The sequence below is a fragment of the Melospiza georgiana genome, chromosome Z (genome assembly GCF_028018845.1).
Source record: "Melospiza georgiana isolate bMelGeo1 chromosome Z, bMelGeo1.pri, whole genome shotgun sequence".
Taxonomy (NCBI): domain Eukaryota; kingdom Metazoa; phylum Chordata; class Aves; order Passeriformes; family Passerellidae; genus Melospiza; species Melospiza georgiana.
Window position 1 is genome coordinate 7,644,181 of NC_080465.1, and position 70,436 is coordinate 7,714,616.

At 47.2% G+C, this 70,436-nt stretch overlaps 2 protein-coding genes across 2 annotated transcripts; one reads left to right on the forward strand and one right to left on the reverse strand.

Annotated features, from left to right (window-relative positions):
* Positions 1-3,401: 3,401 nt before the first annotated feature.
* Positions 3,402-35,657, reverse strand: LOC131095752 (serine/threonine-protein kinase PAK 3-like). The gene is made up of 14 exons (XM_058043831.1): positions 35,573-35,657; positions 34,597-34,685; positions 32,934-33,065; positions 31,161-31,292; positions 28,679-28,816; positions 27,525-27,693; positions 27,153-27,216; positions 26,379-26,427; positions 25,523-25,635; positions 24,774-24,891; positions 23,825-23,924; positions 23,184-23,380; positions 21,236-21,373; positions 3,402-3,437 (listed from the first exon to the last, which is right to left on the reverse strand). Exons 1-14 carry the CDS (start codon positions 35,655-35,657, stop codon positions 3,402-3,404), a joined length of 1,560 nt encoding a protein of 519 aa, XP_057899814.1.
* A 14,533-nt stretch (positions 35,658-50,190) lies between these two features.
* LOC131095753 (serine/threonine-protein kinase PAK 1-like) lies at positions 50,191-59,674 on the forward strand. The gene is made up of 8 exons (XM_058043832.1): positions 50,191-50,344; positions 51,441-51,471; positions 52,049-52,166; positions 52,862-52,967; positions 53,357-53,553; positions 54,903-55,040; positions 59,241-59,363; positions 59,633-59,674. The coding sequence occupies exons 1-8, from the start codon at positions 50,191-50,193 to the stop codon at positions 59,672-59,674; spliced, it is 909 nt and encodes a 302-aa protein (XP_057899815.1).
* Positions 59,675-70,436: the final 10,762 nt, after the last annotated feature.

Here is a 70,436-nt window from a genome sequence, read left to right on the forward strand (position 1 = left end):
CAGAACCTCTAGGCCAGCTGCCCAGCAATAAAGACCCCTGGAGGACCGAGTGAAGGACGCAGAGACAGCTCTTCTACAGTGTAAAGTGCAGCTAATTTATCAGGAGAGGCAGGCGAAAGGTTGCCAGGAGAAATTTGCCAAAGGGGAACAGAGATTAAAAGCACCTCCAGCGCCCTTCTCCACGGCTTTTAAAATCTTTCAAAATGGGGGGTGGACACCATATAGTAACCAATAAGCGACTCTCGGGGTGTGGATTCGAGGGCTACAACAAATCAGAAGAAGGGGAGGAGAGAGGGTTGGGATAGGGATTGGATCTTGGTGTGGGGGACAGGGAACTTTCTGGAACAAAGGGTAGGGTTTGGGCTGATGGATGGGCCCAAGGGGCCGGGTTGTCTTGACAGACAGGGAAAAATCCGGTGAGGAAGGAGGGAATTGCTTGAGGGACACTTGGGTAGGAGGGCATAACACAGGGGAGAAACTAACTGCAGTAAGTCGGGGAACACTTGAACATACCGCAAGCTAACAGATCATTTGACTCGGAAACTAATGCACTGCAACACAGAAATTCAGGGTTTCAGCAGCTGAGGTGGCGCTGTTAGAACCCACAGCAGCTGGTGAAAGCCATCTCTGTCCTTCAGGTTCCTGCTGTGTGGGAAGGAGCTGCGAGTTGTGGTGGCTGCACTCCCCCTTTGCTGGGAGGATGATCTGTACCAGGGGAGAGCAGAAAGCTGCCGTGGTGAGCAGAACATGCTCAGAGCATTCCAGTTCAGAGAATGGCACTGCCCCTGAAGGGCAAAAAGCGTGAAAGCATAGAATTCTGTGCAGAACCGTTGCAAAAAATTTCTTTTCTAGAACGTTCCCATTTTTGTATACTGTAGATGAATACTCTGGGTTTTATAGAATGCATGGGGTTTTTTCTTAAGGCTTTTGGGAGATCTTCCAAGTTAATTTTTATTTGCATTTTACATCCAGCAGGTATACAGATTTTTTTTTTTTTTACTGTTCTTTTGTAAATCTAACAGGCAAAAACAACTAAGCATTTTTTAATCTTTTGGGATATTGTGATTAATATCCTTAGAAAGAAAACCTTGTTAAACATGTGTGAAAACACAAAGAGAGGGAAAATAGCATAAAAGTCTTTTAGAACAGGGCGTGTAATAAGGACTGCAGAACTGAGAAATTCCTCCAAAGGCAGAATTAGCAAGATTTATCACCAAGAATACCTGCCAAGATATTCCTTAAATCAAGGGAAATGTGACCTGCAGCCATACGAAGTACAGCCAAAGCAAATGAAAACATTTGGAAAAGAAGGAATTTTGCCAGTGACATATGAGTCTGTCTGGATAATTGAGGGATGCCCATCACCCTTGCACTGTATTCCTCAAGATTTGCAATATTTTTTCTCCGAATTTCTGTGAAGTGAATAAGCTGCAGTTGTTTAACCATTAACTTAGGCTCTTTGGGGAATTACTAAGCACCATGTATGTTCTTTTGTAGCTGAGCAGGACTTGAGTTTCCCAAATCTTCTGCAAAGCAGAGGGGAACCACACAGCTGCTTGTGCTAATTAATGTTAATGAAGGGTTTCATGAAAGCAGGTGAATGAGAGCATTGCATTATAGAACTTCCACATTCAAGAAAACAGAAACCTATAAGGCTAGCATAACATCAGAACAGGATGCAGTGAAATTACTAGACAGGAAATGATGCATCAGAAATGAAATTATGCATTTCTGATACATCTACACGCATTTGCAAGCTAAAGCAGAAAAAGAAGGGCAGAGATAGAAAGGAACGAAGATTTTAAAATTGCACTGTGCAGAGGAGACATACGAACCACCAGTGTGAACACAGCTGGGAGATTCATCTTGGAGATGGATTAGAGTGGAACCCATTCACTGAATGTTTCTGGTGCACATGAGTGCAAAGACTGAGGAAAAAAGGAGAAAAGTTTAATTTCTGAAATCTATTTTGATTCCTGGAAGCATTGTCTAGAGATGTAAAAATCTAAAGCCTCAGAGAATCTGAACCTAAAACTTCCCCAAATGGACTGATCAGGTATTATGGGCGCATCTCTGCTGTTTTCAGGGTCAATGAAATTGACAATGAGTTTCTGGAAATTAGGAATGCCCACCCATTTTATATATACATATTATATATTCTATTTATTACAGTACATATATTAAAATATATATTATGTAGTGTATTGTAGGAATCCCTAAAATCAGAGGGTTTTGGGAAAGTTGCTCCTCAGTGAAGAGGATTTCTAGGCTAGAGAAATATAAAATAAAAAGAAGATCATGGACAGTGCCATTGCCAGAGGCCCAGGCTGTTAAACGGAGGAATGGATCGTCCCCTTCGCTGCCTGTAGCTGATACCCCTGTCAGTAATAAGTAGCAACTCCGGGGGCAACGAGATTGGAAACCATCTCTCTAAACCAGAATGGGGCGTCTTTTACCAGCTTGAGGCAATTTTATAGGGTAAAGGATGTTCAGACATCTCAAAATGTGAACTAAAAGACTTATTAATCTGGGAAAAAGTGAATACTCAAAATATAGACTTGAAGTCTGATTTTACCTTTGATTTCTGGCACCAGATAAAGTGGAAAATTCACAATTTGTCTCTCTCAAAAAGGAAGAGTCTTTGGTCAAACTTACGCCTGTCTCCAGAGCTTTAATGGAGAGCTTTGATGAGAATGATTGTAACAGAGACTTTCTCAAACATCAGAACAGAACACCTGGCTCTGAGACTTTAATTCTGAGTGGTGCTGGGCCTTCGTCCTCCTCTGGGGGAATCTCGGATTTTATTCAGGGTGTCCTGGCATGTCCAGGGTTTCTCCAGGCAGTGTGGACAGCACCCCGAAGCCCAGAAAAGGGGAATCAGATCAGCTTCCAGCTTTGGTCGTGTTCTCTGCTTTTTCCAGGATTCCCTGAGTCATTGACGCTGCAACCAGGCATTGTCCCAACTCCTCCAGGAAATCATCCTCCCCCAGAATTCCCAGAGAAGTGTTTGGGATTTTTCTTGCATTCCAAGAGTTTGGGGGGTCATGGGATATGTTCTAGGGAGGCTGGGAATCAAACGGGTCCAGGAGATTAATGTTTGGGGAGGCTTTGCAAAAGAGGAGCTGCTGTTTCTGTGCTCTGCTGCTCTTCTGAAAAAGATGCGGCCGGATCTTATTCTGAAGTTGTGCAGGTGGGGTCAGCCAAGGGGAGCCTGGATCCGCTCTGCCTGGCCGAGGGGCTGCAGGGTCGCTCCTGTCACTGTTTGCCCTTCCCGGGAAGTCACCCCCTCGGATTGGGCTCAGGCTGGCAGTTTGCTTTGGAGCTCTGAGGACTCTTTTCATATAGATTCCTCTGCCAAAACTTTCCGGGATTTTCACCACTTTTGGCTCCCAAGCCTCCGGTTACAGCGGGTGGGGGGGCTTTGGATTTGGCTCTGCCTGCAGGGGAGTGGGCAGGGAGGAGGACAGAGGTGGCAGGGGGCAGCCAGGGCTTGAGCAGGGCAGGGATGGCTCTGCCCAGAGAGGTGGATGGGGTGGAGGTGGGAGAGCTCAGGAAAGTTGTTGGGGAGGCACAGACAGTTCATTCAGAAGCCTTGAAGCCTGTCTCATTGGCTGCTGGGTTCGGGGGGGGAAAGCATGCTGAGATTGCTCTTGGACCTGAGTTTTCCAGCTGTATCCCTGTGGGCAGGAATATGGTGTGGTACCTGTAACAGTTCATTTCAAAGTGTCGCAAATACAAAGTCAGGGTCTACAGCTGGAGAGCAGCCCGATTTGTATGAATCTAAAAAGATCCAGTTTAGTGAATCCAGACGTGAGTTAGCAGGCTCTGGCTTTCTTCGGGTCGCCAAGAACTTGGAGCTCTCCTCCCCAGCCCTTCCTAGCAGGGCTCTCAGGAAAGTTGCTGCGGCAACACTACTGCCAAGTGACGCCGGCCGGGGGCTATTTACAGACTTGGAACAAGACAGAGCTGCTATGGAAAGTGCCTAGAGCTGTTTATTTTTCATCATCACTCTCCTTAAAGTATTATGCCAATGGGAAGATGCTTGCAGCTCACAATCAAGGCAGCAGGCCAAAAAACTTAATGTTACAACATACTTTATAAGTTTCTTAACCAATCACACAAAGCAAAAGCATATTGACAGTAGTTCTAGCCAATCACCATAAGCACATGTAGCTTTGGTTAAAACAATGCTTGCTCATTTGGAATACACTACCTGTGTTTAATACACAACGCAAGGAGCTGCATTTCTAAGCTTCAACCTTCCTAATATCTTGCTAGATAAACTTTCTGCAGTTTAGAGAGCTATTCAGACAAGCATTAATACACAGGCTTATTGTTTGATTTGCCCTTGCTTTTTCTAGAGTTTGAATAATTTTTCTGCTGACCTATCTCATGACTGTTGCTTTAGCTCTATTCACAATTCTGCTGTATCTGAGGCCTGCCTTTTGCAGCTTTCCAAAATCCTCTGATTTTATGGATTCCCACAATTCCTCCTCTCTGTTCACCTCAAAAGAAACCTTTATAATCGTGTCATTTATTATTTGCGTTTCGTATCCATACTATAATATTTTTGCTTATTATCTGCTTAAAGCATGTTCTTGCTGGCACTAAGCATTGCTGTATTACAACACAGCAAGTTAATGCTGTGAAGGTCCAGTCAGTGGAAAGGGCATAAATTATGCCTGACAATAGTTATAAGTCATTGTTCGAAAAACTCTTGTCGATTCCAGGGTCTTAACTCAAAACCTTCTTCCATTTCTATACCTTCATCCACCATCTCTGTGAGATTTCAAGAACTCTCTGTGAATCCATTTCCTACCTCTCTCTCTTGTATGATAAAAACTTCTTGGACAGTTTTGTTCATCATTCGTCACACACACTGAAGTATGCAAGGCATTACTATTAATATCACTACCAAAACACCCAATACATGGAGACCTATCTTGCAAAGTTCTGTTAGCCAAGGTGCAAAGCTCTATTCTTGCAACAAATCATCTAACCAGGACCCACCATCTTCTTTAATTTGGGCTGTCAGATCTTTCAATTTTTTTATGCTTTTGTGGATGGATTCAGAATGATCAGACAGGTTCATACAATACAATCTTTGAAATTCCTCACAACATTGTTGTCGTGCAAGTAAAAGAAATCAATTGCTGCTCTATTTGGAAGGGTAGCATGTCTAACACTATTAACATTGGTCAACATGTCACTGGTTGCAGTGGATGTGGCATTAGTTTGTTTACTCAGCCAATATCCAATCTAATCTAATTGTTTCAATGCAATTGCTGAAGCTGATTGGGTAAAAAGAAACCTGCTGAAACCCTTTTCGCAGCCTTCAAAGGCATGAAATCACTTTTACAGTTCTCATCATAATGACGAGAACTTGGAGCTTTTTGGCAGGCTTCCTGGGACAGCTGATTGCTGTGACAACATTACCTGTTCTTCTTGATCAGATACTTCTCATCAAGAGTGATGAAAGGGAAAAACAAAACACAGTATAAATCAGCAATAAACCTTCCATTGCAACTACCTAAGTGGTCTAATATTATTCAAAATTTAGAAAAAATTTGGATTCAAATAAACACTTCCTTGCATTACCTGTAAGATATGCTCCTAATGATACAAATCCACAATACAAAACTCTTTCTCACCATGGTATCAAAGAACGTAGAGGATGCAAAAAAATAATTATAATTTTATCTATCAGCCTCCAACTGTAACAGAGATGCTAACAGCTTGCAGTAAGCTCACTTCTCCAAAACATCTTGCTAATACGCAAGTCAGTGCTTTTGGAAAGCAGCTTGCAGGTTCTTTAAAAAAATTAGGAAAAGCATTTGGACATAATTTGGGAAAGGCTTAGGGAGAAAATTTGGGACAAAAAAAGGAAAAGCTTGAAAAGGCCTTGAAGCACACACAAACGTTTTGAAAAAATCTGTTGGTACTGTACAGTTGGACTCTGATAAAAAGGCTTGTGGCTTTGCTTGTGGTAAAGCAGGACACATGAAAAGAGATTGTCCTACAACAACAATCAAACTTAATACACTTCCTATTTGCCCTCAGTGTAGGAAAGGGAAGCATCTTGCTAAGTACTGTCGTTCTCAATTGGACATTGATTGCAAAGCTTTGTTGTTAAACTGAAAAAAGAGCGTGGATTATCACCGCACAATGACACAAAAAGTGACCTCCTTACAGTCAATTACCCAGTCAAATGGCATTGGTACCTCAGTCATTTATCCCTCAGTCAACCATCCCTCAAATGGTCCCAGGTCAATACCCTCACGTACAAGGTTTGAATTGGGCTCCTCAGAATTGATACACCTTTTAAATAATTTCTGGTATGAAACTATTTCTACTGGAATTATCAGGTTTTTTCAGCAAAGACAAGAGCTTTTGATTCTAGGTAGAGCTAGCACCAAAATTTTCAGACTTTCAATACTTCCAGCTGTTTTTTCAATAAATTGTAACAATAAGCTAATATATTTATTTCCTGCATTTAATCTTTCTATAATGACTCCACCAAAAACACCTATAGCTATTGCATTTCTTTTGCCCATGACTACAGCCGAGCAAAACAATTTTCCAGAGAATTCAGTGATGTCTGTGCTATTTTTGACCTCAGGTCCTGAGGTCTTTTGGGTGCAATTCTTGTACTGCAACCAAGCAAAATTGACTTGCTGCCTGACTCACTGTGGTAAAACAATTTACATTACCGGCATGCAAGACACTGCTGCAGATGTCACTGTAATTTCTCACATGTTTTGTCCCAGCCATTGGGATTTAGTAGCTCCTGCAGGTTCCCTCACAGGGATTGGAGGTGCTACTGTATGTTGGCAAAGTGCATCCATGATTAACATTACAGGTCCTGAAGGAAAGACAGCAATGGTGCGTCCTTTTCTTGTTCAGAAGCTTCTCACCGTCTGGGGGAGAGACGTCCTGTCCCAATGGGGAGTAGAACTGGAGGTGGGCCTGTAATGGAAACCACGTCAAAACGTGCCACTTGAAAGCTGAACTGGAAAACTGATCCTCCTATATGGATTGATCAATGGCCTTTAACAGAGAAAATATTAAATAGCCTTAAATGATTGGTAAAGGAGCAATTACAAGAAGGTCACATCACACCCACAAAGAGTCCCTGGAGTTCACCAGTATCCGTCATCCACAGGAAGACATTGGACTCCTGGAGGTTGTTTCACGACCTGAAGATCAATGAAGTGACTGAAGACATGGGACTTGTTCAACCTGGACTTCCTTCTTTATCAATGATCCCAAAACACTGGCCTCTCATCGTCATTGATTTAAAGAATTGCATTTTCCACATCCCACTTCATCCCAATGATGCTCCAAGATTTGCCTTTTCAGTTCCAGTCATCAATCAAAGAGAATCCATGCAGAGATAGCACTGGAAAACATTGCCTCTAGAAATGAAGAATTCGGTATAATTTGGCAATATTTTGTAGCACAAATTTTGTCTCCAGTTCAACAGAAATATCCAAGATCCGTGATTTCACACTACAGGGATGATTTGCTCATCGCAGCTCCAACGAAGCCAGAGATGGAGCAAGCTTGTCCTAGTGTTGTTACTGAAATCCAAAATGCTGGACTTAAAATTTCTATACCCAAAATTTGAGAAGTTCCACCCTGGAAGTATCTGGGATGGAAGATGACTGAAAAAACAATTACACTGCAGAAGATACATCTCTGGACCAGTGTCAACACCCTGCAAGACTTACAACAGCTTCTAGAAGAAATCAATTGGGTCAGACCTGTTTTGGGAATCACCAACGATGAATTGGGTCCTCTTTTTAATTTGTTGAGAGGAAGCTGCGCCATCGACTCTCCTGAACTCTAATACCTGAAGCTCGTGCAGCGCATGACAAGGTCATGGAGGCTCTCCAAAGACAACAAGCTCATTGCTGTATTCCAGAAAAGTCTTTATTTTCTGCAATTTTAGGAGGAATGATGCAACTTTGTAGTCTCATTTTTCAATGAGATAGAGATCCTTTCTTGGTAATGGGGTTTTCTTCCCTCAAGGTTTCCAAAGACTATTTTTACAGTCTTAAGAGGATAACACAGATTCTGATTAAGGCCAGAACAAGGTTGGTAAGTTTAGCAGGTGAAGAATTTGCAGTTCTCTATTTACCACTGAAAAAAGATGATCTTGATTGGGCAATGCAAAATTCTGCAAATTCTGATGATTTGCAACGAGCATTGTTAAATTTTGCAGATATTGCTTCTGTTCATTACCCGGCTCACAAATTATTGCAGGCAAAATTGAGTTTTAGAGAGAAACCTATGTAAAGTAAAGAACCTTTAAACACAGTAACTCTCTTCACTGATGGATCAGGCAGAAGTCACAAATCAGTCATTACTTGGTTGAACCAAACCAAGTTCCCAACTAAAACTTGGGAATCAGATATTCAAATAGTAGAGGGATCTGCTCAGATTGTTGAGCTTGCTGCTGTGGTTCAGGCTTCTCAGTTCTTCCCACAACTTTTTAATTTATTCACACATCCTTCTTAAGTTACTAATGTGGTTAAAGAATAGAAGGATCAGTTCTAAAGAATCCTAGTAATGACACTTGATATCATTGGCTTTCAAGGCTTTTTACAACTTTACAATAACAAACTAATCCACAGTTTGCTTCTCACAACAGGGCTCATGCCTTGCTTCCTGGATTATTCATGGAAGGAAACGCGAGAGCGGACAAACTGACAGTGCCTATTTCCAACACTTTGCCAAACATTTTGGAACAAGCAAAACTGAGTCATGCCTTTTTTCACCAAAACGCACAAGCACTTGTGCAAATGTTTCAAATTTCCAAAAGTGAAGCTAAAGCTATCATTAGTACTTGCCCTGACTGTCTCCTTGTGCAGACTCCTGTTTCTAGAAAGAGTTGTTCAGTCCACAGGGTTTGCAAAGCCTGTAGTTACAGCAAATGGATGTCACTAAATAGCCTTCCTTTGGTAAATTTGCCAATACTCATGTTTCAGTGGACACATTCTCTGATGCAGTTTTTGCTTCTCTTCACACAGGGGAAGCAGGTGATCATGCCTGTCAACATTCTTTGCAGAGCTTTTGCTTCATTGGGTGTGCCCCAAGAAGTAAAAACCGACAATGATCCTGCATATATATCTCAAAAATTGGCCACATTTTTAAAGATTGGGGTGTTCGTCATATCCTTGGTATTCCTCATTCTCCCACAAGTCAAGCACTTGCTGAGAGGACACATCAGACATTAAACCGCATTCTTGATCCACAGAAGGGGGGAAATGGTAACACCACAGATGAGGTTAAACAAAGATTTCCATGTTTTAATTTCTTAAACAGCTCTGTGTCAGAACCTAATAACACCAATTTTTAGGCATTTTTCAAATAACACACAGGCGAAAGTGAAAGAAGATCCCTCTGTTTTAATTAGAATCCCTGGGACAGTACCTATTGAAGGTCCTTCCTGATTAATCAGTTGGAACAAAGGGTATGCTTCTGTCTCTACAGGTGCAGGAATTAAGTGGGTCCCAGCCAAAAATGTCAAACCATATCGCACCCAAGAATGTGTTGATGAGTTCAAGCCTGTAGACGCAAGTACACAGACATGAGCTGAACAGAGGGATCACAGGTCATACCTGATGTTCCCTCTTTATCAATGGGACCTGCAAACTCTGATTTGATGCTATTTATAAATGTGTCAAGTGTTGCTTTCATTGTTGTTAGTCTGGTGAAATTGACAGTGGGAGCAATCCTGTATTGCATGGGAACATTTGGGCCAAAGAACTTCCCAAAGCAGTATCTGAGCCCCAAGATTTAGAAATCCTTGGTCCTTTAACAATGGATTTCTGCCTTACATTTGCAGCTAATGATTGGTGAGAAGGTGGTCCTCCAAGGTACAATGTTACTCCCCATTATTTTGCATACAGAATCTTTATTAGTGATTTAATAAATGACTTTTAACTTTTAAAATGTGTCTTGGTTTGAAAAGACAGATGTCTGCTAAGGAAGGCAGGAGCCTCCCCTGAAATGGAGAATGTAAACCTCCTCCCTTTGAATTGTTATCATTTTGAAATTAAGGGGGCCTCTCAGGCAAAGGTATGGAGTAGGAATAACAGTTCTTTATTAGGGAAGAAAATAAAAGTAAAATAAACAATGCAGTAATATAAAACAACACTGACAGAGTCAGAATACCACATGACACCTGTCAGCGATGGAGAGAGATGGGGAAGACTGCCTTGGTGATCAGAATCCAATTTTATTGTGGGATACATGTGCCTATATACTATTTCAGGGAGTCTACTAATGAGTACTACAATGATTGGGTTAAAATCACATACACAAAGTTATGCATATAACAACATCTCTTGCTTCCAGAGTTTAATGGGATTTTCTTTTTCCAATAAACCCATTTGATTTAATCTTCCTGCAATCTAGGTCTAATTTTCTAAGTTCTGTTTGCTTTTGCCAAGTCATCCTGTTCTCAAATCTCTGATGTTAACCAGGTCCAAAGTCCATCGTCTGTCTTGTGTCCTCCAGCATTCCAACAGACACCCTGTTGGTCAGGGGATTGGTAGCTATCCAATTGAAATGGTGGCTGCTGTCCTCCTGGAGAGGGAGATGTGGTTCTGTTGAAGCAGTGATCCTGTAGAAGGGTGTGGTCTTCCTCTGAAGATCCAGTGGTGGTGTAGATGGGCCTGGTCTTCCTCTGGGAATCCAATGGAAAAGGCAGCTGCTTCTCTGGGAATCCAGGGGAAAAGGCTGTCCTGGTGTCCCAAAATCTCAGCTTCTATCCAGTTAGGAATGTTTGGCTCCTCCCTCGGGGCAGAGCTTCTAGCAATGTGGGATGATGTAATTTTATCAGTCATGCTGAGGCACTCAATGGCACATTAAGAGCAGATGTCTCCCCAGAGGGAGGACTGGTTTCTGGAAGAGATGAAGAAAACTGCTCAATTAGCAGAAGATAACAGAGCCACGCCTCTAACAGATGGCAAATAGAATACACACATTACCTTGCAACCTAGGACAAAAGGATGACAAGTGGCAGAACTTCAATTAAAGAACTTTACAATGGAAATTTGGCTATGATAAATTGATTTTTTAAAAATGAGTATCTTAGTTGATAGCCATTGGATCTTCACCATCCTTGAAACAAGACAATAATAATGAGTAGGAGTATTAGAAAACACTTCTTAATACACATACTAAGGCTTCCTAAGGCACAGCAGTAATTGCCTGAGACAGAAATATAACATTTTCCAAATCATAGGCGTATTGATTTTGGTCCTAAGAATCGCACCACCCATAATGAGCATTGCACTATGAACTGTACAGCATATTTTACAGTTGTACATTTTTCTAACTTTTGTAGGAGAATCCTTCAGTGTGTTTATTAGAGTTTTTGGAACATGATAACCTTGATTTTTCAGGAGCTAAGGTGGTTGTGAGGTTTTGAAAAGGTTAATGTTGGCAAATGGCTGTGGCATGTGGCCAGTACCATCTTCTCAGGATGGCTTGGTTGCTATTGCTGGCATGGCCCCACACCCTGGCAGGCTTCTTTCCTGTTTTTTGCTGGTTGGGCTCCCTGCAGGGGCTTTTCCCACACTCTGCTTCTGGGTTTGGCGTCTGCAGCTCTTCTCAGATCCGTCCTTGGAGGAAGGCTCCGGGGCAGGGCCGCTCCCGGTGCAGACATGGCGAGGCTCCATAGAGGTGTGACTTTGGAGCCAGCCCACTCGCTTTCCATGGTGATGGCAAGTGCGGGGAACCCGGTGCCAATGGCGGGGTCGATCTCAGCGGCCACGTGGCACGGTGCAATGGCTGCAGAATTGCCCTTTAACCCGGAGGGCTTGGAGTGGCTGCTTGGCGTGGTGTGCCCAGAGGGGCAGAAGTGCCCACCACGTGCTCTGCTCCCCCAGAGCAGGGCGGCGTGGTGTGCCCGCCTGGGTCAGCTGCGGGAGCTTTGCTGGCCGTCATCTCTCCACGTGTCTGGATTGTTCCATCGGTGCCGCCTGAGGGATGCAGGACTCCAGGTGGCTCTCCAAAATGCAGTTTATTCCATCCAAGAGGTTACAGCCATGCAGGGTCATGGGTGAAAGAGCCTGTGCCTACACCTGTCAGCTCCAGCTGCAGGCAGGCCTGGAGACCCTTTGGTTTTGGTTACATTGCATTATACAGTTTTCTTTGCTTAGCATCTTAATACAGTAGAACCAATCTATACCTTAGCTATTATCTGTAGCCTATCATAACTACTTTAATTACCACATTCATGTTACTATTCTCCAATCACTAAAAGTTAGTACATTACAGTTTAGGCTAGAAGTTGTTTATCAATTTTCTTGCAGTGGAAAATTCTGAGGCCTTTTTTCTACTTGCAACTTTGCTGACTTGTTGGCCTGTGCTATCTTTCTGCTTGGTAAAAACATCTTCTTGTTTGAGGTGGGTTTATCCTTTTCTCTAAGTCATAAAAACCTCTTCTAACCTACATACTCTTTGCCTTCCTGGTTATCCAGTAAGACTGGCTCAGCAATTCTTTTCTTCTGTATCAAAACTTGCTTCCATCTCTATTCCTTCATCAGACTCTACGTTTAAAAATCTTTCTGCTAAGCATACATATCTGTGTGACTTTCTTGACAAACTTTTATCCTTCCCAACAGTCTCTGGACATTGTCGGTGTCCTCGGCTCAGGCAGCCCCCAGATGGTCTCTGTTTTCCGAGATTCCCCCATTCCTTGGGGCTGTGCTGCTTCCCACGACCGCTCCACATCGCTCAGCCACAGCTCCATTGTAGTACGACACGTTTTCAAAGCGGCTGGGGCCCGCCAGGTCCCGTGGCAATGCCGCTCACGCCCAGGGTGGAACGAAGAGGCAGCTGCGCTGCTGCCCTTCCCCCTTTGCCCTTCATAATCTGATTTTTTAATAAGTCCAGAACAAGCATCCATGGCTTTATAATACCGATGGCTGCGTCATCACCAAATGACACTGCCTCAAATATATTTTGTCCAACCCTCTCCCAAAAGGGCAAATCTAAAATGTCCCCTTCTGATACGTGCAGCTCATGGCTGTCACACCACATGAATAAAGCTTTTAGAGGTCGTTCATTGTGGTTTATCCCTCTTCTTTGAAAGAAGAAAATCAGTACCTTCATTATGGAGTTTTCTGGTCTGGACAGCCAAGCTCTCACGATCTCCTAAGTGGTTCCAGTCCACATAAACAAGGCTAGCAACCTCACTGCACTTTATGCTACGTAGCAAAGTCCTGGCTTTTCACCATATTGGCTCTGCTACCGTTTCCAGCTCCCAGGCTATATTTCTATGCTTCCAAACACCAATCCAGGGTCTGATGCCCTTGTAATCTGGTTCCCACACTGTTTCCCAGCTCTCACACTGCTTGCAATCTGGTTCTACACCTTTATCCAGCTCTAACGCCGTGTGTCTCCTTTGCTCTGTGCTTCTGAGTTCTTACCACTTTGGGGTTCACCCCGTGTTAGGTCATGTGTGGGGGTTGCTGGTGCAGGAGACAGAGATTGCTCAGCCCTGATGTTTGTGTGGCACAGAGAGAGTTTATTTCCCAGGCTACCCCTAATACAGAGCATTTGAAAGACCCGGTCTGCATATGCTCATTGGTCTGAACTCCACGCCCCCTCGGGATCTGGCCAGTGAAATGCTTGCAGCTTCCTAAGAGACCTGACTGGGAGAAGCCCCTGGCAGTCAATCCAGGGGCTTGGTAGCAAGCTCATCCATGACATTTGGTAACACCAGCCCATGGGTGCCTTCTTTCTGCTCAGTTAGGTCTCAGTTTTGGTTCAGTTATGTCAGGTTGAGATTAAGGCATAAAAAGGGTGTGATTTTTACAATAAAAGGATCTCTTTTGGATGCAGGAGGGGGTCCCTGTCGCTTTGTTCCCCACTGCTACATGCAAATCTGCCTTTTGGGAGTGCTAATTTGATAAATAGTCACTATACATAAACAAAGCTAGGGCTATAATTCTCAAACAACTTAAAACCGTCTCAAGGTGTTTTGTTTTGTTTGACAGAATACCTTATGTGTGGGGTTGTGGTGGTGTTCACAGGGGTCCCATGACAAGGGAAGAGACAAGAATCTTGACTCCATGCTTGACTCCATGCTAAATCAGAAGGTGTATTTATTATTTTATGATACATATAGTATTAAAATGATATATTAGAACTATACTAAAAGAATAGAAGAAAGGATTTCATCAGCAGGCTTGAAAGGAAAGGAATGGAATGAATAACAAAAGCTCGTGACTCTCAGAGAGTCCAAGCCAGCTGACTGTGATTGACCATTAATTAGAAACAACAACATGAGACCAAATCTAAGATCCACCTGTTGCATTCCACAGCAGCAGATAATTATTGTTTACATTTTGTTCCTTGAGGCCTCTAGCTTCTCAGGAGAAAAATCCTGGCCAAAGAGTTTTTCAGAAAATATCATGGCTACATGGGGTAGAGAGTTACATCTTACAGGCTGCCTTAAAAGAAGAGATACTGCAATCCCACAAAATCAGATCAACCAAAGCACTCCCAATCTATTAGTAAGAATTAAGAAAGTCTGAACTGATATTTTCTATCTCAAAGCTTTGTATGTACATCCATCCATACAATACCACTGTGATTTGTTGGAATCCATAAGGTTAGAGGATTTTTAAGAAATGGTTACAAGAAGTATGTAGGCCTCAGACTGAAGTTTTGTTAGCATTGCAAATACAGCAGAAAAGTTTCCCATGCAAGCAGAAAAGTTTCCCAAGCAGTAGATGTGACAAACCACAATAGGTCTCTGTGGAATTGGCTTTAGGATGGCAACAAGGTTATTTAATGTACATCTTTAGAAGGTTAGCATGAATAGAACTTTGTTCTTTGTCTCTTATGAACTAGTCTTTGTTTTAACTATCATTGCGTGTGCTTTGTGGGATTGGATAGAATGATTGTCAATACGTGTTTTCTGTGTCTGATTGGCTGAATTCTAGTCTGAGATGATTTTATGTATTTCTGTACCAGCGCTGCTGGAGGGGACATTTTTGGTGTGGATCAGTGAGCTGTCATGTCTCCATTTTGTATTTTGAGACTGATGTGCTGGAAATGAAAGCAAAAATCTCTTCACTGGTCTGGTTACAACGTTATCCATATTTGGATATTTTGCCGTGGCCTAGTGGGTTCCTTTTTTAAGACGTGGACTTATATCTTCCCGTCCCCCGCATGATTAACTGCACTGACACACAGGTTTGCATAACTATTATTTTCTCAAAGACACTGGAGTATGTTAGAGCAAAAGAAAATATTGATTGCAGTGTCTAAAGACACTGCATGTGGGTAAATATTCTCTTTGTATTCACAGCTTTAAATTATAATTTACCTTTCTAAATAAAGGTACTAAAGGTACTATCAATAAAGGTACTAGAGGTTCCCATCAACTCCACAGATCTCAGAGAAGTGTTTGAAGGCTAGGTCTGAAGAAAGAGAGGTGTTTCATTAGAAGGTTTTAGTTGCAGAGTTTTCTGCCTGAGTGTTTGACACCTCTGTTTACAGTGTCTATAAAATAATTTTCATGCTGAAAATCACTATCAACTACCTTCCATATTTATTTATGGTTAGGCACTCATGCCAACTCCTGCTGAAGTCAAGAGCAGGTTTCTGAATATAGCAGGAATAGGATTAAACCTAAAAGGTCTGCCAGTGCTATCACTGAAATACTAATTTGTGTGTTTTCTTATTTTTGAACTGAAATACAACCATGGCTTTTAATGTTGGGCTTTTGCAGCTGGTATGCAGATGCAATGATCATAGAACTGAAGTCATTTGAGATTACAGAAAGGTTAAAAACTATGCATGGGAAGGTAATATCAGGAATTTCTAACTAACAAAAAATGGTTTGTCCTGCAGCCTTGAGGTCATGTCCTTATACTTTTCTCAAAAGAAAACCTATCCATTGCACTTGCATCATCATCCCAAAAACATGTTTAAATGAATTGGAACTGTTGATCAGCCCATGTCAATTAGTACCTTCCTTTTTCTCTTTGCTGACTAACTCTGATTCAGTTTCAAATCATAAATCTTTCAAGGAAAAAATACACCATGCAGAGGAAACCCCAAGGCAAAGGCTTCTATATATGGTATTGCCAATCCCTGTGTGACAGCCTCCTGCTAGCTTCCTACATCAGACACAGGGCAGCTTCGCTGGCTGCAACATAGACTTTCTTCATATTGGTGACATTTTAAAAATCCAAAGACACTGCTTGTTTTAAAAGTCCTAAAAAGAGCATTCTGAGTTCCTGATAGCAAACATAGAGGGACTAATTTGGTTTAGGAGAGAAGGTGTTTGTGCAGTTGGATAACAGCTTGCATGTTGACGTGTCTGGGGGGATTTTTATGTTTGCGCTCCCCTTGTTTGAGGCAATGAGCGCAATGTCACCTGTGCACAGCCGACACCACGGTTTAAGACTGTATGCCTTGAAGGTGCAATGCTTTATTTGTAATCAAAGGGGAAATGTATCTAAACTTGTTAGGATAAACAGTTCCTTTGCAAATAGACTGATCCAGAAGCTTTATAATTTAAGGAGTAAAATCCCAAGGTTATATGGAAATTGCACCTATGCTTTTCATCGCCTTAAATAATTTCCTTGGACACGATTTCATTTTTCTGGAACTTGACTTGTACACCTGCAAATACATTCAAAGGGTCTTGTTAAATTTATTTCAAAGGTATTTCAGACAGCAGAAGTAGCAGTAACATCTTTAATTTCAACAATGCTTGGTTGGTTTCTTTTGTACAAAACCCCTAGGCTACTCATTTCCTTAAAATAGGATTTAATTTTTACAGAGATATGTTATTGCTTTAGTCTACAACTGTTACTGAAAATGGAGTTTTGCAAAATGAATGCTCACACCAGTGCTGATTTGACAATCTTAAGTACTGCAGCATTTTAAAGAGATAGCTATCTATTCCAATAGATGTGGAATAGAGACCCCATCACCTGTGACTTCCTTTCTCAGTTAAAAAGAAAAAGAATAGAGGAATAGCTGGGCTTTAGCTGTGTGTCTGGATATGAAGCCATGTGAGATTTTGAATGGCTCCACACAAGTTTTTCAAGTTTTCTCTGAGTGTCCGAGTTCCCCCGCCCCAGGACCACCACTGGCTGGTTTTGTTCGTTTTGCATGGCTTAATTTTTGGAGAGGAGGAAAGAGGGCAGCCAGCAAAGTGACATTTCTCTGAGGAGCTGCTACAAGCTTTCTCCGTGCAGGCAAAACCAATCACTGACAGGCTCTGAAAATAGGCCCGCTGCTGAGCCAATTAGAAAAGCTGGTGACGCCTCTGGGACAACATATTTAAGAGAGGAAAAAAGGTGCAGGAAGCTGTTTCTTTCTTTCTTTCTGCCTTCCGAGGGGGGCTGCGGGGACAGCTGAGCTCCTTCCCGGCCGGGTCGGGGGCTCTTTCCCATCAGGGCCACCGGGCCCTGCTGCCGGGGCCCATCCCAGCGCCGCCACCAGCTGCGGCCAAAGCCGGGAGCGGCCCTGGGGACAGGAGCAGGAACGGCCCCGCTGCTTGTGCCGGGAGCAGCCCCGGGACCCATGCCAGGGGAGGCCCCACGGCCGAAACTGAGCTGCCAGGGCCACAGGAGCCCACGCTGCCGCCGCCACCTGGGCGCGGCCCGTGACACACTTTGCCTGCCAGGCCACCAAGAGCCTGCAGCAGCGCAAACCAAAGGACGGAAACCTTCTTAGCAGGACTGCTCTCTTTGTTCTCAAGGCTAAGACAGCCATTTGCACGCATTAGTCACTGCACTGGGGGAATAGAGGGCTCATCACTGCCTGCTACAGCTAAAGGAATTCAGCATTTGTTACAATTCGACTTTTTCTCAACACCATCCTTCTCTGGGAATTGCTCATAAGCATTTCATCAGTGCACCTCACAAATGCTTTTGCTGAGTGAAGCTGCATTGCCTTTTTCCTTCAGAAATTAATGAAGAAAACACAAACTGCCTTCTGAAACCCTTCTGCTCCTTTCCAGATCAGTTAAGCAGAAGCCTCAGGCTCATCCCTCATTCCCTCTGGGAGATAGGAGGTAATATTTCGCTGCAGCCAAAAAGTTATTAGAAAAAAGAATGAAAGTTGTTGGTGCCAGGTAGTGTTAGTTATGGTTTGCATTTGTTCAAGCTAATTTGGTGGGTGTTGCTGTGAGCTGGAAAAGGAGAGGTGTTGAAGACCAGACCAAAAGAGATGTAGGAGGAGAGGGGACAGAAAAAAAGGCTGTCAGGAGACAATAGAAGTTCCCAAGTACCCAGCCAAAGGGAAATGAGACAGGGATGGCCCAGGGCTGGGAAAAGCAATAAAAAGGAACATTATCTTGGTGTGTGTGTGTGTATGTTCAGCTCTCAGGAAAGGGAGATACACAGCTGGCTCAGTTGAATCCTTACTAAGAAGAAGGTTCTCTTTTGCTTTAATGACTTTGTCTCCATTTAAATGTATCTAGGAGTTTGTTTATTTCTAACACCTCTCTCCCAGCAGCTCAGAGCTGCGTTGCACAGCGCTTGCTGTGTGCCAGAGAGCACAAAGCAGGCTGGCCTGGTGGGCCTGAATATTCCTGCCAAACACTCTGCATCTCACACCTTTGCTCTGGCTCAGTGCAGAACTGCAGGATTGCGGGCGCTTCCTCCCAGAGCTGCGTGAGGCGCTGGCTCCTGCAGATGTGCCCTGCCAAGCTGTCCCTGCCTCACGCTGGCCTCGCTTCCCCTGGCACAAGAGCTGGGCCTGAAGGAGGCTGCCCTGTGCTCCAGCCTGCCGAGCAGCCCGGCTCCCTGCCCCGGTGCCCAGAGTGCTGCACACACTGCTGACCTTTGCCAGGAGTTGCAGGTCAGCCGGCAGAAGAGGAGGAATCCTCAGGCAGCCCAGCGGCCCTCGGCTGCCCTGGGCCTTTCTCTGCTCCTGGGCACACTCCAGACGGCCAATGCCTCCAGGCTGGGCTGTGCCCAGCACGGCTGCCCTTCCCCTCGGCAGCAGCCAGCTGCCACCTGGGCTCTGAGAGCGGAGGATTCGCCCGCCGCCAGGAACAGGCACCCAGGGCCCGGCTGCTGCCTCTAGCAGCTCCAAGGGCCTCCTTCCAGCCTGCCTCTGCCGGGGCTCAGCCTGCTCCGGCCTCTGCCGGGGCTCTGCTGGGGCTCCACCCCGGCCAAGGCCGGGCCCGCTTTCACCTCACAGGCGCTGACAGCTCTGCACCACAGGAGACCTTCCCGAGCACCCTCTCTGACCTTTCTGCTTTCTCCCTTGAGCAAGGCTCTCCTCCAGCCAAAGAGATTGCATTTCGGGATACAAATCCAAGTGGCAGGAGACCCAATGCTCTCCAGTCACAGCTGAAGGCCTGCATCTGCACAGGATGTTTTGGGCTGCCCCATTCTTCTTTTGCTTTTGCTTGAAAATGCCATTGCCATTTCTGCCTCAAGTAGAGCACCTAGCACCTAGCACCAACCCAAAACGGGCCAGTGGGCCGTATTCCAAACGCAGTGTGGTCTGGAGAGGATGAATGAAGAAGAACCTTCTCCACTTGCAAACCATACCAAGGAAGCCATAAACATATCTTAGCACCAATAAAAAACCACTGGCAATTTAGAAGAAAATGCTGAACTTTCTGAAGGGGTCAGAAGGAGGGGAATCTTCCAAATGAGTTGATGTTTCAGACACTTTATTTAATACCAATCCTACTCTATAAACCTGTACTACGAAACTACTCAACAATCCTACTCTAGAGTCCTACTCTACAATCCTACTCCAATGTACTTAGGGAAATAACATCTGATTTTTACATTCTTGTCTCCTTCTTCTTCTTCTTCTTCTTCTTTAGTGAGTTGATGAGTGGTGCCAATGTGGATGCTGGCTTGGCTGAACGTACAAATGGATGCTGTCCACAGGAAAAAAAATGTCACAAAGAACAGTGAACCATAACTTTTCAAGCTCAGTGCTTTACAGACTCAATCAGGATTCCTCTAGTTCCAGAAAGAGGAGCAATGGGATCACATCCTCCCCCAATAGTCATGTGCAGGACCTTGCCATCACAGGCAAACCTGGCGCAGAATCCCATTCATCCATTGATTCTGGTTTATTTATCTTGTTGGGAATTTTGCCCTGCCAGTGCTCTAGAAATGGTGCTTTCTGTCCCTGGGGTTTCTTCTTTTCAGGAATCTCTAAAGCCTCACACTGGTCCCTCTGTTTGAAAGACAGGCACTGTGCTGATTCCCACAGGGAGACAGAGCAGTGTCTACCTTTCCATGCCCTGCCCCTCGTGTGCTGGATGGCACCTTCCTTCCCAGCAGGGCCAGCCCAGTGGCACTGGGCCCTGCAGTTCCCTCTCTGCCACACAACCCGGCACTAACCCTGGCACAGTTCCCGTCTGCTTGAGCGTGCCAGGCAGCAGATGGGGCTGGGACAAGTCCCTCCCAGCTGTCCCTGTGTGTGTGGCAGAAACCTCTAAGGGTGGGCTGGAGGGCACAAACCAGGGCCCCTCAGAGGCTCACAGTGAGCACCCCACGACCCCTCCTGCCCACAGCCAAATCTCTGACCCCTAGGCTGGGACTGGCTTCCTTGGGTTCCTGCCCCACCATTTCATGTCTCTGTACCCTGCATTGCTCTACTTCAATTCTTTTGCCATTAGATAAAACTGAGCACCCCACCAAATTACAAAAGAGGGTGACAGAAACAGTCAGAGGAGCTCTCTGACTCAGGAAATGTGGAGAGAGGTGGAGTTACTCAGTTTTGTGAAGAACAGGCCCCAGGGAGTCTTTATTGCCACTTTCCAAGACTTCAGAGTGGCTTTGAAGAAAGTGGGGGACATCTTTTTTTACAGGGCCAGTTACAATAGGATGTGGGTGAATATTTTTAAAAATGGGGATCAAGTCAGAGTAGGTCTAATCAGAACTTGTTTACTTGGAGCATGATGCCACCCTGGCACAGGTTGCCCCAAGAGCTTGTAGGTGCCCCATCCCTGCAACCATTCCAGGGCAGGTGGGAAGGGACTCTGAGCAACCTGATCTCTTTGAAGAAGTCCCTGCTCATTGCAGGACACTTGCACCAGAGGACCTTTACAGGACCCTGCCAGCCCAGCCCAGTCTAGGATTCCTCACCATTTTCATTTGAAGAGCACCAAGAATGGAGGTGAGGAGGAAGGGGGCTCATGTGATGCCTTGGACTTGAGTGGAGGAGGAGCCCATCCCTCAGAGCCTGTTTCACCTGCAGCCCCTTCACATTTTACCTGCAGGAGCTCCCTGGCAGACCAGCGCTGCTCCTCGTCTCTCTGCAGGCAGCAGCTCAGGAAGTCACGCAGGCAAGGCGAGAATCGGTTGGGCTGCTGCAGCCGTGGTGTCTCTCCCCTGGCTATCATGATTTTAGTCTGCAGAAAAAGGAAACACTAGGCTCCACCTGTTTCTTTCCCATCTGTAACTCCTCTCCCAGATCCCATTAGTTAAGCTCCACTCTGCAGTGGCAGTTTCTGCCCTGGCAGAGACCCAGAGATGATTTTCCTTTACCAACCAAAAACCCAAACTCCGATGCAGCCACAGCTTTTCCACTATCCCACTGATGTTGCCTTGGCAGCTGATTTCACTGACTGTCCTAGTTAGTGGGAACTACATCAGCAAAAGCACATTTCCTTCCCTGAGGATTCACACCAGCTTGAGAGGCTTTTTGGAAGAGGGACTTTCTATACTGACTTTACTACATCCAAGGATTAGTATGTGAAAAGTATCTCTGCAGTGCTTCTTGGTCCCTTAAGCACAGCTGCCATAAAACAAAACTCATCAAGCTTTTTGCTTTGTTCTTGAAAACAATGGTAATTGGAAGGAAAGAAAGGAAATCCACTAGGTATTCCTCAGGAAAGGAAACAAACATTTAGAATCTCATATTCAACACAGACACTTTAAGATGCATGCCCAAATATATTGTGATGAAAATGTTTGAGCACACAGGAGCCACCTGCAGCTGTGTCTCTCAGCTCCAAGTTTCAGCTTCTTTATGCGGCAAAAGGAAACTTTTTCATGGTCAAATCAGAAAAAGAACTGTCATCCCTATGGTCGTCCTCTGCTCATTTGGATGCTCAAGTCAATGCATTAAAGGTGTGCCCATTAGCAGAAAGTGTCGGGTAGGAAATGGGAGGTTTGGCAGGATCTCCATGACCCCAGGCTGTGGCCTGGTCTCCATAAAAATGCCCATCACAATGCTAACAGCTCTGTGCTTGTGGCACTGAAAGAGGTGGTGACCAAAGAGACTTTGTTATTATTCTCTTCAACCCAGAGGAAAATTTCCAAGTCTCAAAATGGAAACACACTCTCCTTGAGTAGAAATTATTGTGGCAGCTTTCTTTCCTTTTCTCACACCACCAGAGGTCACAAAGGGGGTTTTATTCTGTCCCTCTGAAGCTGTGCTCAGCCACTGGCCATGGTGGGGAGCTGGAGTCCTCACTGTCATTAGAACTGTGCAGGCCAGGGATGGCCCTGCTCCTGTGGTAAAGAAACACAGCACCGGTGTCAACTGCCCACGTTGGATCCCAGCCCAGGCACCTGCCTGCAAGCTCATCAACTTGCTAAAGTACCAAGAAACAGCCAAGAGTTTGGCATGCAATTCTAACTGCAGTCGGAGAAAAACACATCCTAAACTTATCCAGGCCCACACACATGATAAGCATATAAGACCCACTGGATTTGGAAAAGATGCTACAGTATAGAGGAAATATGATGTGCTGTGGTTCAAAAAGGAAAAAGAAAGCAGAACTACTTGGGCATTGCTTTGTTGGTTGTTTCTTTTTCTCTTTTCCTTTTCCTATAACACTAAAGCTGGGAAGACTCAATGTCCATTTCAAAGGATATTTATCAGACATCCAACCATTGCACTGAAAACTTCCTGTCCTTAAGAGACAGAGCACCAACAGGGTTCAAAAAGTAAATGAGAAATGTCAGGCATGGCTGGAGGCCAAAATGGCAGGTTTCTGAACTGGTTAGGTTTCTGAACTGGTTAGGTTTCTGAACTGCCACTTCCTCTTCTGATGCAACCAAAGCTACAGCAGATGCTGCTGTGCTGCAGGGACATTTTTAGAAGGGGACCTTGGTGGAAGTGGTGCCAGCAAATGGCAATGGGATTTTGTCCAATGGCACACAGAACATGGGACAGGTGAGAAAGACTGGGATCAGTGAGTATTTGCACCTTACCAAGACAGGAGTTGCATTCCAGTAAGGAACTTCTCGTTCCACCATTTCGATGCCCACGATTCCCAAAGACCATATGTCCACTTTGGGGCCATATGGTTGGCCTGTCACCACTTCAGGCGCCAGCCACCCAGCAGCGCTGGCCACGGAGCTCCGTCTGCTCTGCTCAGGGGTGAGCTGAGCAAAGAGGCCAAAGTCAGCTGTGGAGAAAACAACAAACCATGAAAGCCAGCTCCAATTAGGAAACCAAGCAAAAGAATTCCCCACTCTCAAGCTAAGAATGTGCTGTTGAATCTCTTGGAGAACTGTCCACGCTCAATTTCTTTGGGGCTTTAGTCAAGGGAGTATGTAATCAGCCACTTCCAAAAAATCCCAGGTTTCTCAACGCGGCTCACAGCAGTGGACTTTATTCCCCTGAAGCTTTAGATTGTAGCTCCCTCTGTCTGGAAGGGACACACACAGAGCAAGGCCACTCTTGACTGCTTGTTCCTTGTCCTACCTCTGTGCACGTTGCAACTGTGCCCGCAGCTCACAGCGGGTGTCCCTGCACTGCCACCAGCACCATTTAGGGGAGCTGGCTGTCACTCCAAGCAGCCCCACACCCACATCCCTGGAATGCTGCTCCTGACCAAGAATACACTGACCCAGCTTGACAGAACCGTCGGTTTTGAGAAGGATGTTTCTGCTCTTCACATCTTGGTGAATGACGTGGTTCGAGTGCAGAAAATCCAGTCCTTGCAGGCACTGAGAGGGAAAACAGAAAGAGGAGGGAAAAAATGAGTGATGTGATTTCATCCTACAAGAAAGAAAACAAAGAATCTAAAAGATTCCCTCTGCAGGGGAATGGGCAGTAATGGCAGAACAGTAATGGCCACTGAGAGGAAGAGCTTGCTACTCCAACAGTTGCAGAGCAGGACCTTTCTGAGGAAAGGCATGTCAGCTTTTGAGAGAGCAACAACACCTGCTGTTGCAGACTGTCCCCTGCAAACCAGCCAGGATGACTGCTGCTGCCGTGGATGTGCTTTTTCCATGCAGAGGACAAAGGAGAGTTTTTGTCAAGAAAGGAAAAGTCCTCCCTTTGGTGTGAAGCAGATCATTTTTGGGTGGGAGGCTGCATGACAAAGATTTCCTTGCTGGCCTCAGCACAGGCTTGGAAGTATCACATCAGTCACCTTCCTGAAGCAAAGAGCATTTTGGCTGCACTATGATCCTTTTCCACTGAGGACTGTAGGAAATGAGTCTTTTTTTGTTTGCTGATCATTTCAAATCCTGCCACCAGCACCTTTGCTTTCACAGGCAAGGAATTCAGTGAAGACAGACTCCAGGCAAACATTTAGAGAGGCAAGGTGGAGAACAGCAAATACAAATACATGAGCCAGAGTGAGAATACAACAGCAGGAGAGAAGAGCACTGGCACTGAGTACAGGGAGTGCAGGGGCACTGGCAGGCCTTTCACTTGAGATGCTTTTACTTACCCATAGCATACCAGCAACACAGAACCAAAGCTTGGCACAGGAAATCACTGCAGGTCTGAGCCCCTGTTTCCCAGACAATCCTGCCCAAGGCCTTGGAAACACAGATGGGATTGCTGACCTCCCGACTGATGGCTGCTGCCTCATCTTCACACAGGGAGGTCCTGCTGATGATATCGCTCAGGGCGCCTCCATCCATGTACTCCAGCACCAGCCAGAGTTCCTCACCCACAAGGTAGCTGAAAGAAGGAAACAAGGGCATGGAGGTGAACATGCTTGGCTGGGTTGTTTTCTTGACTGATTCCTGTTTCCAAGTTCCTTTGTGACAAGGACAGAATCAAAGGAATAGACATTCCCTTTCAGCTGTGCATTGTTTTCAATCTGTGCAGTCTCAAGGAGAAAGGCACAGTTCTAAAAAAAGAGATGTCTTAAATAGCCAGCAAGTGAAAAATGCAGTTGAGTAAGAGATAAAAAACCTGTCAGGCATGGTGTTTCTTGAAATAAGCACCTAGTCTTCCTGGCATGCACAGCAATGGCAAAGAGTGGAAACAATCCAAGAAAAATCCATGTTATTTCACCCGGATGTAAAAAGACACTTGAATAAAATCAAGCCCCAAAACAAAGTTGTGGCTGTGAACCTACGGGCTATTGATTAAGTAAGATATGACTGATGCAGGTTTCTGAATAATTTTCAAACTATGTGTGTCAGGGAAGACTCATGCAGACAAGATGCACTCTCTTCCTATCCACTGGAGATGAAAAGAGCAATAATAATTACCTATAATTACAGCTCTATTTATTGCCAGTGACCAAAGTGGGATTTTACCTTGCATGTTTGCAAAATGTAAACAAACATTCACAATAACTCACCTGTCTAAATACTTGACAAGGTTGAGATTGCTATTCATTTTCATGACCATGAGTTCATTGACTTTTAGTTCCTTCTTCCTCAGTCCTTGAAGATCTATTTTCTTTATGGCCACCTAAAATGACATTGAAAATCAGTAGCTTAAGAAATTGGTGGCACAAGACTACAATACAATGGAGCAAGTGATTTTGCTTGTGATTAGGCACTGCAGTAATTAGGAACTGACATTCCAACAGCCCATTTCTCTCCTGCCTTGGGGGCCAGTTACAGCACACGTGAGGCCACTGACATTTTGTCTTGTCCACTTGGTAACAGGTAACAGTGGTGTCTCAGCTATCACCCACAAACCTCTGACCACAATCTGTGCTGCTCTTTCTAGGAATCAGAAGAAGTAATCCATGCCTTAATACTCTGTGGATACATCTTGGGCAATGGGCAGGGCTTAGGGCTTTTAGGGCACTTGCAGATCTCTCCCTATGTGCAATTGCCAAGTGCAGCACTGCAGGTGGCTAAGCAACTACCAGTAACTTTCCGATGGATTTACTGGCAACCAGAAATGAGAATTCAGGACTCTGAAGCTGTAGCCCCAAAGAGCAGGGAGGTGCTCTAAGGCACCACCTTTGTTTTAGCAATGGAGAGCGAGTGAGCGCGTCCTTCTCTGAAAGGAAGCGCTGCCCTCCGTGCCTTCCTTCCGGCAGCTGAGGAGGACAAAGCGCCAAATGTATTTTGCAGGCTGGCACCAGTCTGTGCTTCTTGTGCCTTTTCAGCACGGCTCTAGCCAAAGCTCCAGCCACAGCTCACACCAGCGGGGAAAGCCCCTCAAGAGCAGCAGAGTCTGCAGGGGCTGTTGACATTTACCTCTCTCCCTGTGGCATTGGTAAGTGCTCTGCAAACATCTCCAAAACTCCTAGAAACAAAAGAGAAGCAGAGAAAGGAGAAGCCATTTAGATCTTGCATTGAAAGCCAGCCTACACAGGAGATCTGTGCTGAAAATGCCTAAAACCTGCAGGATGCAGGAGGGCTCTGCCAGAAGGCAGATGATGCATTTTCCTTTCAAGTGCATGGGCACTTGGTCTGTCCCTGAAGTGCTGGAGTTTAGTGCCTCAGCTCCTAAAGACAGCTTCTTCTTTCATCTTGGATTTCAGTTTCTGAAATAGAAACTGAAATCACAGTTTCAGATAGAAACTGTGCAGTTTCTATCCTAACCTCAGAGTATTTCCTTCAGCAAACTCTTGGAAAGAAATGTTCCTGGGAACTGTTACCTCACAGCTATCAGGGAGTAGTTTGCTCTTTCAGGCAAGCAAGATTCTTCCCCTTTTATTAGTGTGGCTGTATGATTTAGAGAGATACAAAAATGCTAAGGAAATTAATACAGAACTGTTCCACAACTGGGTGACCAGGAAACCTTCCAGGTCCTGTTGTTTGATGCAGGCAAGACCTCGGCAGCATGGAAGTGTCTCTGACAATGCCTTCTGAGCCCACTCACAAATTCTGTGCAGCATTGATAGATGGGACAATCTATCCCCACTGTGTGAACATCTTTGCAGCTGGCCTGATTTCATGCTGGATAGACATTCCACCAGAAAAACACCTGGCCCATGGTTATGTTGAAGTAACTGTGGTTGGACTCACCCGCTGCCAATATGTCCCAATTCGGTGTATTTCATCATGGGATGTTCCTGGTTCACCATTCTTCCTGAGGGGAGCAAAATGCAAGATGATGACTTTAAAGCAGAGATCCCAGCTTCCAGGAGATACAAAAGGCAGCCCCAGTGCCTGGAGCTCTGAGCCCTTTGTGGTCCACTGGGTAACAACAACAACAACCAGGCAGACAGCTCTGCAGCACAGGTGGCCAGCACAGAGACTGATTTTCTACAGCAGTTCCTGTGGAGAAATGTCCCTAAATGTCCCCATGAACCAAACTCAGGAGAATCATTTGGTACGGCTATGCTGGCACCTGCACACAATGCACTGTCCCTCAGACAAGAAATACAGCAGACGTACTCAGCAGCTCCAGGGAGTCACCCTCGATCTCCTGTTGCTGAGCAGCAGCTGGGTCAGCACGGGAGGTGAACAAACTGCCCTGGCTCCACTTCTCAGGTTGGGGAGAAAAGGATCCCATTGACAATGCTGCTGCTGCTGCAGCAGGTTTGGTGACAGAGCCTGTGTAGGTCTGGGACAAGAAATGAGTTGATGTCAGAAAGGTGGTTGGCAGAGATGACCCTGAGATCCCCTATTGAAATGCGAGCCTTTAGGGAGGTGCTGTCAGCCACATGCAGGGCTCTTCAATGGTTTTTTTCTGATGTCCCCTTCGCAAACTGGATGGGTCAAAACCAAAGGCAAGTTTTACTCGGGTTCATGGCCAGATTCGTGTTTGGTTTTCATAGATTTTCAGAAAGATGACTGCCACAATCACCATTCTACTTCCTCTCAAGGATTCCTTTCTCCTTCCAAGGGCTACAGACACACTTGCAGCTTTGTTCAAAAGTTCTACTTCCTCCCACTGTGTCCTATTTTCCTGCACCATCAACCTGTCATGCTCAACCTGTAGCACTTCTGGTGGGGATGGTACCTGTGCCTCACTCCTAACTTGTGGCTCTTCATTGCCAGACATTCGCTGGAAGTCTTCGCAGGCTGCCTGGTAAGATGTCAGCACTTGCACCTCAAATCAAACAGAACAAAGCAGTCAGACACTACAGCTTGTCCCTGTCAGCCAGGAGTGGGGGACAGACAGCTTGTTTCAATCCTCCATCTGGGTCACCACGCTCCACTGTAAAAACACCTCAAGAAACAAGGCTATTCAGCGGCCCAGTAAGTGTCCATCAGAGCAGCTGTGATACACACCACAGCAGGATGGCACTCAGAGGCATGGCCTCACTCCCTGCTGCTCTGCACTGGGAAGGGAAGAAGGAAAAAAACCACCAGTTTGGTGACTGCAGTGGCTACATCCCTCTTTCACTCACTTGCTTTTCTAGAGCCTGAGGGAGGCAATTAGCTGTCTCTCTGATAATTTTCATGTCTTCCTGAAGCGTCTTCTCCCATGCCTTGATCCTGGTGTGAGCTAGCAGAAGCTCAGCATTCAGCTGTTCCTTCATGTTCTCTAAAAAACAAGTGAGAGGATGTTTCATGACTGGAGTGCCTGCCATTCTTTCACTCACCTGGTTGTGTTGATCGCCCCTCTGCTGATCAAGATTGTCCTCTTGAGTTCTTCTCATGTCATCCTTGTTCCTCCTCTTCACTGCCATGATGGGACTCTGAGCTTCGGGCAGCTCTGCTTGTGGCTCTGCCTTGATCTTCTGTACACACAAATGCAGAGCAAGTGACTGGGAGCTGCCATCAGGCTCAGCTTTTTTCCTTTTGCAGCCTCAAAATCACATTTATTCAGCCACTTCTTTCTGCTTCCCTACCCACATCTGCTTCAATTGCAAACCTCCTGTCCCAGGGCTGATCTCTGCAGATTCCAAGGCTCTCTGCTTCCAGTGCCTGTGGGATTCCTGGCCTCCTCAGTCCCAAGGGCTGTGGTTTATGCCCTTCTTCCTGCCCTTCCCTCTGTGCCCTGGCCAGTCAGGCTTACCTGGCCTTTCTCCTGTGGCACTTCCACCTGCTGCCTGAGCTGCTCTTCCTGCTCTCGGGCTGGGAACAGCTCTCCCTGAGTCTGGCATGGCATCTCTGATGAAGCAGTCTGCTCCCGATCTCTCTCTAGAAGCACCTGCATAGAAAGCAAGAGAAGATGGGTTTCAGCTTCCCATAGGACCTTTGTGGCCAAGACTCAAAGACTGCTGGGCTCACACGTTCCCAAAGCACTGTGCTGCTGCTCTGCTGGGTCATTCTCTGTTTGAGGGGAGGCACAGATTCCAAAGTGACCCTGGCCCTACAATCAGGGGCCATCTGGGACTGAAGCTGCAAGAGCCTCTCAGGCAGCTGACAGGGAAGGTGTGGCATTTCTCAAGGGTCTGGTGAGGGCCTCCCTCTGCTTGTGCCATGTCCTGTTTGTCTTTCAGTAGTGAGTGACACCCTGTTCTGTCCCACAGCTCCATCCTGGCACTGCAGGTGGCTTCCTGGTTGAGCTCCCTCTTTGTGAGAGACAATTTTGGAGTTCTCTTTGCCCCCTAAAAGATGGAATTCTTCCAGCTCTCTAGGACAGGCAGAAAATCAAGAGAATTAACTGGGGGCTTCAGGGAAGAAGAGACTGGAGGAGGAAAACAGCTCTGAGGGGAAAGAACCACCATATCTGGAGGAGAAAACATCCCTCTGTTCTCAGAATCAGTCAATGAAATGTGTTCTCTAGTCCTCTCCTGAAAGAGGTGCTTTAGCATGTGGAACTTTACTTCTCCAACTGCTTTGGACTAGATGATCTGAAAGGTCTCTTCCAACCTAGAATTTCTGTGATTCTGTGATTCTGTGTGATTCTGTGGTTCAATATGTAAATTTTACAGTGCATAGATAGATAGGTAGATAGGTAGGTAGGTAGGTAGATAGATAGATAGATAGATAGATAGATAGATAGATAGATAGATAAATAGATAGATAAACAGATGCATCTAAATTTCTAAAATCTCTCTCTATTGTTGCTCTCTGTTGCTACACACATCAACACTCAGCAGCCAGTGCCCCGAACATGAGCAATCCTGAACTTGATCTCCTGTTGCTCAATAAACCACACTCTTGGGGAATCTGTAGGTCCTTATGGAAAGGGATCAGACTTAGAGCACTGCACTGGGAATTGCACTCTTTGTGCATCCATGCTCGGGCAACTTCTTCTCTTGGACTCGACCACACTGATGGTGCTAAAGCGGCTGGAATCAGAAATGCAGCCCAGCCCCTCCCAGCTCCTGTGACCTCGGAGGAGCAGTTGGAATGCAAGGGCATTGATTCCCTACTCAATTTCCAAACACAACACACACTGATTCCGTGGGCTACAAGAAGGCAGGGGCTGTGTTAGCCTGAAGGCTAAATCAAGGCCCTACTGGATGGGTGGAAACCAGAAGAGTTCCTTCTGCACCAAGGGCCCTATCACCAACCTATGTGTTCCCAGGCAAAACAACTGCATCTTCTAGAAGTGACATCTTACAAAATACATGTAAAACAGAATTTCTGGAACACCTGGAAAAAGGCACAAATTATAAAGAAACCTTAATTCAAAACACAAGAGACAATGAAGAGATCAAGTCCTCACAAAAAACCAACAAACCAGAAGACAGAAGTGTCACCCACAAATGTCTCTAAATCCCTTGGATAAAGTGCTAGAATATTTGGCACTGGAAAAGCCCTTAAGCTAAGCATTGTCATGCAGGGATTGATGGAAGTTTCGTGAAGGTGACTCAAGAGCCTCCCATAGTCCTGGCTAAATCTCCCTCAGCACCGCTTCCATGGCCTTCTGCTGTACCCACTTACGCAGCTCCCCTGTCCTTCGGTGCACATGCTGAAGCCAGATGCTCTCCCAGAGGCACCAGCCCTTTGCTGCCCCAACATGACAGCTCAAGGGCCAAGTTCTGTGGTCGCTGGCTGGAGGAAATCCTTAGCTCCTGGCAGGACTCCAGCACCCAGCATCCTCAGCCTTCAACAGCAAAGTGCTGGCTGCTCCAAATCTTGCAGCTCTGCCTTGCACTAAAGACAGCACCACACACAACTGGCACTTACAGCTTCAGAATATCCAGGCCCTGGTGTGAGCACTGATGGAGGCTGGCGCTCATCCACCTCCATTTGCTCCACTTTGGCTTCTTCTCCAGGAGCAGCGGGAGCCAGGGGAGAGACGGCTCTTGGTTCTGTCATCTGTGAGAAGAGAGGAGCGTGAGGGAGAGGCCATTTCCTATCATGCAGAACCTCATTTCTTTTCACATCTACCACCACATCTTCGAAGGACAAATCAAAATATTTCATAGTGACAGAGGGGTTCTAAGTCACAGCCACCAAATTAAAATGGGCCAATTGAACAGCACTCTAGATGGATATGAAGTTGATTTTCCTCCCTGGCTGCTATCAGCAAGCAAGGTTGTTTTGGCAAAACCGAGCTTATAGTGCTTGAAAGCACTGAAATGGGAAAGAAGGAAAGCGACAGCAATGCCATTGCTACTGCAGACGTAGAAAACTCAGACTGGATCACAATCCCAACCAGTGCTGCAAAATGGCAGAAAACGTTGTACAGAAGCATCTTTGCTTGCTGGAAAAAGAGGAAAATGAACAGGCCTTCTCTTCCTAACAAAACAACAAACCAACAAGCCACAAGATGGAAGAAGCATCACCCACTTCACTGTGTAAAGGCTTTGGATGCAGTGAGGGCATGTTTGGTGGTGAAACAACCCTTGTGCTGCTGACCGCTGTCACGCAGGGATTGCTGAAAGTCTGTCGGAAGGTGCCTCAAGAGCCTCCACTGTCGAGGCTAAAGCTCCCTCGGCACCTCCTCCCTGGCCTTGTGCTGCACCCCCTTGCCCAGCTCCCCTGTCCTTCTGTGCACACGCTGCAGCCCCTCCATGACTTTCTGCTCCCCAGGGCCCACAAGTGCACACAGCACTCCAGCTGTGGCCGCAGCGCTGCCCAGCACAGGGCCACGCTCACTGCCCTGCTCCTGCTGCCCCACTGCTGCTGGCACAGCCACCATGCCCTTGGCCTTCTTGGCCACCTGGCCACACGCTGCCTCATCTTCAGCTGCTCAAAACCGCCAGCACCCCTGGCTCCTTTTGGGCCACGCAGCTCCTCAGCCACAAAGGCGCCCATTTCACTCCTGATAAAGCAGGCCCCATTGCAAGATGGCCTTCCTCTTCCGAGCAACACAGCACAGCAGTCAAGCACTTGGAGATTCACCCCCACTCCAAGCTCCAAGGAACTTGCCAAAGCTGCAGACTGCACCAAAATATGCATCAAAAGAAACTGGCCGCTTCTGATTTTGGCCTGGCAAGAAGGCTTCGCAACTCCGCACTTTGTTTCTTTGGCCACATGGGACAGGAATGGCCCCCCACAGCTGCATGGACCACACAATCCTCCCCTTGCACCTTATCAAAAGCCAAAAGACAGCTGGTCCAAAAGAGACTGTACAAGTGAAGAACCAGTCAAGGAAAGTGCAGACTGCTTTCACAAGCCAAACATAGCTTTCCAAAAAGGGAAAACCAACAAAACAAGGCCTGGCACCTCCAGCATTACCGCCTTTGCCCTTGGCCATAGCACTGCAGAAGCCAAGAGATAGAGCTTCCCTGAGCCAAGCAGCCAGATGCTCTCCCAGAGGCACCAGCCCTTTGCTGCCCCAACATGACAGCTCAAGGGCCAAGTTCTGTGGTCGCTGGCTGGAGGAAATCCTGAGCTCCTGGCAGGACTCCAGCACCCAGCATCCTCAGCCTGAAACACCAAAAGTGCTGGCTGCTCCAAATATTGCAGCTCTGCCTTGCACTAAAGACAGCACCACACACAACTGGCACTTACAGCTTCAGAATATCCAGGCCCTGGTGTGAGCACTGATGGAGGCTGGCGCTCATCCACCTCAATTTGCTCCACTTTGGCCGCTTCTCCAGGAGCAGCGGGAGCCAGGGGAGAGACGGCTCTTGCTTCTGTCATCTGTGAGAAGAGAGGAGCGTGAGGGAGAGGCCATTTCCTATCATGTAGAACCTCATTTCTTTCCACATCTACCACCACATCTTCGAAGGACAAATCAAAATATTTCATAGTGACAGAGGGGTTCTAAGTCACAGCCACCAAATTAAAATGGGCCAATTGAACAGCACTCTAGATGGATATGAAGTTGATTTTCCTCCCTGGCTGCTATCAGCAAGCAAGGTTGTTTTGGCAAAACCGAGCTTTTAGTGCTTGAAAGCACTGAAATGGAAAAGAAGGAAAGCGACAGCAATGCCATTGCTACTGCAGACGTAGAAAACTCAAACTGGATCACAATCCCATCCAGGGCTGCAAAATGGCAGAAAACGTTGTGCCGAATCATCTTTGCTTGCTGGAAAAAGAGGAAAATGAACAGGCCTTCTCTTCCTAACAAAACAACAAGCCAACAAGCCACAAGATGGAAGCATCACCCACTCCACTGTGTAAAGGCTTTGGATGCAGTGAGGGCATGTTTGGTGGTGAAACAACCCTTGTGCTGCTGACCGCTGTCACGCAGGGATTGCTGAAAGTCTGTCGGAAGGTGCCTCAAGAGCCTCCACTGTCGAGGCTAAAGCTCCCTCGGCACCTCCTCCCTGGCCTTGTGCTGCACCCATTTCCCCAGCTCCCCTGTCCTTCTGTGCACACGCTGCAGCCTCTCCATGACTTTCTGCTCCCCAGGACCCACAAGTGCACACAGCACTCCAGCTGTGGCTGCAGCCCTGCCCAGCACAGGGCCACGCTCACTGCCCTGCTCCTGCTGCCCCACTGCTGCTGGCACAGCCACCATGCCCTTGGCCTTCTTGGCCCCCTGGCCACACGCTGCCGCATCTTCAGCTGCTCAAGGCCAGCAGTACCCCTGGCTCCTTTTGGGCCACCCAGCTCCACAGCCACAAAGGTGCCCATTTCACTTCAGATACAGCAGGCACCATTGCAAGATAGCCTTCCTCTTCCGAGCAACACAACACAGCAGTCAAGCACTTGCAGCTTCACCCCCACTCTGGGCTCCAGTGCACTTGCCCAAGCTGCAGACTTCTGCACAAAACTGATCAGCAGAAACTTGCCCCTACTGCTCCTTGCGCCTTCTGAAAAGCCAAAAGGCAGTTGGGCCAACAGTAACTCTACAAGTTAAAAATGACTCAAGTAAACTGCAGAACACTTCCACAAGTTAAGGCATCTTTCCAAAAGGGAAAACAAACCAACAAAACCTTTTGACCTCCAGCACTACCACTTGCGCCCTTGTAACTCTGCAGAAGCCCAGAGATGGAGCTTCCCTGAGCTAAGCAGCCAGAATCTCAGCCGCAGCCCCCAGCTCGGTGCTGCCTCAACAGGACAGGTCAAAGGCCAATTTCCAGCTGTCACTGCCTGCAGGAAAAGGCCACATCCTGCAGGACTCCAGCACTCAGCATCCTTGGCCAGACACAGCAAGTGCTGGCCGCTCAGAAACTTGCACCTCTGCCTTGCACTAAAGGCAGCACCCCCCACAGTGGGAGCTTACTCTCTTGGAAAGATGAGCAGGCTTTGGTGTGACCATGACTGGACGCTTGCGGTGGTCATCTGGCTCATTGTCCTCCTCTCTGTCTTCTTCTGGAATAGGAGAAAGAGCCAGGGGAAAAATGGCTCTTGTCACCTGTGGCAAGACAGAAAGAAAGGGACAGGCCGTTACCTAGCCCTTAGAACCTCATTTCTACTCACATCCACAGACACATCTTCTAAGGAGAACTCATGAACTTTGTGTAGCAATGGCATTCAAAGTCACTCCAACCAGACTGAAATGGGCACATTCAACAGAATAGTATAAGGCTATGAATTTGATATTCCTCCTTGTCTGCTATTTGCAGGCAAGGTTGTCTCTGCAAAAGGCAGCTTTTAGTTTTTGTACACTCTGAAATGGAAAAGCAGGAAAGAGTCAGCAAGGCCTTTGCTAATGCTGCTGAAGACATGGAAAACCAGAAAGGGCTCAGAATCCCTTTCAGTGATTAAAGGAGCAGGGAAGGTTGTGCAGAAGCCTCTTTGCTTGCTGGAAAAAGAGAAAAGCAACAGGCCTCCTCCCCATTGGAAGTGCATAAACCACAAGACAGAAGTGACAGTGACTGCAGTGTCTAAAGACCTTGGATGTAGTGAGGTGATGTTTCGGAGAGGAAAGGCCCTTGTGCTGAGCACTGTCATGCAGGGATTGATGGAAGCCTCGTGAAGGTCCCTCAAGAGCCTCCCACTGTCCAGGCTAAAGCTCCCTCGGCACCTCCTCCCTGGCCTTGTGCTGCACCCCCTTGCCCAGCTCCCCTGTCCTTCTGTGCACACGCTGCAGCCCCTCCATGACTTTCTGCTCCCCAGGGCCCACAAGTGCACACAGCACTCCAGCTGTGGCCGCAGCGCTGCCCAGCACAGGGCCACGCTCACTGCCCTGCTCCTGCTGCCCCACTGCTGCTGGCACAGCCACCATGCCCTTGGCCTTCTTGGCCCCCTGGCCACACGCTGCCTCATCTTCAGTTGCTCAAAACCGCCAGCACCCCTGGCTCCTTTTGGGCCACGCAGCTCCCCAGCCACAAAGGTGCCCATTTCGCTTCAGATACTGCACCATTGCAAGATGGCCTTCGTGTTCTATAACGACATCTTCTAATTAGATATCATAAATTTTTATAAGAACAGTATTCTAAGGCACTCTGACTAAATTAAAATGGTCTAATTCAACTGTAATTGAAATTGCTCTTAAGTAAATATTACACCCTATCTGTTGTCAGCAAGCAAGAGTCTCTCTGTAAAAGTAGGTTTCTAGTTCTTCAAAGCTCTGTGATGGAAATTTATATATATCCATCTCTGGCTTTGGTATTTTTGTTGCACACATGAAAATGGATTTTCGTTCAGCCTTCCTAGCTGGCCCTCTACACTCTATTGCCACTGGGCAAGCTCTCAGCTTCCTCTACAATTCTTAAACACCAGGAACATGAAATGTCCTTTTCTCACTCACCTCACGATCAGCTCCGCTGAATACACGCCTCAGGTAACCTGTAGTGGGCAGGGAAAATGAATCAGATGCTGTGAGAAAACTGCCTGGGCTGCTGAATCCAACAGAACAAGTCAATCCAAGCAGAGATGATTTCTCATTTCATAACATCCCTCCCAGAGACACATTTCATTCACACAGCCAGCAAGAGATCAGGTCAATATTCTTGGTTGTGCCTACACTTTGGCCTCTTTTGCCAGTAAATGACTACAAACACGAGCAAGACAATGCAAATTGTTCTTTAAGACTCAATGCTCCTGTTCTAGAAAACACATAAAATGGCTTTTAAAATCCTCTTCTTCAGGTCTTTTCCTTTTTTTAATCAGTTGCATGCACTAATCCTCATTTACTTGCTGGAAACAGTTGCCCAGAAAAGCTTCCACAAAATCCCCCTGAGCTTTGGCTGACACTCACTGCTTTAGAGTTTGCATTTCCTTGCAAAGGGAATCACTATTTAAGCACTTGGTAACAGGTCAAGTTACACAGTCAAGTTCTTTCATGACTGTCCTGGGGTGACGTTATGATGCTTGTATCCCCATTCATTTGTTCTGTGCCTTTAAGACTGTCCCTGAAGAGTGAAAGTTTTCTTTTGCTTTCTCTTATCAGAGATGGGCAGTACGTAGGGCTGTTTTGGCTTTTTGCTTTTGGCTTTCTGCTTTGCTCTCTCTCTCTCTCTCTCTCTCTCACTGCTCTCGCTTCTGCTTGCTTTTGCTTCTGCTCACTAGCTCGTTCTAGCTAAACAGTCCAAATTCCTTCCTGGACTGTTTCTCCTCTCCTTTTTTTTCGACCATCTCAAACCTGCTCTGGACTGGGGCCTGGGAACACCGAGGATTTGCACCGTTTGGCTGCAGCAGCTGCCCCAGCGCCGGAGGGACAAACAGAGCAACCACCCCTGAAAGAGACTTTCTGATTTTGTCATCTTTTTCATAGTAGTGTCATCCGGTATTTTCCACTTCTTTCCACATCAGGTTCTTTCCACTTCTCTCTGAGGAATTCTTCCCGAAGCGGTTGGGGGGAGGGGTTGTGTGGGTTTGCTTTCTGGAGGGGCCCTCCTGTGGAGACTCTCTACCAAATTTGCCCTAAACTAGGACATTAAGGAAGGAGGTTGATATTCCAGGGTTGTGACTGCTGAAAGCAGGTGGTCTCTGGAGGTGTCCAGAACTGGGAGTGGCTTCTTTTTTCACTTCTCTGCAGAAAAGGAAGTTGCAAAGTGGGAATTTCATTTGTGGAGATGGCTGCCAGGGGTGTTTGCCAAGAGATGGGCTGGCAGAGAGGCAGGTCTCGTGCTAAACTGGCTGTGTGTTTGTTTTGATGGTGGGGAGGGTCAGAGACGCAGACACAGACACCAGCTGAAGGAACAGTGTAATTTACTGTCATGCAAAAGTGTGAAAAAGAGTCAGGAAAGAATAGGCTAAGCAATGCACTCAGCATTATTACAAAAGGGTGCCTCTGGTTATTAAGGAAGATACATCACCAGGTACCCCAATGCTTTCCCCTCCATCCAGAGCTGCACATCAGCTGGGGGAAGCTGTCCCAGCCAAGCCCTGCAGAGCCACGGCCGGGAACTGGGAAATGCTGCAGTGCCTCCACCTTTGCTGGCCACGAGGCTCCCGAGTGCGCTGTGAGAGTAGCCCGGCTCTGACAGTGCTGGACAAGCAATGTGCCAGAGCTTCTGCTGGGGCACAGCTGGTTTCATTCTCCTCTTGGTTTTCTCCTTGAGCCTGCCCAGGGCTCTAGGAGGAACCAAGGCCAGGTGTGGCCGTGTCCATTTTCCTCATGCAGAAAGATGCAGACGTGTTTCACCAGTGAATGGAAGCAATAATATTTTTGAAACTAATACTTGGTTAAGGAGGAGATACGTGGAACATTGGGTTGGAAAGATCATCTAGAGGGCAGCTTTGGCTCAGGTCCTGTTGTGGAGGCTTCAGTCAGGGTCTGTTATTCAGACCTTAGTCCTTTGGTACTTTGCGGTGCAAATCAATGCTGTGAAGAGCTGGAAACAAACAAGTCTGTCTTTAGCACATTTGAGACAGGGAACAGGATTAGCCCTGCAAGGCCAGGCTAGGGCCAAGAGCAGAAGGCCAGCACCCTGCTTTTGCCCACAGGCAGCCCTGCAGAGCAAGCAGCCACTCCTGCCCGGGGCTGAGGTGCCCGAAGCTGCCTCCCCGCTGTGCAGCTCTGCAGAGCCCGCGGGGCGCAGGGTCCTGGGCAGCCAGGGCAGCCCGGCTGCCGTGGAGCACAAGGAGTGGCCCAGAGAGAAGCTGCTGCCCTTTGCTTTGGAACTGTTCCTCAGAGTCTTGTCATTAATCCACAGTGTCTGATGTGTTTTCTTTTCCTCTCCCAAATTTAACAGAGCTTTTTGAGGAAATTGACTGAAGTAGCTTCTGCTGCTGCTGGTGGTGCTTTTGTCTGCAGGTGAGGGCAGGTGATTTGAACCAAGGACGGAGTCCATTGTTAACACCCCAGCTTTGCCAAGTTAGGAAAACCATTCACAATTGGGCTGCCAGTGCTGAGCAGTTTTCCTACTTTTTGGAAAGCTATGACCTTTAGAAACCCAAGAGATTTTCCTCCAGGAGGATACCAGCAGTACCATGATGCCAGTGTTTTCCACCCCGTTTTCTGTGTCTTTGGTGCTTTTAAGACTTCCTCAATGCCCAGCAGGAATGAAATGACCTGTGATCATGTGATTTGAGAGCTCTGTGTTGTTCGTTGCCACATGAGTGTTCATGACAAGCTGGACACCCCAGTCGTGGCTCTGTTGAGTTAAATTCATCCCAATTTTGTGCAAACAGCAGCCCTGAGATGCTGAGAAGAGCAAGTGCAGTGGGTGGGTGTGCATGCACATGCCTGGGGGCTGACTGCTGTGTGGGCAGAAGGTTTTGCACTTTTGTAATTCTTCACTCTCCCAAGCTGGAGGAAGAAACGAAATCCATATGAAATGAAAATATATAAATCTCTATGAAATTAAAAGATATGAAAATGTATGAAATAATACCTATTAATTTAGCATAGCTGTAATTTAACTTCTATACACTATTGCCAGCCGGGGGTCCCTGTACGAATCACGAACGGGACGGGACTGCTGAGGAAAGTGCCTCGAGCTGTTTGTTTTCCAGCATCAGTCTCATTACTTGGGTCTGACTATGGGAAGATGCCAGCAGCTCACATCTGTGGCAGCAGGCAAAGAACTTAATGGCACAACTTCCTTGAAAAGTTTTTTGACCAATCACACAAAGCAGAAGCATACTGACAGTAGTTCTATCCAACCACTATAAGCACACGTACCTTTTGTTAAAACAGTGCTTGCTTCTTTTGAATACAATACCTGCTTGTAAGCCTTAAACCACAATGCACTGAACTCCATTATTATAAGCTGAGAAGTTCTTAATATCTTCCTAGAGATACTTTTTTGAAGCTTAGGGAAGTTATTCTAGCCAAGCACTAATACACAGACCATTGTTCGTTTTGTCCTTAGTTTTCTACTTCTAAAACTTTTCTGCTGACAAATCTTATGGCTGCTGCTTAGCTCTAATGCAGTTCTGCTGTCTCTGATGCTTGCCTTTTGCAGCTTTCCCAAAATCCTCTGATTTGAAGGATTCCCACATTCCCCCTCTCGGTACCAGTGAAAAGAAACCTTTGTATCCGTGTCGGTTATTAACTACCTTGCATTTCATAGCTTTACTGTAGTATACCTGCTTATTACTTGCTTAAAGCATCCTTTTTGCTCACATTAAGCCTTGCTATATTCCAACATAGCAATTTTAATGCTGTGAAAGTCCAGCCAGTTCAAAGGGCTAAGTCAAGTCTGACAGCAATGACAAGTCATTGTTCCAAAAAAGTCTCGTCTGTTCCAAGGTCTTAGTTCAAAACCTTCCTCCATATCTATACCTTCATTCACCTTCTGTGTGAGATTTCAAGAACTCTCTGTGAATCCATTTCCTACCTCTCTCTCTTGTGTGATAAAAATTTCTTTGATAGTTTTACCCATCATTTGTCACACACACTGATGTATGCAAGGTATTACTACTAGTATCACTGCCAAAACACCCAATGCATAGAGACCTATTCTGCAAAGATGTATTCTACAAAGTTGGGTATTGGGCATTCCTTGGCTGGCACTGGCACACTGATCAAACAGGTCACAAAGGGTTTGTCTGGGCTTGAATTGGGCAAACATATGGTGTCTGAACCTGCTGACTTGGCTAAAGCAAGGCAAACATTCATTTTTGGTTGATCTACAGGCATATATGCACAGCAAAAGCAAGCAAGCAAAACCAACAAATGCCAGTATATCATTTGATCAAACTCCATGTTCCTGTTCAGCTGCTTTTTGGCAAAAGCTTCCCTGTCTATTTCAGTTCTCAAGCAAATCTTTTAGCACTTGTTCAGGGACTGGCCAACTATAGGGCACTAAAATGTCCCTCTAACCTTCAATTTCTACAAATTTGGATATCTTAGAATTCTTTTGAACACAATGGACACCACACTTTTGCTGAAAGAGCTCTATGATCTAAATCATTTTCACAGTCCAAAAATCAACAATCAAACTCAAGATTTGTAGCTTTCACAGGTTGAGCAGGGAACGTCTGGCAGGAACCGTAGTTTCTCCGTGCGGCTCACATCTGCGTGCTCATTTCCCTGCTGGTGGAATTGTCGGTGCGCTCTTGTGTATGAGACGGTTTCACATCCTTCGCGGGGACCCACTTAGGTCTGGCACCTGTGCAAATAAATACAAGCATACCCTTTGCCCCAAGTGATTAGTGCAAATAGTCCTTCAATTTGTCCTAACTCAAGGTTTCTGATCAAAACGGCAGGATTTTCTTTCAATTTTGCCTGTGTGCTATTTGAAAAGTGCCTAAAAATTGGAGGATTAGGTCCTGCAAATGAGCTATTGAAAACATAAAGACATCTAAAGCTTTGCTCAACCTTATCAGAGGTGTTGCTTGGGCCATTATCGTTTTGTTGATCTAGAATGGGTTTTAGAGTGTGGTGCGTCCTTTCAAAAATTGCCTGACTCTGTGGGAATAGGGAATTCCAAAAGTGTGGCAAACAGTCCAGTCCATCAAAAATGTGGCCAATTTTTGAGCTCTGCATGTGGGGCCATTTGTCGGTTTTTGCCTCGTGGGGGATCAGTTTGGTGAGCTCTGTGTTTTGTGGAGAAAAGAAGAAACCTCATAATTTCATAAAAGTTGTAAAGCTTGGTATGTTTTTATTATGGCATGCGTCGGACGCATGCAGAGGAAATCCTCCTCAAAAGGCATGCGTACCCCTGAAGACCTCAGGTCTCCTTTTATTCCCCCTTCCAAATGCATATGCATACAGTTTCACAATAGATTCATAAATATTCATTCAGCTTGACATTTATCGCCAGTTCTTCATTATCAAAGGAATTCCTAGGTCGGGGGCAAATTGACCTCGTGGTCGTTTCTGTTTTTCTTTCTCTGTCTCCTCACTGTCTCCGGCATGTGAGTTTTTCCTTCAGCTTTGGCCTCACAGACCTTTCATCTCTCCTAGAAAATTCACCTAATTCAGAATGGATCTCTACTCTGTCTCAATCTGGACCCCAGTGACACTGACAAGGACAAAGCAAAAGACGAGAGGGGCTCTTTCTTCTCAGGACCAAAGTCCCACAGCTTTAATGGAGAACAACTCCAGGAGAGAAACTGAGCATCCAGGAGAGGAAAGAGGATGTCCAGGAGAGAAGGGGAGCGTCCACCTTATGGCAGGAGATTTGTAACCCTGGGGGAGGGGGATGGTAGAAAGGAACTACCATAGTTCAACATATGTAAATCACCACACTGTAGTTTTCTCCATAAATTGCTGCACTTGTTGCAAACAAAATCCTAAAATCTCCCCAAACACAACCGTACAGTCCCAAATGACCACAGTGTGGGGAAAAAACCACTCAACCCCCCTATATACCCAGGCACCAGGAGTCACAGGGAGTACCAACCCCTGCAATTACAAAGTCCACACACACAAGCTCACCGGGAAAGGAGTATCTCTTTATGAGGGGACAGAGTGCTCACTTTTCTCAACACAACACACACCATAAATCACAACAGCATCCACCCACATCATCATCTCCCTCAAACATTCACACACTGAAAACACAACCACAATTACGACACACAGGAAAAATTGCAGCAATAAAACAGCATTTGCTCAATTCACCCCCAGAATTTCTAGCAGGTCCTTACTGACACAGCAAATCCTTTCTGCCGGCAGCCAGACCCAAACCCAAACTGTACAGGCGTACGTTGTGCGCAGGACATCTCTGTGTGACTTAGGAGCAGCCCTTCCCCTGCGTTCGCCTTACGGGTTACTTTATACAGGGTTAAACACTCCCTTTCTCCACAGTCCCAGCAGTCTTGTCTGTCCTCCACGAGGAACAGCCCAGAGTGGAGGTGCCTCCAGGAAAGGAATGTCCTGGCAGTGCCCAGAGACGTCCACAGCGCGGTTGTTCTCGCTGGAGCAGGGAAGCGTTCCTGCCACGGTCACCAAATGAGGTGTGGAATAGAACTCACCACAGCTGAAGTTAGAAGGTGGTGTGTTTATTACAGCGCCAGGCACAGGAGGAGTTGTCTCCTAAAGACATGTGTGAAGAATCACTGGCTCTCTACTCATCTAAAATGAGTACACATTCATATAATTCCCAAAAAACCTAACACGTATTCATTAGGTAACACTGCGTACCCCCCTCTGTACTAAAATGTATTATAATTGAGTCCAAAGTTCCTTCACATTTCTGCAGTCTTTCACTTCAAATGGGTTGGTGGATTTTAAAGTGGGCAATGGTGTCCTTCTGATGAAGACGTCTTCCTCAATTTGACCTCTTTACTTATGACCAGTTGGCTGGCTTTTGCACTTCTTGCCTATAGCTGAAGTTTCGGGGCCCAGGTGCAGGCTCTGGTCCTCTTCTTTGTCACAAAGAAATCTGCATCCCATCCTGCTTCTTTAAACATAGTAAAGATAGGCAAGGGATATATTACCCTAGCCTTAACTACCTTACCTGCACAACATTAACTATTCCTTATTATTTCTACTCTTCTTGTTATACTCTTTCCCCCTAACTAAATCTTGCTGAAATTTTAACTCTTCCAGTTCTTTCAAATCCTTGATTCATTGGCCTCATCTCACACGCCAACCATGTGTGAGCCAATGCCGTAACTGGGAAATTCCACTACTGAGCAGGAGATATAGGGCCTGGTTCTGAGCTGGAAGGGTGAGAAGGAGGAAATGCACATGGTTTTGATCCAGGGCATGTCCTGGAAGTGCACTGCCTACCTTCCTCTGCTGCAGAGAACCATGCTCCACCTCCTGCTGCTGCTGCGCAGATTTTTAGGAATCCAGGGGTTGCTGTGTATTATTTGCTACAACAACCACTAGAATCAATTTGCTTTGGAAGTTCAGTTTTGTCCTGGGTTCTTCTGGGCATGGGGCTCCTCCTGAACCTGTGACAAAAACTGGAATGGACCTACAGGACACTCCTATTCTCATGTCAGTAAATTCTGAGAAGTGATTTAGGTATCAATAAATCAATAAGTAACAGTCAGTAAATCAAACAATTTGGGGTAATGTTTAGCCTGTGAGTTTCAGCAAAGTATTGAAAATGTCTTAGATCCATGGATACAAACTAGTAAGAGAGATTGCTGGGTGCGCACGTATCAGGGAAGTGATTCCCCACACACCCAGTGCTGAGATCAAGTATTGCCTCTCTTCTAACCCTGAGCTGGCAGCAGGGATCAGGCCCTGTTTGGCAACATTTATTTTGAAGACTTCTGTTGAGCAGGTAAGAATGGAAAAAATGAAATCTTTTCCAGCTGTTTCCCTCTGGTTCACCTGTTTGAGGGTTAAGATTCTGTGCTGCAGGTGTCCTGGGTGTGTGCAGAGCAGAGCAGCCCCAGAAAGCCCTTGGCTTGCCCACCAGTTGTCATGCCTTGCTGCCAGGTGTGCCCAGCTCTGGCAGGAGAAAGAGCCCGCAGCACAGTGGGCACCGTGCCCTGCCCAGCCGGGGCTCTCTGGCACAGAGCAGCAGCAGCGCCAGCACCGTTCAGCCCGCTCCTGCCTTGGCTTCCCCTGGCACACAGAAGCCTCTGGAAATCAGCACCGCCAGCGGCGTTCCCAGCTTGGAGCAGCTGCTGCTGACGGGCAGATGCTGCCAGTTTGACTGCTTCCAGAGGGGAAGAAAGGCAGAGATGTACATGCACCAGAGCCCTGGGCATGTCCAAGAAAGGGGCAAATATGTGGGGAGATTTGTTAGGAAAGATTTCAGCCGTGATGCCAACAGTGCCTTCTCTCCTGGTTCTGTGTGTTCTAGATGAGTAGTGCCATGGTTGGCGCTGTCAATTAAGAAGCAGATGTAATGTGGATGCTCAAATGTGTAGTGATGATATTGTAATATATCCTCCCACCCCCTTTCTCCCCCCCTTTGTAATCGCCTTGGTAGTCAGGGCATTTGGGGAGGGCTGGCTTGTGACCAGCAAGCAGGGGGAAACAAGACCTGACCTCCAGTCAAGGTGCAAGACAGTAATCTCCACCAATGGACAGCAGAGAAAGAGTTGCCTGACAAAACTTTTGGAGGAGCTAAGGGTATAAAAGGCAGAGTATCTCTTTTGTAAATGACCAGGTAGCTAATAGTCATGGAGACTCTCAATGCTGCAGTTTTTCCTTATTCATTCCTTTTTTAAGGTTTAATACACCTTTAAAATGTTAAAAATGAGAGTCATTTCTCACATGTGCGGTACAGTGGGCCATTTTCTTGGTCTGGTTTCCTTTGCTTGTGTCCCATCTGAGTGCTCAGTTGGGGTACAGCCTGTAGGTGCTTGGAGCACTCCTGGAGTTCCTCTGGGATGCCCTGAACAACAGGGTTTGGTCCATGAGGGGAATTTGTGCTGCTCTGTGACAGAGGAGAACTTCCCAGGCTCTTTTGTGTTTGCTGTAGGGAAGGTTGGGTATTGCTTGGCATAAACTCACAGACCAACATGGAGCGTTTGCTTTGTCATGTCAGGGCATGGTTGTCACACTGTCGTAGTGGCATCAGAAGGTTGCCCTGGTGCACAGAAGGCCTGAGTGTCAGAGCAGCCCTAGCGCTTGCTCAGGTCAGGAGAACCTTCCTGGTCAATGCATCTGTCTGTAGGCAGCTGCCCACTGACAAGAGGCTTGTTTTGTAGCTTTTAGAAAAGTTGCAGAAATGCCAATAATGAACCATCTGGCCACTGCAGCTTTTGCTGCATATTGCATTACATATTCCATTTATTACTTTACGAATTTTGCCCATAAGTAGAGGTTTCCCTTCTACTTAGGCTACGGTGTATCCTAACCTGGCTTTTGTATGTCTTCCTACTCTTCATTAGTGACTGAGTGCCTGATTTTGAAACAGAAAGAGCATCAGGATGCCATTGCTTTGGTTAAGCTTCTGTCAAGGCGTTCATCTAAAAAGGGAGTGAACTGTAGCCACAGGGGCAGCATTTGCAAGGGAACCTGCAGGGGTTCTGTTCCCTCCACGGGAGAGTCTGTGGCAGCAGAGTCTGTCATTTCCTCAGTTTGCTGGGACAAGCAAGACACCTTTGAAAATGTAGACTGGCAGACCTTCTTGGAAGGCCTTCTTAAAACTCTGCAATTTGCCCCAGAATTCAGGGAAAGATTCTTTCTTTCAACAGTTTCTCTTGAAAGGATCTGACTGTCTAACTTGACCCTTTACAGAGTGCCAAAATTGTGATCTTCCCTTTGCAATGAAATGCAAACTCCAAAGCAGTGAGTGTCTGCTATTGAACCCTGGAGCTGCTGCTCTGCTGTTTCACAAAGAAGTGCCAGAGCTCAGGGGGATTTTGGGGAAACTTTTCTGGGCAAGTATTTCCAGCAAGTAAATGAGAATTGGTGTATGCAACTGATTTTTTAAAAAATGTACCTGAAGGAGACGATTTCAGAAGCTGTTAATGTGTTTAGTAGAACAGGACATTGAGTATTAAAGAAAAATCTCCATTTTTTTGGTCATGTTTGTAGTCATTTACTGGCAAAACAGGCCAAAGTGTAAGCAAAACCAAGGATATTGACCTGATCTCTTGCTGGCTGTGTATGAAATGTGTCTCCTGGAGGGATGTTATGAAATGGGAAATCATCTCTGTTTGGGTTGACTTGTTCTGTGGGATTCAGCAGCCCAGGCAGTTTTCTCACAGCATGTGGTTCATTTTCCCTGCCCACTACAGGTCACCGGAGGCGTGTATTCAGCGGAACTGATCCTGAGGTGAGTGAGAAAAGAACATTTCGTGCTCCTGGTGTTTAAGCATTGTAGAGGAAGCTGTGAGCTTGGCCAGTGGCAGTAGAATATAGAGGGCCAGCTAGGAAAGTTGAAAGAAAATCCATTTTCATGCAAGAAAAAAATCAAAGGCAGAAATAGTAATTTATTAATTTCCATCCCAGAGCTTTGAAGAACTACAAATCCGGTTTTGCAGAGAGAACGTTGTTTCCTACAGCAATATACGGTGGAATATTTCCCTAAGGGCATGGTTGCCACATTGTCTTAACTTGCATTTAACTAAAAGCAAATTACACCATTGAAGTTAAGTCAGAGTACCTTAGAATTCTATTCCTACCAAATCTTTTAATATCTACATATAAGATGTGGTTGCAGAAGAGAGAGAAGCTCTTGAAATGGTGGATGCTGCAATTGAAGCTGCAACCTTTGTGGCTGGGGAGCTGCGTGGCCCAAAAGGAGCCAGGGGTGCTGGCGGTTTTGAGCAGCTGAAGATGAGGCAGCGTGTGGCCAGGGGGCCAAGAAGGCCAAGGGCATGGTGGCTGTGCCAGCAGCAGTGGGGCAGCAGGAGCAGGGCAGTGAGCGTGGCCCTGTGCTGGGCAGGGCTACGGCCACAGCTGGAGTGCTGTGTGCACTTGTGGGCCCTGGGGAGCAGAAAGTCATGGAGGGGCTGCAGCGTGTGCACAGAAGGACAGGGGAGCTGGGCAAGGGGGTGCAGCACAAGGCCAGGGAGGAGGTGCCGAGGGAGCTTTAGCCTGGACAGTGGGAGGCTCTTGAGGCACCTTCAGCATCTCTGCAATGCAGTGAAATATTTATCTACTTTTGGACTGGACTTCCCCTCCCTTTTTTGTTGTTATTTTTTGCTTTACTTGGAGGAGAAAACCCAATTCATTTTCTCTTTTTCCCAATGCAGGTTCTTTTTGCAATTATTTCCTGCCCTTACACAGCACTGGGAATGGTTCTGCTTGAAGTTTTTATTCCAAGGTGTCACTTCTGGGGAACGCAGTATTTTTGCATGAGAACACATCATTCTGTGCAGGGACCTTGGTGCAGAAGGAGCTGTTGTGGTTCTAGGCCAGCCACTATGGCCTTACAGATCACCTTAAAATTAGCAGTGCCCGTGCCTTTCTGCAGCCCTGGGAATCACTGTGTGTTGTGTTAGGGAATTGAGCAGGAGATCAATGCTTTGCATTCCAGCTGGTCCTCAGCAATCACGGGAGCTGGGAAGGGCTGGGCTGCACTTTGGATTCCAGGCACTTTAGCACCATCAGTGTGGTCGTGTCCAAGAGAAGAACTCGGCCGAGCACAGATGAACACAGAGTGCAGTTCCCAGTGCAGTGCCCTGGGTCTGATTGCAATCCATAAGGATCTACATGCTCCACATTCTCCAAGAGTGTGGTTTATTGAGCAACAGGAAAGCAATCTCAGGATTGCTGCTGATCATGGCAATGGCCACCAAGTGTTGATGTGGGCCAGCAACAGAGAGGACAATAAATGCAGATCATAGTAGTGACATCTATCTCTCTATCTTTCTTCGTGTCTATCTATCTATCTATCTATCTATCTATCTATCTATCTATCTATCAATGTAACATTTACATAATTGAATCTTCCTGGCTCTGGTCCAAGGCAGTTGGAAGTGCAAAGGTCACCTAAAGCAGCATCCCTTACAGGAGAGGATTAGAGACATGTTCCCTCGACCGATTCTGAGCAGGAAGAGATGTTTCCCCCTCTGTGGTATTTCCCACAGAGTTCTTTTCATCCTCCAGCCTCTTGTGCCCTGAAGTCCCCAGTTAATTCTTTAAATTTCCGCCTCTCCTAGAGAGGTGGAACAATTCCATGTTTAGGTGGTGTTTGGTGACTCTGCTCATACGTGCCATGCATTACATGACGCATGGTTTCCTTCACTGGCATCCCCAGGGCTGTGTAAGTGCATTCGTTCATGGGGCCTTAGGGGAGTCTCTGTTTCTGCTGATCAGAATTCTCACTTGACAAAAGAGGGAGAAGAAACACCTTGGTCCTCCTCCATATACTGAGGTGGCCATAGAGGCTCTGTGATCTCCATCAGAGATCTTTACATGCATCCTCATCTCCTGAATGACCAGGTTTTCTAACAAGAGTGTGGATGTCAGAAAGGCAGGAATGCTGGTGGAGGCCTGAAGAGAACTCCAGAAGCATTTCTGACAAGGAGTGAGCTCACCCAGGAAGCCACCTGAAGAGCCAGGATGGAGCTGTGGGACAGGGCAGGGTGTCACTCACTACTGAAAGACAAACAGGACATAGCAGAAGCAGAGGGAGGCCCTCACCAGACCCTTGAGAAATGCCACACCTTCCCTGTCAGCTGCCTGAGAGGCTGTTGGAGCTTCAGTCTCAGATGGCCCCTGATTGTAGGGCCAGGGTCACTTTGGAATCTGTGCCTCCCCTCAAACAGAGAATGACCCAGCAGAGCAGCAGCACAGTGCTTTGGGAACGAGTGAGCCCAGCAGTCTTTGAGTCTTGGCCCACAAAGGTCCTATGGGAAGCTGAAACCCATCTTCTCTTGCTTTCTGTGCAGGTGCTTCTAGAGAGAGAGCAGGAGCAGACTGCTTCATCAGAGATGCCATGCCAGACTCAGGGAGAGCTGTTCCCAGCCCAAGAGCAGGAAGAGCAGCTCGAGCAGCAGGTGGAGAAAGGAGAAAGGCCAGGTAAGCCTGCCTGGCTAAGGGAAAGAGGGAAGGGCAGGAAGAAGGGCATAAACCACAGCCCTTGGGGCTGAGGAGGCCAGGAATCCCACAGGCACTGGAAGCACAGAGCCTTGGAATCTGCAGAGATCAGCCCTAGGACAGAAGGTTTGAAATAGAGGCAGAAGGGGGGAGGGAAGAAGAAAGAAGTGGCTGAATCAATGTGATTCTGAGGCTGCAAGAGGAAAAAAGCTGAGCCTGGTGGCAGCTCCCAGTCACTTGCTCTGCATTTGTGTGCACAGAAGATCAAGGCAGAGCCACAAGCAGAGCTGCCTGAAGCTCAGAGTGCCATCATGGCACTGAAGAGGAACAAGGAAGACATGGGAAGAATTCAAGAGGAGAATCTCCATCAGCAGAGGGGCGATCAGCACAACCAGGTGAGTGAAAGAATGGCAGCCACTCCACTCACAAGGCGTCCTCTTCCTCCTTGTTTACAGAACATCAAGGAATACCTGAAGCAGAGCTGCAGAAAACTGATGCCAGAATCAAGGCATTGGAGAAGAGGCTTGAGGAAGACATGAAAATCATCAGAGAGAAAGCTATCTGCCTCCCTCACGCTCTAGAAAACCAAGTGAATAAAAGAGGGATGCAGTCACTGCAGTCACCAAACTGGGGGTTTCTGCCCTCCTTGCCTTTCCAGTGCAAAGCAGCAGGGAGTGAGGCCATGCCTCTGAGTGCCATCCTGCTGTGGTGTGTATCACAGTCACTCTGAGGGACATTTCCTCATTTCCTGGTGTGCTGAATCTCAACTGCTGCCCTGGACAGTGAAACTTGTCCTTTGGCCTTTGGGCCAGCAGTCATCCAAATTGATTCCTGCTGGCCTGTTCCTGCTCTCCTTGTTTCTGCAGGTGTTTCCACAGTGGAACGTGGTGATCCAGATGGAAGATTGAAACAAGCTGTCCGTATCCCCTGTCAATCTGTTCTTTCCCTTTCCTCACAGTCGATGACTCCTGGCTGACAGGGACAAGCTGTAGTGTCTGAGTGCTTTGTTCTGTTTCACTTCAGCTGCAAGTGCTGACATCTCACCGGGCAGCCTGCACAGACTTCCAGCGAATGTGTGGCAGTGAAGGACCCCAAGTTAGGAGTGAGGCACAGGAACAGTGTCCACCAGAAATGCTCCAGGTCCAGCACATCATGGGCTCTGAACCTGCTGCCGCAGCAGCGTCACCTCAAGGAAGCTCTTCTGTGACACCGGGGAACTCGAGCTCGGGCAGTTTGCTCATCTCCCTGGAACAGCAGACTGAGGAGAAGTACCTGGAGATGCTGGGTACATCTGGGCTGTTTCTTGTCTGAGGGACAGTGTGTTGTGTGCAGGTATCAGCAGAGCTGTACCAAATGTTCCCCCTGAGTTTGGTGCCACAGGGCCATTTAGGACTCCCCAGAGGAAGCGCTGTGCTCCGAGGCAGCGAGAGAGCGCTCTGGGTGTTCCTGCTGCCTCTCAGGGCACCTCGGACTGGCTTGGATTTGCCTGAGCTTCCCTCTCTGCTGAAGGCTGAAGCAGGGATTGTTCTTGCATCAGCAGAAGGATGTGACCTTGCAAATGATCTAGACGAGGCCTGTGTGCTCGTGGCCAAACTGAACAGAATTTTTAGCTTCCTAAATTCTCCTTAGACTCCTGACTTCCAAACAGTCATCAGAGAAAAATACCTTCACAGAAATGGACTGGCTTCGGACTTTTGTCCTTTTGGTTGGGGATTTTTTATTGTTTTTTTTTTTGTTTGTTTTGGTTTGGTTTTTTTTTTTGGGGGGGGGGTTGTGTTTGAGTTTTTTTTGCATTTTTTTTTCTATTGTTTTGTGGGGTATTTTTGGTGGAGTTTGTTTTTCTCCATCCTGAAGCGAGCCCTTCTGCTTCTCATGTCTTGCTGCTGTCATTTTTATGACTGGTCGTGGTACCACTACTACATTTTCAGTTTATTTTCATGAGAATGCTATATTTTGTCAATAAGAGAATGCTATCTTTTTGCCAATAAGAACTCCTTTGAAAGTACATCAGGTTAAAGGACAAATAGAGAGCATGAAGTGTTTTCCATGTGCTCCCAAAGAAAAAAGCAGTATCTTTATAACAACTTTTATTTAATCTTCTAGTTTTGTGCATATCAAGATGTGTCCAAGAGACACATCCAAGTGGCGTGATCAGATAAAACTGTACTGCAGGCATTTCTCAGGAGAGAGCCTCCAGCCCAGCCATGGTATATTCCTCAGATCCATGGCACTTTTCCATACCCGATTCCCACTCTTTCCCATGAATGTTAGAATCCTAGCCATTGGCCCAAGCCCTGCTCAGACCAGTCTCTAGGAAAACACATCAAGTCCTTTGTGATTCTGCAGCACAACCCAATGAATCTGCTTCTTGCCCACAACAGCTGCCAGTGCTGTGCTCTCAGATAAGACCTGGTGGGGCTGAGACCAGAGCTCAGGGGATTCTGTGTCTACCATCACCTGTTGGGACAAAAAGGGCACTGATCCACACCTCGGTGGGGCTGATCTCAAAGCCCATCCTGTTGTGTCCTGAATGGGAGCAAAAGCTTGTACAGGGCTCAGGCTCACTCTGGCTTCTTCCCATCAGTGCCTGTCAGTGCTCATGCTTGGGCTTTGCCAGCCTGGTTGTGGTCGCTGCCCTGTCCCTGAGGGCTGCAGAGACTGCAGAGGCTGGAGCCTTCCTTAGCTGGGAGAGGGGCGTCTTGGAGCTCAGCCTGCTCATAAACAGGTCAGGGTCCTGCTGCTGAAAGCCCCTTTAGGGATTGGTTATAGGCTTGAGCTTCTCTGGTTTACAAATGGGAAGGAATTCTTTTGTCAAACTGCTGAAAGGTGAGGAAGATGTCGTCCTCTCCTGGAAATGAATCTCCCCGTGCTTTGTTTCCTGTCAAGAGAACTCTTCAAAGGACTGTACTAAATCATTCTCTGTGCCAGCCATCTGCCCAGCAAAGTAGCCATGCATGTTCATCTCCATGCCCTTGTTTCCTTCTTTCAGCTACCTTGTGGGTGAGGAACTCTGGCTGGTGCTGGAGTACATGGATGGAGGCGCCCTGAGTGATATCATCAGCACGACCTCTCTGTATGAAGATGAAGCAGCAGCCATCAGTCGGGAGGTCAGCAATCCCATCTGTGTTTCCAAGGGCTTGGGCAGGATTGTCTGGGAAACAGGGGCTCAGACCTGCAGTGATTTCCTGTGCCAAGCTTTGGTTCTGTGTGGCTGGTATGCTATGGGCAAGAAAAAGCATCTCAAGTGCAAGGCCTGCCAGTGCCCCTGCACTCCCTGTACTCAGTGCCAGTACTCTTCTCTCCTGCTGTTGTATTCTCACTCTGGCTCATGTATTTGTATTTGCTGTTCTCCACCTTGCCTCTCTAAATGTTTGCCTGGAGTCTGTCTTCACTGCATTCCTTGCCTGTGAAAGCAAAGGTGCTGGTGGCAGGATTTGAAATGATCAGCAAAGAAAAAAGAGACTCGTTTCTCTCAGGCCTCAGCATACAAGGACAGGAGTGTAGCCAAAAGGCTCTTTGCTTCTGAGCACATGCACTGCAGCAGCCGTCATCCTGGCTGGTTTGCAGGGGACAGTCTATAACAGCAGGTGCTGTTGCTCTTTCAGAAGCTGACATGCCTTTCCTCAGAAAGGTCCTGCTCTGCAAGTGTTGGAGCAGCAAGCTCTTCCTCTCAGTGGCACTGTGTTCTGCCATTACTGCCCATTCCCCTGCAGAGGGAATCTTTTAGATTCTTTGTTGTCGTTCTTGTGGGATGAAATCACATCACTCATTTTTGCCCTCCTCTTTCTGTTTCTTCTCTCAGTGCCTGCAAGGACTGCATTTTCTTCATTCAAACCATGTCATCCATCGAGATGTGAAGAGTGACAACATCCTTCTCAGAACCGACGGTTCTGTCAAGCTGGGTCAGTGTATTCTTGGTCAGGAGCAGCATTCCAGGGATGTGGGTGTGGGGCTGCTTGGAGTGACAGCCAGCTCCCCTAAATGGTGCTGGTGGCAGTGCAGGGACACCCGCTGTGAGCTGCGGGCACAGTTGCAACGTGCACAGAGGTAGGACAAGGAACAAGCAGTCAAGAGTGGCCTTGCTCTGTGTGTGTCCCTTCCAGAGGGAGGGAGTTACAAGTCTAAAGCTTCCAAAGAACAAAAGCCACCACGGAGTGTAAAAACTGGGGGGATTTTTTAAGTCACCAATGCCAGGAAATTCAACAGCACATTTTCAAAGTTGTACTGTGGAACTCTTTTGCTTGCTTTCCTAATTGCACAGAATTCAAATAGAAACAGTGTTCTGCTTTCTCTTCAGCTGGTTTTTGCCTCTCTACTCAGCTCAGCCCTGAGCAGAGCAGACGGTGCTCCGTAGTCGGGACTCCTTGGTGGCTGGCGCCAGAAGTGCTGACAGGTCAACCATATGATCCCAAAGTGGACATATGGTCTTTTGGAATTGTGGGGATTGAAATGATAGAACAAGAACCTCCCTACTGGAACCAAAGTCCCATCATGGTAAGGAGCAAATACTCACTGATCCCACAGTCTTTCTCACCTGCCCCTTGTCCTGCATGCCATTGGACAAAAGCCCATTGCCATCTGCTGGAACTACTTCCACCAAGGTGTCCTCCTAAAAATATCCCTGCAGCACATCAGCATCTGCTGTAGTTTTGGTTGCCTCAGTGCGGGAACTCAAGCTTTACCACATGCAAACAAACTCCAAACAAACTCTATTCTCAGGCAACACTTTCCTTTGGCTTTTAAGTGGTTCCAGTTCTTTTTTCTGTGGAGATGGCCTTAATAGCAGGAAACAAGAATCTGAGAACTGCTGTTATCTTTCCAGAAATGAAGGAAGGAGACCCAAACCCAACAAGGTTTCTAAAACTGTGATCTTTAGAGATGAACCCTACTCCCTGTGCAGTTTCTTCTCACTGGGAAACATGCCTGAAACCTGGGCATGAGGGTGTAAAGGCCACTGAGTCTCTTCTGCTTCTTGCGCAGTGTTGCTGAAACACTCAGTCACCGTGTTTCCTTCACAGCCCAAGCCACGTTGTCCATGTGACCAAGCCAGAGCCTGGTGATGTGGAGGGCCTGCCAAAACCTCCCATTTGTTTCCTGGCACATTCTGGGATGCGCCTACCATTCATGCATTGACTTGAGTAGCCAAATGAGCAGAGGGTGACCACAGGGATGGCACCTCTCCTTCTTCTGACCATGACAATTTTTCTTTTGCTGCAAAACAGGAAGTTGCAATTTCCAGACTGCTGAGAGACAGAGCTGCAGGTGGCTCCTGTGTGCCCAAGCAGGCATTTTCATCCCTGTACATTTGCGCAGGCATCTTAATGTGTCTGTGTTGAAGCTGAGATTGTAAATGTTTATTTCCTTACCTGGGGATTAACTGATGGATTTCCTTTCCTTCCTTCCAATTCCCATTGTTTTCAAGAACAGCAAAAAAAGCTTGTTCAGTCTTGTGCTAGGGCACGTGCACTTAAAGGACCAACAAGCACTGCAGACATGCCTTTCATGTACTAACCCTTGATATTAGTTTGTATAGCAAAGTCCCTCTTCCAAAAAGCCTCTCAAGCTGGTGTGAATCCTCAGAGAAGCAAATGTGCTTTTGCTGATGTAGCTCCCACTACCTAGGTCAGTCAATGAAATCAGCTGCCAAGGCAAGATCTGCGGGATGGTGGAAAAGCTGTGGCTGCATCGGGATTTGGGTTTCTGGTTGGTAAAGGAGAATGATCTCTGGGTCTCTGCCAGGGCAGAAAGTGCCACTGAAGAACAGAGGTTAAACAAAGGGAGGTGGGAGAGCACTTAGAGATGTGAAAGCAGCAAGTGGAGCCTGGTGTCTCCTTTTTCTCCAGGCTACACAACTGATAGCCACAGTAGGGACCCCACGGCTGCAGCCGCCCAACCGATTCTCGCCTTGCCTGCGTGACTTCCTGAGCTGCTGCCTGCAGAGAGACGAGGAGCAGCGCTGGTCTGCCAGGGAGCTCCTGCAGGTAAAATGTGATGGGAACTGTGCCAGGGTTAGTGCCGGGTTGTGTGGCAGAGAGGGAACTGCAGGGCCCAGTGCCACTGGGCAGGCCCGGCTGGGAAGGAAGGTGCCATCCAGCACACGAGGGGCAGGGCATGGAAAGGCAGACACTGCTCTGTCTCCCTGTGGGAATCAGCACAGTGCTTATCATGCAAAGCAGGGACCTATGTGAGTCACTGGAGTTTCCTGAAAGGGAGAAACCCCAGGGACAGAAAGCACCATTTCTAGAGCAATGGCAGGGCAAAAATCCCAGTAACATGAAGACATCACAATAAACAGATGAGCGGGAGTCTGGGCCACATTTGCCTGGGATGGCAAGGTTCTGCACATGACAACTGGAGAACAGATGGTCCCATTGTTCTAATTTCTGGGTCTTTCTAGGAACTAAAGGAATCCTCATGGAGCCTGTGAAGCATTGAGCTTGGAAAGTCATGGTTCACTGTTCTTTGTTTTCTTTTCTTTTTTCTCCTGTGGACAGCATCCATTTGTAACAACAGCCAAGCCAGCATCCATCCTGGCACCACTCATCAACTCAGTCCAGAAGAAGTAAGAGACAAGAATATATCATGTCAAGATGTTATCTCCATAGCCAATTTTGAGTAGAATTGTAGAACAGGATTCTAGAGTAGGATTGTTGAAGGGTTTTTTAGAATAGGGTTATAGAGTAGGATTAATTAAATGAAGTAATTAAATAAAGCTTCTGAAACATCAACTCATTTGGAAGATGATTTGAAAGATCCCCTTCTTACTCTTTCAGAAAACTCAACATTTCCTCCTGAATTAGCAGTTGTTTTCTACTGGTGCTAAGACATGCTTATGGCTTCTTTTGTATGGTTCAGAAGTGGGGAAGGTTCTTCTTCATTCATCCTCTCCAAAGCACACTACCTTTAGAATACCATCCACTGGCTGGTTTTGGCACAGCTGTGGTATTTCTAACTGAGGCAGAAAAGGCAGTGGCATTTGCAAAAGAGGAGTGGGGCAGCCCAGACATTCTATGTGGATTCAGGCCTGCAGCTGTGACTCAAGAGCATTTGAGTTCCTGCCACTTGGATTTGGATCCCTAAATGCAATCTCTTTGGCTGGAGGAGAGCCTTGCTCAAGTGAGAAAGCAGAAAGATCAGAGAGGGTGCTCGGGAAGGTCTCCTGTGGTGCAGAGCTGTCAGCGCCTGTGAGGTGAGAGTGGGCCCCGGCCTTGGGCAGGGTGGAGCCCCAGCAGAACCCCGGCAGAGGCCAGAGCAGCCTGAGCTGGCTGGGAGAGAGGGAGTCGGGGATGTGTCTGAGGGTTTTGCTTAAGGAGTGAACTGATTTGGAAGAGAGCAGAATAATCTCAGTAGGCAATCTGTGTTTTCTTCATTAGTTTTTGAAAGAAGGTCACAATGCATTGCACACAGGTAGGGGGATTAGGAAAGAAAGGACTTATAAAATCAGGCCTTGCTTTGCTAAATTCCCAGCTGGCCTGTTATGTCTTCCACATGCAGCCAGCTAACTTCCCATGGCAAAAGTCCTAAGAATACAGTTAGCACAACAAGCTATTTTGCTAAGAAAATTGTTTGCATCTGGAATAAACAAGAAATATGTCCCATTAGCGTCCATGAAAGAAAAATGTAATCACCTGAGTAAGAGCGAGTCCTAGCATGTACACACCAAAACACCTTCTAAGCAATAAATTGTATGGCAAGGAAACTAGCAGCCAGCTGGAGCTGAACACGCGGTCTGTGAAAACAGTATAAAAATGAGGTACATGAATAAAGAATGGGCTTTCCCTGCATGAAGAAACTGAGTCCCAGCTGCTTTATTGACACAGCAATGTGGCTTCACTCAGCAAGAGCACTTGCAGGGTGTATTGATGAAACACATGTGTTTTGTTCCCAGAATAGGAAGGAGAGGCATTAAGTGTAACAAACAGGGCTTAGTCTTGTGAGTTCCTTTACCTTTAACAGGAGTGCTAAACCCTGTATTCCCCCACTGCAGTGCTTATTGTGTGCAAGTGGCTATCCTGCCCTAGAGAATAAGGAGAGTGGTCCTGCTAAGAAGGTAGCTGGAATGCATTCAAAGAGAAGAAAATGTTTTTAGGAGGCTCTTGATCACCAAAGGAGAGTTTGAGCAAGGGAATATTTCCCAAATGACTGTGTCAGGAACCATAGTCGTGTCCCAGGCCCTGCCATACTTGATCCATGTTTGAGCAGGTTGACAGGACAACGAAGAAAAGTGTCTTGTTTAACAGGTGGGACCTTGACCCTTGAAAGACAATCAATGTATTGCTCAATCAGTGGGCAGTCAAGCCCATTGAAAGGGGAACAGTGCATAATGGAGCCCTTGGTGGCAGGGAGTCATGGAGTCATCCTGAGCCATCATCTCACAGCCAGCCATGTGTGAGCTGATGCTGCAACTGGGAAAATTCCACTCCTGAGCAGGAGATACAAGGCCTGGTTCTGAGCTGGAAGGGTGAGAAGGATGAGATGCACACTGTTTTGATCCAGGGCATGTCCTGGGAGTGCACTGCCTACCTGCCCCTTCTGCCGAGTACCACGCTCTATCGCCTTCTGCTCAGCAGATTTTTGGGACTCCAGGGGTTGGTATGTATTACTTACTACTGAAACTAATGGAATAAATTTGCTTTGCAAGCCCAGTTGCATCTTAGGCTCGTTTGTGCATGGATATTCCCCCAAACCTCTGGCAATGACCACCAGGGACCTACAGGACACTCCTACTCTGATGTCAATAAATTCTGAGAAGTGACTAAAATATGTCAATAAATTTGGGGTAATGTTTAGCCTGTGAGTTTCAGCAAAGTATTGAATATGTCTTAGGTCCATGGATACAAACTGGTAGGTGAGATTGCTGGCTGTGCAGGGCTATGGGAAGTGATTCCCTATGCACCCAGCATTGAAATAAAGTAATGCCTCCTTTCTAACCCTCAGCTCTCAGCAGGGATCAGGCCCTGCTTGGTAACTTTCATTTTGGCAACTTCTGTTAGCAGGTAAGAAAGGTCAAAATGAAACCTTTTCTAGCTGGTTGATCTTTTTAGGCACCAAAGCACTGTGCCATGGGTGGCCTGGGTGTGTGCAGAGCAATGCAGCCCCCACAAAGCCCCTGGTTTCCCCACGAGTTGCCAGTTTGACTGCTTCCAAAGGGGAAGAAAGGCAGAGATGTACATCCACAGGAGTCCTGGCCATGTCCAAGAAAGGTGCAAATATGTGGGGACATTTGTTAGGAAGCATTTCAGCTGTGATGCCAACAGTGCCTTCTCTCCTGGTTCTGTGCACTATAGGTGAGTAATGTAATAGCTGGCTCTCACAATTAAGAGACAGCTATTATGTGGATAGGTATTATGTTACAATGTAAAGTGCTGTTATTGTAGTATGGCCTCCCATAGTCCTCTTCCTTAAGCCCCTTGTAATCGCCTGTAGTCAGGGCATTTGGGGAGGGCTGGCTTGTGACCAGCAGGCAGGGTGTAACAACACCTGACCTCCAGTCAAGATGCAAGAAAGTAATCTCCACCAATGGACAGCAGAGAAAGAGTTGACTGACAAAACTTTCGGAGGGGCTAAGGGTATAAAATGCAGAGCAGCATCCCTTTTGTAGATGAGCATGTGGCTGCTAATCATGGAAACTCCCAGTGCTGCAATCTTTCCTTATTCAGTCCTTTCTTAAGGTTTAAAACACCTTTAAAAAGTTAAAGGAAGGGTTGTTTCTCACATGTGCAATGCTGTGGGCTATTTTCTTGGTCTGGTTTCCTTTGCTTGTGTCCCATCTGAGTGCTCAGTTGGGGTACAGGCTGTAGGTGCTTGGGGCACTCCTGGAGTTCCTCTTGAATGCCCTGAACAACAGGGTTTGGCCCATGAGGGGAATTTCTGCTGCTCTGTGACAGAGGAGAACCTCCCTTGGTATTTTGTGTTTGCTGTAGGGAAGGTTGGTTAGTGCTTTGAATAAACTCACAGACCAACATGGAGCATTTGCTTTGTCATGTCCAGGCATGGTTGTCAAATTGTCGTAGTGACATCAGAAGGTTGCCTTGGTGCACGAAGGCCTGAGTGTCAGAGCAGCCCTAGCGCTTGCTCCGTTCAGGAGAATCCTCCTGGGCGAGGCCATTCTCAGTGGGCTGTGGTGCACTCACAGCAGCCTTGCTTTTTCTACAAGGCGTCCTCTTCCTCCTTGTTTGCAGAACATCAAGGCAGAGCTGCAGAAAACTGATGCCAGGATCAAGGCATTGGAGAAGAGGCTTCAGGAAGACATGAAAATCATCAGAGAGGAAGCTATCTGCCTCCCTCGGGCTCCAGAAAAGCAAGTGAGTGAAAGAGGGATGCAGTCACTGCAGTCACCAAACTGGTGGTTTCTGCCCTCCTTGCCTTTCCAGTGCAAAGCAGCAGGGAGTGAGGCCATGCCTCTGAGTGCCATCCTGCTGTGGTGTGTATCACAGTCACTCTGAGGGACATTTCCTGGTGTGCTGAATCTCAACAGCTGCCCTGGACAGTAAAACTTGTCCTTTGGCCTTTGGGCCAGCAGTCATCCAAATTGATTCCTGCTGGCCTGTTCCTGCTCTCCTTGTTTCTGCAGGTGTTTCCACAGTGGAACATGGTGATCCAGATGGAAGACTGAAACAAGCTGTCTGTATCCCCTGTCAATCTGTTCTTTCCCTTTCCTCACAGTCGATGACTCCTGGCTGACAGGGTCAAGCTGTAGTGTCTGACTGCTTTGTTCTGTTTCACTTGAGCTGCAAGTGCTGACATCTCACCGGGCAGCCTGCACAGACTTCCAGAGGACGTCTGGCAATGAAGGACCCCAGGTTGGCATGAGGCACAGGAACAGTGCCCACCACAAGTGCTGCAGGTTGAGCACATCTATGTGGGCTCTGGCACTAAAGCTGCTGCCGCAGCAGCATCAGCTCAAGGAACCCATACTGTCAAACCTGGGAACTCGAGCTCGGGCAGTTTGTTCATCTCCAATGCTGCCAGCAGCATGGCTGCTCCAAAACAGGAGACTGAGGAGAAGTACCTGGAGATGCTGGGTACGTCTGGGCTGTTTCTTCTCTGAGGGACAGTGTGTTGCGTGCAGGTGTCAGCAGAGCTGTACCAAATGCTCCTCCTGAGTTTGGTGTCACAGGGCCACTTAGGACTCCCCAGAGGAAGTGCTGTGCTCTGAAGCACCGAGAGAGCACTCTGGGTGAAATGGACTGGCTATGGAGTTTTGTCTTTTTGGGAGGGGGTTTTTTTTAATGGGCTTGTTTTGTTTTCGTTTGGTTTTTTAGTTGTTTTGTGGGGTATTTTTGGTGGAGTTTGTTTTTCTCCATCCTGAAGGAGCCCTTCTGCCTCACATGTCTTGCTGATGTCATTTTTATGACTGTTACTGTTACCATAATGAAAATGCTATCTTTTTGTCAATAAGAACTCCTTTGAAAGTACATCAGGTTACAGGACAAACAGAGAGCACGAGGTGTTTTCCATATGCCCCCAAAGAAAAAAAAAAACTGCTGAAAGGTAGGGAAGGTGTCCTTCTCTCCTGGAAATGAATCGCCCCGTGCTTTGTTTCCTGTCAAGAGAACTCTTCAAATGACTGTACAAAATCAGTCTCTGTGCCAGCCATCTGCACTGCAAGGCTGCCTGTATGGTTACGAAGATGAAAGAAGAAGCTGTCTTTAGGAGCTGAGGCACTAAACTCCAGCACTTCAGGGACAGGCCTGGTGCCATGCACTTGAGAGGAAAATGCATCATCCACCTTCTGGCAGAGCCCTCCTGCATCCTGCAGGTTTTAGGCATTTTCAGCACAGATCTCCTGTGTGGGCTGGCTTTCAATGCAAGATCTAAATGGCTTCTCCTTTCTCTGCTTCTCTTTTGTTTCTAGGAGTTTGGGAGATGTTTGCAGAGCACTTACCAATGCCACAGGGAGAGAGGTAAATGTCAACAGCCCCTGCAGACTCTGCTGCTCTTGAGGGGCTTTCCCCGCTGGTGTGAGCTGTGGCTGGAGCTTTGGCTAGAGCTGTTGTGGTGTGCTGTGATGTCCCATTTTGGCCTTCCAGGTCACTTTCCCAGGTGTGCCTGTATGTCTATCCCTTCCCCCTTGCCCCCATGCTGAGTGAGTCCTGTCAATCAGGCTAAACATTCCAGCAAGGCGTCATGTGGTTGGTCAAGTTCAAAGGATGCCCCTATGCCCAGGGGTCATTGGCCTGTCTGGGTGTCATCTTCCTCTGAGACCTTGCCCCTCTTTTCAATTTATTGAAAGGGGGAGAGGTCTTTATTAGTCAGACCGAGCCATGGTCTTACCCAATTCAAAGACCCACACAACCTGTGGACATCCGCAAGGGTCTTGATCTTTGGATTGATTTCTAATTTTTGAGGAACAATGGTCCTATTTCCAATTTCTAAGCCCAAATACTTCCAAGGTGGCATCTTTTGAATTTTCTTTTCCTGGAGCTCAAACCCTGCAACAATCAATGCATCGATCGTTAGGTCAAGCGCATGCGTGAGTAAATCATCATTGGGGGCACACACAAGGATATCATCCATATAATGATAGATGATGGCCTTCTCTGCGTAGAGCCGTGCTGAAAAGGCACAAGAAGCACAGACTGGTGCCAGCCTGCAAAATACATTTTGCACTTTGTCCTCCTCAGCTGCCGGAAGGAAGGCACGCAGGGCAGCGCTTCCTTTCAGAGAAGGACGCGCTCACTCGCTCTCCATTGCTAAAACAAAGGTGGTGCCTTAGAGCACCTCCCTGCTCTTTGGGGCTACAGCTTCAGAGTCCTGAATTCTCGATTCTGGCAGCCAGCAAATCCATCAGAAAGTTACTGCTAGTTCCTTAGCCACCTGCAGTGCTGCACTTGGCAATTGCACATAGGGGGAGATCTGCAAGTGCCCTAAAAGCCCTAAGCCCTGCCCATTGCCCAAGATGTATCCACAAAATATTAGGGCATGGATTACTTCTTCTGAATCCTAGAAAGAGCAGCAGAGACTTGTGGTCAGAGGTTTGTGGGTGATAGTTGAGACACCACTGTTACCAAGTGGACAAGACAAAATGTCAGTGGCCCCACATGTCCTGTAACTGGCCCCCAAGGGAGCAGAGAAATGGGCTGTTGGAATGTCAGCTCCTAATTACTGCAGTGCCTAATCACAAGGCAGTTTGGCACAGCTCAGATGTGCCATTGCAAAAATAATTTCCTCCATGTGCATTGTTGTCCCTTGCCACCAACTGCTCAAGGCGTCTTTGAAAGGCAGGGACCTATGTGAGTCATTGGAGTTTCCTGAAAGGAAGAAACCCCAGGGACAGAAAGCACCATTTCTAGAGCACTGGCAGGGCGAAAATCCCAGTAACATGAAGACATCACAATAAACAGATGAGCAGGACTCTGGGCCACATTTGCCTGTGATGGCAAGGTCCTCATAACAATTGGGGAACAGATGGTCCCATTGTTCTAATTTCTGGGTCTTTCTAGGAACTAGAGAAATCCTCATGGAGCCTGTGAAGCACTGAGCTTGGAAAGTCATGGTTCATTGCTCTTGTTTTCTTTTCTTTTTTTTCTTTTTTTTTTACCTGTGGACAGCATCCATTTGTAACAACAGCCAAGCCAGCATCCATCCTGGCACCACTCATCAACTCAGTCCAGAAGTAGGAGACAAGAACATATCATGTCAAGATGTTATCTCCATAGCCAATTTTGAGTAGAATTGTAGAACAGGATTCTCGAGTAGGATGGTTGAAGAGTTTTGTAGAATAGGGTTATAGAGTAGGATTAATTAAATGAAGTAATTAAATAAAGCTTCTGAAACATCAACTCATTTGGAAGATGATTTGAAAGATCCCCTTCTTACTCCTTCAGAAAACTCAACATTTCCTCCTGAATTAGCAGTTGTTTTCTACTGGTGCTAAGACATGCTTATGGCTTCTTTCGTATGGTTCAAAAGTGGGGAAGGTTCTTCTTCATTCATCCTCTCCAAAGCACACTGCCTTTAGAATACCATCCACTGGCTGGTTTTGGCACAGCTGGGGTATTTCTAGTTGATACAGAAAAGGCAGAGGCATTTGCAGGAAAAACCAAAGGAGGAATGGGCAGCCCAGACCTCCTGTGTGGATTCAGGCCTGCAGCTGTGACTCAAGAGCATTTGGGTTCCTGCCACTTGGATTTGGATCCCTAAATGCAATCTCTTTGGCTGCAGGAGAGGCAGGAACCCAACATGACAGGTCAGAGGCCAAGTTCTAGCTGTCATTGCCTGCAGGAAAAGGCTCCATCCTGCAGGACTCCAGCACTCAGCATCCTCAGCCTGACACAGCAAGCGCTGGCAACTCAGAAACTTGCATCTCTGCCTTGCACTAAAGACAGCATCTCCCACAACGGGCACTTACAGGTACAGAGTTTTGTGGTGTGACCCCTCCATGGAGCTGGTGGACTCACCATCCCTGCAAGCCTTTGAGAAAAGACTGAATGTGGCACTGGGTGCCATGCTTTAGTTGAGGAGTTAAGGCATGGCTTGGACTCGATCATCTTAAAAGCATCTGTCTTCCAAGCCACTGATTCTGTGATTCTGTCACTGAGCAAGCTTTTCCTGCAGCCCTGGAAAGGGCTGTGGGGGCCCTTGGCTGAGGATGGGGTGATCAGGGCTCATGGAAAAGAAGCAAAGGGATCAAGGCGAAGGCCGAGAGGGCAGAGCTGCCCCACCGCGGCCCAGAGCCAGCCTCATGTCCTCCTCCTCAACCTGCGCCCTCGGCACTGTCCTTTGCGGCGCCGGCGGCTCCTCTCGCTGCGGGGCTCCAGGCCGTGCTGAGGGCCGGGCCCCTCGTCTTCGAGAAGCGCCGGAGCCTCGGAGGAAAGCGGCTGCTGCTGTGGCCGGCAGGGGAGAGCTGCGGCAGCGGCCCCGGGCACGGCGAGCTGCCGCTATGGCCGGCTCCTGCCGCGGCTCCTGCCCTGTGCGCGCAGCCACGGCCGAGGGCTGCCCGGCAGCTCCGTGCCGCTCCGCAGCGGGCCCGGCCGGGCTGCTGCTCTCTGCGGCCTCTGCCCGCCGCTGCCGGCCCCGCCGCGCTCCCGCCTGCCTCTGCCGCAGCCGGGCCCACACCGGAGGCAGCACATCGCGGCCGGCTCGGAAAAGCCCTGCCCGCAAAGCGCCCGCCACCGCCTCGGCCTCAGGGCACAGGCTGTCGGCGTCCTCGCAGCTGCGAGCCGGCCCGGGCCGCCTGCCGGCCTCGGCCACAGCTCCCGCCCGTGTCTCCATGGCCGCGGCTGCTCGGCACAGCGGGCTGAGCACAGCCAGCGCCAGCAGCAGCTCCTCACGGGCCCAGGCTCCTGGCGCTCCAAGCCCGCCCAACCCCGAATTCCAGCCCTGGCGTCCCAATGCATCCCCTGGGGACAGCAGAGTCGGCCGCTGAGCTCAGCCCATGGTGACACCACCAAGTGACCCATGGAAAATTCACCAAATCCTCATCAGAGACAAGAAAAAACTCCCATGGTGCCTGACAGCCTGAAGTAACTGCCAATTACAGGTAATTCCATCCACGTGGGAAAAGAGCCTTTTGCATTAAAGCAGAAAAGAGTTATCTAAATGGAGGCCAGGAGCCAACAACTAAGTTATTTGGACTCATGCTTCTTCTGGTTGTTAAAAGGACCAAGAAATTGCAATCTTGCTCTTCTGACACAGCCCTCTGTTCATGATGTGGGACAGTGAGTGCTGATGTGCAGGAGCTGATGCAAGGAACAGGGACCAAGATGCAGCAGGCACAGTGCCAACCTGACAGAGGGATGATCCCTGGCACTGGAAGTGAAGGAGAGGAGTTTGCAGGCAGGACAGAAAATGGCTCTTTGTTTCACTTCTTCTTTCAGTGCTGCTAAGAATGCAGCCTGGAGCAAGCTGAGAACACCAGAGCATGGAGCCCTGTCCAGGCAGGGCTGCATCTGTTAAAGGGGCAGAGGGAGCCCAGCAGGGATCAGACACAAAGCAGCAGGGGACTGAGGAGCCCCTGTGGTGGCAGTGAGCAGCCTCGAGCTCTGCTCACTGCTGGTGGCATTTTCTATTGAACCATCTCCATGGACTTCTACTGGGCCCTGTATTTTTAAGTGTTATACCCCTTGGGTTTTTTGTTGTGGGTTTTTTTCTTCGTCTTCTTGTTGTTTCCTGCACCTTTACTTCTCCAAATTTTCCTACCCTGTCAACAGCAGCCCCTGTTCTGAACTGGCTCTAAAATATTAGCAAAGCAGCTGACAACAACAATGGGTAGAATCCTGTGGCTCAGGAATACTTAGGCCAGAGCCCTGCCTGTGCCTTATGCTTTGTCATGATCTCCTTTTCTAGGCAAAAACTGGTGAGCAGTGGAGGTTTTTTGCCTAAGAGCTCCTGAAAAGCAAATGTTGTGCTGGGATTTTCATGAGTGTACCCGTTAACTTCGTTGCAGCAAAAGAGAAAGTAATGCCAGGGCAGCAGAGCAACTGGGAGCTGGTCACCCCTGCAAAGGGCTGGTGTAGGATGTGAGAACACCACATTCCAGGATGGGCCACAAGGGTAAATGTGCTCAAGGCGCTGCAGGTGAGGTTTGGGCTCACTCAGAGAGCAGCCAGGGCTGGTGAGCACTGGAAGATCCAGCTGCAGTCCCCATCCATGTCCCTTTCAGTGCCGGCTTTAGGGTGCCTGCAGCCTGGATCCAGAGCGCCCTGGGAGGCTCCTGTGGCTGCCTTTGCACCCAGGCTGAGGATGCCCAGGAGCCGCTGAGGCCAGCAGTGGGGACCAGGGCTGGGGCTTGTGGCCTGGCAGGTGTGGCTCTGGGGGCTGTGACATGCCAGAGAGTGGGTCACTGTCACTGCCCTCCGGAGCCCTGGCTAGCTCTGTGATGTTCCAGGGACAGTGGCAAGAATGAGGAACAGGTTAGGTTGGGATTTTGCTTGAGCCAGAACCTCTAGGCCAGCTGCCCAGCAATAAAGACCCCTGGAGGACCGAGCGAAGGACGCAGAGACAGCTCTTCTACAGTGTAAAGTGCAGCTAATTTATCAGGAGAGGCAGGGGAAAGGCTGCCAGGAGAAATTTGCCAAAGGGGAACAGAGATTAAAAGAACCTCCAGCGCCCTTCTCCACGGCTTTTAAAATCTTTCAAAATGGGGGGTGGACACCATATAGTAACCAATAAGCGACTCTCGGGGTGTGGATTCGAGGGCTACAACAAATCAGAAGAAGGGGAGGAGAGAGGGTTGGGATAGGGATTGGATCTTGGTGTGGGGGACAGGGAACTTTCTGGAACAAAGGGTAGGCTTTGGGCTGATGGATGGGCCCAAGGGGCCGGGTTGTCTTGACAGACAGGGAAAAATCCGGTGAGGAAGGAGGGAATTGCTTGAGGGACACTTGGGTAGGAGGGCATAACACAGGGGAGAAACTAACTGCAGTAAGTCGGGGAACACTTGAACATACCGCAAGCTAACAGATCATTTGACTCGGAAACTAATGCACTGCAACACAGAAATTCAGGGTTTCAGCAGCTGAGAGGTGGCACTGTTAGAACCCACAGCAGCTGGTGAAAGCCATCTCTGTCCTTCAGGTTCCTGCTGTGTGGGAAGGAGCTGCGAGTTGTGGTGGCTGCACTCCCCCTTTGCTGGGAGGATGATCTGTACCAGGGGAGAGCAGAAAGCTGCCGTGGTGAGCAGAACATGCTCAGAGCATTCCAGTTCAGAGAATGGCACTGCCCCTGAAGGGCAAAAAGCTTGAAAGCATTGAATTCTGTGCAGAACCGTTGCAAAAAATTTCTTTTCTAGAACGTTCCCATTTTTGTATACTGTAGATGAATACTCTGGGTTTTATAGAATGCATGGGGTTTTTTCTTAAGGCTTTTGGGAGATCTTCCAAGTTTATTTTTATTTGCATTTTACATCCAGCAGGTATACAGATTTTTTTTTTTTTTTTACTGTTCTTTTGTAAATCTAACAGGCAAAAACAACTAAGCATTTTTTAATCTTTTGGGATATTGTGATTAATATCCTTAGAAAGAAAACCTTGTTAAACATGTGTGAAAACACAAAGAGAGGGAAAATAGCATAAAAGTCTTTTAGAACAGGGCGTGTAATAAGGACTGCAGAACTGAGAAATTCCTCCAAAGGCAGAATTAGCAAGATTTATCACCAAGAATACCTGTCAAGATATTCCTTAAATCAAGGGAAATGTGACCTGCAGCCATACGAAGTACAGCCAAAGCAAATGAAAACATTTGGAAAAGAAGGAATTTTGCCAGTGACATATGAGTCTGTCTGGATAATTGAGGGATGCCCATCACCCTTGCACTGTATTCCTCAAGATTTGCAATATTTTTTCTCCGAATTTCTGTGAAGTGAATAAGCTGCAGTTGTTTAACCATTAACTTAGGCTCTTTGGGGAATTACTAAGCACCATGTATGTTCTTTTGTAGCTGAGCAGGACTTGAGTTTCCCAAATCTTCTGCAAAGCAGAGGGGAACCACACAGCTGCTTGTGCTAATTAATGTTAATGAAGGGTTTCATGAAAGCAGGTGAATGAGAGCATTGCATTATAGAACTTCCACATTCAAGAAAACAGAAACCTATAAGGCTAGCATAACATCAGAACAGGATGCAGTGAAATTACTAGACAGGAAATGATGCATCAGAAATGAAATTATGCATTTCTGATACATCTACACGCATTTGCAAGCTAAAGCAGAAAAAGAAGGGCAGAGATAGAAAGGAACGAAGATTTTAAAATTGCACTGTGCAGAGGAGACATACGAACCACCAGTGTGAACACAGCTGGGAGATTCATCTTGGAGATGGATTAGAGTGGAACCCATTCACTGAATGTTTCTGGTGCACATGAGTGCAAAGACTGAGGAAAAAAGGAGAAAAGTTTAATTTCTGAAATCTATTTTGATTCCTGGAAGCATTGTCTAGAGATGTAAAAATCTAAAGCCTCAGAGAATCTGAACCTAAAACTTCCCCAAATGGACTGATCAGGTATTATGGGCGCATCTCTGCTGTTTTCAGGGTCAATGAAATTGACAATGAGTTTCTGGAAATTAGGAATGCCCACCCATTTTATATATACATATTATATATTCTATTTATTACAGTACATATATTAAAATATATATTATGTAGTGTATTGTAGGAATCCCTAAAATCAGAGGGTTTTGGGAAAGCTGCTCCTCAGTGAAGAGGATTTCTAGGCTAGAGAAATATAAAATAAAAAGAAGATCATGGACAGTGCCATTGCCAGAGGCCCAGGCTGTTAAACGGAGGAATGGATCGTCCCCTTCGCTGCCTGTAGCTGATACCCCTGTTAGTAATAAGTAGCAACTCCGGGGGCAACGAGATTGGAAACCATCTCTCTAAACCAGAATGGGGCGTCTTTTACCAGCTTGAGGCAATTTTATAGGGTAAAGGATGTTCAGACATCTCAAAATGTGAACTAAAAGACTTATTAATCTGGGAAAAAGTGAATACTCAAAATATAGACTTGAAGTCTGATTTTACCTTTGATTTCTGGCACCAGATAAAGTGGAAAATTCACAATTTGTCTCTCTCAAAAAGGAAGAGTCTTTGGTCAAACTTACGCCTGTCTCCAGAGCTTTAATGGAGAGCTTTGATGAGAATGATTGTAACAGAGACTTTCTCAAACATCAGAACAGAACACCTGGCTCTGAGACTTTAATTCTGAGTGGTGCTGGGCCTTCGTCCTCCTCTGGGGGAATCTCGGATTTTATTCAGGGTGTCCTGGCATGTCCAGGGTTTCTCCAGGCAGTGTGGACAGCACCCCGAAGCCCAGAAAAGGGGAATCAGATCAGCTTCCAGCTTTGGTCGTGTTCTCTGCTTTTTCCAGGATTCCCTGAGTCATTGACGCTGCAACCAGGCATTGTCCCAACTCCTCCAGGAAATCATCCTCCCCCAGAATTCCCAGAGAAGTGTTTGGGATTTTTCTTGCATTCCAAGAGTTTGGGGGGTCATGGGATATGTTCTAGGGAGGCTGGGAATCAAACGGGTCCAGGAGATTAATGTTTGGGGAGGCTTTGCAAAAGAGGAGCTGCTGTTTCTGTGCTCTGCTGCTCTTCTGAAAAAGATGCGGCCGGATCTTATTCTGAAGTTGTGCAGGTGGGGTCAGCCAAGGGGGGCCTGGATCCGCTCTGCCTGGCCGAGGGGCTGCAGGGTCGCTCCTGTCACTGTTTGCCCTTCCCGGGAAGTCACCCCCTCGGATCGGGCTCAGGCTGGCAGTTTGCTTTGGAGCTCTGAGGACTCTTTTCATATAGATTCCTCTGCCAAAACTTTCCGGGATTTTCACCACTTTTGGCTCCCAAGCCTCCGGTTACAGCGGGTGGGGGGGCTTTGGATTTGGCTCTGCCTGCAGGGGAGTGGGCAGGGGGGAGGACAGAGGGGGCAGGGGGCAGCCAGGGCTTGAACAGGGCAGGGATGGCTCTGCCCAGAGAGGTGGATGGGGTGGAGGTGGGAGAGCTCAGGAAAGTTGCTGAGGAGGCACAGACAGTTCATTCAGAAGCCTTGAAGCCTGTCTCATTGGCTGCTGGGGTCAGGGGGGGGAAAGCATGCTGAGATTGCTCTTGGACCTGAGTTTTCCAGCTGTATCCCTGTGGGCAGGAATATGGTGTGGTACCTGTAACAGTTCATTTCAAAGTGTCGCAAATACAAAGTCAGGGTCTACAGCTGGAGAGCAGCCCGATTTGTATGAATCTAAAAAGATCCAGTTTAGTGAATCCAGATGTGAGTTAGCAGGCTCTGGCTTTCTTCGGGTCGCCAAGAACTTGGAGCTCTCCTCCCCAGCCCTTCCTAGCAGGGCTCTCAGGAAAGTTGCTGCGGCAACACTACTGCCAAGTGACGCCGGCCGGGGGCTATTTACAGACTTGGAACAAGACAGAGCTGCTATGGAAAGTGCCTAGAGCTGTTTATTTTTCATCATCACTCTCCTTACAGTATTATGCCAATGGGAAGATGCTTGCAGCTCACAATCAAGGCAGCAGGCCAAAAAACTTAATGTTACAACATACTTTATAAGTTTCTTAACCAATCACACAAAGCAAAAGCATATTGACAGTAGTTCTAGCCAATCACCATAAGCACATGTAGCTTTGGTTAAAACAATGCTTGCTCATTTGGAATACACTACCTGTGTTTAATACACAACGCAAGGAGCTGCATTTCTAAGCTTCAACCTTCCTAATATCTTGCTAGATAAACTTTCTGCAGTTTAGAGAGCTATTCAGACAAGCATTAATACACAGGCTTATTGTTTGATTTGCCCTTGCTTTTTCTAGAGTTTGAATAATTTTTCTGCTGACCTATCTCATGACTGTTGCTTTAGCTCTATTCACAATTCTGCTGTATCTGAGGCCTGCCTTTTGCAGCTTTCCAAAATCCTCTGATTTTATGGATTCCCACAATTCCT

What these genes read in the sequence shown, in the direction of transcription:
- LOC131095753 (XM_058043832.1), top strand. Translation starts at nt 50,191, where the DNA reads ATGCTCCAGGTCCAGCACATCATGGGCTCTGAACCTGCTGCCGCAGCA. An exon ending in GTGCTCTCAGATAAGACCTG is followed by an intron (nt 51,472 to 52,048) that starts GTGGGGCTGAGA and finishes TCCTTCTTTCAG; the next exon opens with CTACCTTGTGGGTGAGGAAC. An exon ending in CAGCAGCCATCAGTCGGGAG is followed by an intron (nt 52,167 to 52,861) that starts GTCAGCAATCCC and finishes TTCTTCTCTCAG; the next exon opens with TGCCTGCAAGGACTGCATTT.
- LOC131095752 (XM_058043831.1), bottom strand. Translation starts at nt 35,657, where the DNA reads ATGGGCACCTTTGTGGCTGGGGAGCTGCGTGGCCCAAAAGGAGCCAGG. An exon ending in CTGCTCATCTTTCCAAGAGA is followed by an intron (nt 33,066 to 34,596) that starts GTAAGCTCCCAC and finishes CTCTTCTCACAG; the next exon opens with ATGACAGAAGCAAGAGCCGT. An exon ending in GGCCTGGATATTCTGAAGCT is followed by an intron (nt 28,817 to 31,160) that starts GTAAGTGCCAGT and finishes TTGTGTGTACAG; the next exon opens with AAGATCAAGGCAGAGCCACA.